This window comes from Triticum urartu, chromosome 4A (assembly GCF_056163025.1).
Source record: "Triticum urartu cultivar PI428250 chromosome 4A, HENAU_Tu73, whole genome shotgun sequence".
Lineage (NCBI taxonomy): Eukaryota > Viridiplantae > Streptophyta > Magnoliopsida > Poales > Poaceae > Triticum > Triticum urartu.
In genome coordinates, this window is record NC_141876.1 from 29568555 (window position 1) to 29639592 (window position 71038).

At 45.5% G+C, this 71038-nt stretch overlaps 5 protein-coding genes across 10 annotated transcripts; 3 read left to right on the forward strand and 2 right to left on the reverse strand.

Moving 5' to 3' along the window:
* The first annotated feature begins 5318 nt into the window (after nucleotides 1–5318).
* LOC147974595 (Tetratricopeptide repeat (TPR)-like superfamily protein) lies at nucleotides 5319–12689 on the forward strand. Of its 6 annotated transcripts, none has more exons than XM_087517606.1 (4): nucleotides 5319–7838; nucleotides 9712–10487; nucleotides 10954–11146; nucleotides 12309–12689. In XM_087517606.1, the coding sequence occupies exon 1, from the start codon at nucleotides 5404–5406 to the stop codon at nucleotides 7705–7707; it is 2304 nt and encodes a 767-aa protein (XP_087373732.1). In that variant the 5' UTR covers nucleotides 5319–5403; the 3' UTR covers nucleotides 7708–7838; nucleotides 9712–10487; nucleotides 10954–11146; nucleotides 12309–12689. The 6 variants fall into 6 exon arrangements, with proteins under 6 accessions (XP_087373732.1, XP_087373731.1, XP_087373733.1 ...); XM_087517605.1 differs by having other exon boundaries at nucleotides 12313–12688; XM_087517607.1 differs by lacking the exon at nucleotides 12309–12689 and adding an exon at nucleotides 8447–8749 and having other exon boundaries at nucleotides 10954–12267.
* Nucleotides 12690–30310: 17621 nt separating this feature from the next.
* OMR1 (L-O-methylthreonine resistant 1) lies at nucleotides 30311–37010 on the forward strand. The gene is made up of 9 exons (XM_048695237.2): nucleotides 30311–30827; nucleotides 32622–32801; nucleotides 32896–33165; nucleotides 33418–33624; nucleotides 34126–34374; nucleotides 34452–34525; nucleotides 34683–34800; nucleotides 36158–36292; nucleotides 36545–37010. Exons 1-9 carry the CDS (start codon nucleotides 30414–30416, stop codon nucleotides 36698–36700), a joined length of 1803 nt encoding a protein of 600 aa, XP_048551194.2. The 5' UTR covers nucleotides 30311–30413; the 3' UTR covers nucleotides 36701–37010.
* Nucleotides 37011–43125: 6115 nt separating this feature from the next.
* DL1C (DYNAMIN-like 1C) lies at nucleotides 43126–49644 on the forward strand. The gene is made up of 16 exons (XM_087517611.1): nucleotides 43126–43410; nucleotides 43512–43575; nucleotides 43659–43763; nucleotides 44976–45077; nucleotides 45280–45330; nucleotides 45432–45493; nucleotides 45834–45924; nucleotides 46067–46131; nucleotides 46392–46586; nucleotides 46676–46795; nucleotides 46950–47020; nucleotides 47191–47416; nucleotides 47910–47960; nucleotides 48077–48305; nucleotides 48904–49043; nucleotides 49297–49644. The coding sequence occupies exons 1-16, from the start codon at nucleotides 43276–43278 to the stop codon at nucleotides 49420–49422; spliced, it is 1833 nt and encodes a 610-aa protein (XP_087373737.1). The 5' UTR covers nucleotides 43126–43275; the 3' UTR covers nucleotides 49423–49644.
* Nucleotides 49645–49802: 158 nt separating this feature from the next.
* On the reverse strand, nucleotides 49803–50543 carry LOC125530829 (uncharacterized). Its single transcript, XM_048695240.2, has 2 exons — nucleotides 50115–50543; nucleotides 49803–50029 (listed from the first exon to the last, which is right to left on the reverse strand). The coding sequence occupies exons 1-2, from the start codon at nucleotides 50505–50507 to the stop codon at nucleotides 49856–49858; spliced, it is 567 nt and encodes a 188-aa protein (XP_048551197.2). The 5' UTR covers nucleotides 50508–50543; the 3' UTR covers nucleotides 49803–49855.
* Nucleotides 50544–50808: 265 nt separating this feature from the next.
* On the reverse strand, nucleotides 50809–57343 carry EMB1467 (NADH-ubiquinone dehydrogenase). Its single transcript, XM_048695238.2, has 5 exons — nucleotides 56829–57343; nucleotides 56327–56573; nucleotides 55634–55928; nucleotides 52570–52944; nucleotides 50809–52056 (listed from the first exon to the last, which is right to left on the reverse strand). Exons 1-5 carry the CDS (start codon nucleotides 57244–57246, stop codon nucleotides 51157–51159), a joined length of 2235 nt encoding a protein of 744 aa, XP_048551195.1. The 5' UTR covers nucleotides 57247–57343; the 3' UTR covers nucleotides 50809–51156.
* Nucleotides 57344–71038: the final 13695 nt, after the last annotated feature.

Sequence of the window (71038 nt, forward strand, 5' to 3'; positions counted from 1 at the left end):
TGATCTTTGTACCATGACTGGTATTTGTTATGTGTCAATTTCGCCAACTTATTTTTCATGAATTTGGGATGGAGGTTTTTCTACTAGGAGTACTCCACGTCCGAGAGTACACGATACATTCTCAATGTCGTGGCTAGCCAATTTTAAGGCAGGAGAGGTAACTGACAAGCAGACATGGGCTGATTAATTGTGGCGTTCAGGGTTGATGCACAAGAGAAACTCGTGTCCAACAAACCCGCGAAGGGTAATATATACGCCAGGCATATCTCAAAGTAGGCAAGCTTACAAGAAAGGATGGATCTGAGCATCTGGGCGCTTGAGCACCTACATTTTCCCCTTTTACTTCAAGCAAGCTAGCAACAGATATGGGCATGGGTGGCATAGGGACATCACCCCACAGCTATGATCTTTAACCACAAAGTTTAGCCAGCCGGCGAGTTCGCATGACGAACTTCGCAAGCTGTGTATCACCAATATGTTGCTGGTCAGAGGGATGATTTGGCTGTGGTTACGGCTGTACGAGAGCTTAAAGATACTTCCATCCCTAAGAGCTCGTGTCAAATCGTCCTTAACTCTAGAATCTTCAACGTTGATTGATGCAAAATACTACCGTAGCTCAAGTTGTTCTACATGTGCTCTGAGAAAACTTCATGGTATTCCATACATGAGTTAGTCAAGAAAAAGTTATAGAGGAGTACTACCATGCTTGGTCCACTTACAAAGATTTGAAATGGGTTGTTTCGCCCAATATTCGATATTAGTTTTATCATAAATAAAGTTTAACTAAACTTATAACAAAAACAATATGAACATTCACACACATACAATATCTTTTCACACGGCAAGAACAGAACAAATCACACCCCACTATGCCACACCGATCCCCGACTCCTCCAGCCGTTTCACACCATCGTAGATTCGTACTGGTCAGCCGGCAGCGACCTCCGCCGATCATCCAGCAGAGCCGCTCTCGCCAGCGCCGGTGCGCCACGGCCTCCTCCCGACTCCATCGGCACCACGCCGCACCACGGCAGGAGAATTTGTGGAAGGTGTAACAAACCGGGCACACGCGCGTAGCCGCAGCGGAGCAGCATGCTACCACTGGCCGCGCGCGTCCGGCGCCTGACCACGGCCGCCGCGGTGCCGCTCTCCAACCTCACGGACGCGCTGCTCGCCACCCGCCTAGCCAACCACCTCCTCACCACGCCGCACATCCCACCCGTGCTCCTGCCCGTCATAGCGCTGCCGATCCCCGTCCGCCTCCACGTCCTCCGCCACCTGGCCCTCCCGCCCACGTCCTCCGCCGGTTTTGTATGAATTAAACCTTACTTACTCATGTGGTTGCACCTGCATTAATCAATTCCCTATCTTGGTATCACTACGTCTGCCTTGGTATTACCCTCAAGTTGCTAATACAAGCCATGTTAGGAACTAGTTTAGATTGATCCGGACTCCTAGATCTACAAGATTGATGATCTATCTCAACTTGTCAATGCCATTATATTGAAATGGCAGTATCATAAGAGATCTCTAAATTGCTTGTCGTTGTGGGTTATTGATCAAAGAACTCATATGAGTACGCGCACGAGGCTCATCGAATCACATATATCACACTAAGTACTCATATAAGGTTATATTGATCTATGTCATTAAATGTAACACTCAAAATGTCTAATGACCTACGCGCCTTATCCAAAACCTTTAGATCACATAACGATATGACCATCCATGACATGCAGTTAAAGAAACAGTGGAAGGCATAATGTCAACAGAGCTTATGGCCCACCTAACGTACAACAAGTGGAACGTAAACCTAACTAAAAATGTTTAGATGAATGACTGGGGTATGCCATATCCCGTACTCCCTGACATGGAGCACTCAAAGTACTCCCATATATTTTGGTCCATCAAAAAGTTGCTAAAAATCTGAAGGAAGAAAACAACACAATACTACAATAGGTTTCAAGTCCAGGCTCCATAATTGTTCGAGAAAGAAAAAAGAAAAACCCAAGATTAATATTATTGTCCATGCTCCAAATTTATGGACCAAATTGGAATAGCTACTATTCCAAAAGAGATTTCTCTTCCTTTTTGTTTCTAGTTATGTGTTGCAAATCTGGATTTGATCTTTGTAACATGACTGGTATTTGTTATGTGTCAATTTCACCAACTTTTTTTCATGAATTATGGATGGAGGTTTTTCTACTAGGAGTACTCCATGTCCGAGAGTACACTATACATTCTCGATGTCGTGGCTAGCCAATTTTAAGGTATGAGAGGTAGGTGACAAGCAAACATGGACTGATTAATTGTGGCGCTCAAGGTTGGTGCACAAGAGAAACTCGTGTCCAACAAGCCCGCGAAGGGTAATATATACGCCAGACATATCTCAAAGTAGGCAAGCTTACAAGAAAGGATAGATCTGAGCATCTGGGCGCTTGAGCACCTACATTTTCCCCTTTTACTTCAAGGAAGCTAGCAATAGATATGGGCATGGGTGGCATAGGGACATCACCCCACAGCTATGATCTTTGACCATGGAGTTTAGCGAGCCGGCGAGTTCGCACGACGAACTTCGCAAGATGCGTATCACCAATATGTTGCTGGTCAGAGAGATGATCTGGCTGTGGTTACGGCCGTAGGAGAGCCTAAAGATACTTCCATCCTTAAGAGCTTGTGTCAAATCGTCCTTAACTCGAGAATCTTCAATGCTGATTGATGCAAAATACTACCATAGCTCAAGTTGTTCCATATGTGCTCTGAGAAAAGTTCATGGCATTCCATACATGAGTTTGTCAAGAAAAAAGTTATAGAGTTGTACTACCACACTTGGTCCACTTACAAAGATTTGAAATGGGTTGTTTCGCCCAATGTTCGATATTAGTTTTATCATAAATAAAGTTTAACTAAATTTATAACAAAAACAATATGAACATTCACACACACAGAATATTTTTTTCACACAGCAAGAGCAGAACAAATCACACCCCACTATGCAACACCGATCCCCGGCTCCTCCAGCTGTTTCACACCATCGTAGATTCGTAGTGGCCAGCTGGCAGCGACCTCCGCCGGTCGTCGAGCAGAGCCGCTCTCGCCAGCGCTAGTGCGCCACGGCCTCCTCCCGACTCCATCGGCACCACGCCATGCCGCGGCAGGAGAAGTTGTAGAAGGTGTAACAAACCAGGCGCACACGCGTAGCCACAGCGGAGCAGCATGCTGCAGCCGGCCACGCGCGTCTGGCGCCTGACCACGACCTTCGCCGTGCCGCTCTCCGACCTCACGGACGCGCTCCTCGCCACCCGCCTCGCCAATCACCTCCTCACCACGCCGCACATCCCGCCCGCCGCACCGCTGCCGCTCCCCGTCCGCCTCCACGCCCTCCGCCACCCGGCCCTCCCGCCCACGTCCTCCGCCAGTTTTGGATGAATTACACCTTACTTACTCACGTGGTTGCACCTGCATTAATCAATTCCTTTGCTCTACCTTGGTATCTAAGAACACACTAGAACTGCTTCTGCCTTGGTATTACCCTCAAGTTGCTAATACAAGCCATGTTAGGAACTAGTTTAGATTGATTGGGACTCCTAGATCTATGAACACACTAGAACTGTTTCTGCCTTGGTATTACCCTCAAGTTGCTAATACAAACCATGTTAGGAACTAGTTTAGATTGATTGGGACTCCTAGATCTAAGAACACACTAGAACTGCTTCTGCCTTGGTATTACCCTCAAGTTGCTAATACAAGCCATGTTAGGAACTAGTTTAGATTGATTGGGACTCCTAGATCTACAAGATTGATGATCTCTCAACTTGTTGATGCCATTACATTGAAATGGCAGTATCATAAGAGATCTCTAAATTGCTTGCCGTTGTGGGTTATTGATCAAAGAACTCATATGAGTACGCGCACGAGGCTCATCGAATCACATATATCACAATAAGTACTCATATAAGGTTATATTGATCTATGTCTAAGTCATTTAAATGTAACACTCAGAATGTCTAATGACATACGCGCCTTATCCAAAACCTCTAGATCAGATAACGATATGACCCTCCATGATATGCAGTTAAAGATACAGTCAAAGGCATAATATCAACAGAGCTTATGGCCCACCTAACGTATAGCAGGTGGAACGCAAACCTAACTAAAAATGTTTAGATGAATGACTGGGTATCCCATATCCCATACTCCCTGACATGGAGCACTAAAAATACTCTCATATATTTGGGTCCATTAAAATGTTGCTAAAAATCTGAAGGAAGAAAACAACACAATACTACAATAGATTTTCAGGTCCAAGCACCATTAATTGTTCGAGAAACAAAATGAAAAATCCAAGATTAATACTATTGTCCATGCTCCAAATTTATGGACCAAACTAGAATAGCTACTATTCCAAATTAGACTTCTCTTCTTTTTTTGTTTCTAGTTATGTATTACAAATCTGTATTTGATCTTTCTGACATGACCGGTATGTGTTAGTGTTATGTGTCAATTTCGCCAAGTACCTTTTTCATGAATTTTGGGTCAAGGTTTTTATACTAGGAGTACTCTACGTATGAGAGTACATAATACATTCTTAATGTCGTGGCTAGCCAATTTTGAGGTAGGAGAAGTAGGTGACAAGCAGACATGGGATGATTAATTATGGCGTTTGGGGTTGGTGCACAAAAAGAGAAAGTCATGCCCCAGCAAACCCACAAAGGGTAATATATATGCCAGTATGCATGCTAGTCATATGTCAAGGCAGGCAAGCATGCAAGAAGGGATGGACCTGAGCACCTACATTTTTCCTTTTACTTTAAGCAAGCTAGCAACATATATGGGCATGGGTGACATAGGGACATCACCCCACTCCTATGATCTTTGACCGTGGAGTTTAACGAGCCGGCGAGTTTGCATGACGAACCTTGAAAGATGAATATCATCAATAGATCGCTAATCTGGTAGATGTGTGATGTGATCACAAAGATAATCTCGTTGTGGTTACTGTCGTAGGAGAGCTTCAAGGTGTTGCCATCCTTAAGAGCTTGTGTGGAGTCGTGCTTAGCTCGGGAAACTTCCACACTTGTGCTCTCAAAAAACTTCATGGCATTCCATACAAGAGTTTGTCAAGAAAAAATTAGAGCCGTACCACCAGGCTTAGTCCAGTTAATAAAGATTTGAAAGAATTGCCTGTTTTTATTTACATATTATAGTTTTATCTTGAGTAAAGTTTAGCCGAATTTATAAAGAACAATATACACACTCGCACAAACAAATATTGAAGCCGAGTGCAGAACAAATCACACTCCACTATCCTCATCCTCAAAATCATCAAAAGAAAAGAAACGAAAAAAAAAAGTCGGACGAACGAGACACTCTCGCCACGGTCAGGCGCCACAGCGGGGCAGCATGATGCTGCCGGCGGCGCGCGTCCGGCGCCTGGCCACGGCCGCCGCGGTGCCGCTCTCCGACCTCACGGACGCGCTGCTCGCCACCCGCCTCGCCAACCACCTCCTCACCACGCCGCACATCCCGCCCGCGCTCCTGCCCGCCGCGCCGCTGCCGCTCCCCGTCCGCCTCCACGTCCTCCGCCACCCCGCCCTCCCGCCCACCTCCAAGCTCTCCTTCTTCCTCGCCGCCACGCCGCCCGCCTCCCCGCACCTCGCCGCCACCTTCCCCGTCCTGCTCCGCGCGCTCGCCACGCACTCCCCTCCGCTCCTCGACGCGCTCCTCCCCTTCGCGCTCTCCTCCCCGTCCCCCGACGCCCTCCTGCCCCGCCTGCTCTCCGCGCTCCTCTCCGCCTCCCGCCTCGACGCCGCGCTCGCGCTCCTCCAGGACGCCCCTCCCGACCTCCTCCCGCGCCTCGCCGCCGCCGCCATCCCTTCCCTCATCGCCTGCCCTGACCCCCTCTCCGCCGTCCCCGCCATCCGCAGGCTGCTTCCCATCGCCTCCCACCCGCCTCACGTCCGAGCCACCAATCGCCTCCTCCTCGCCCTGTCCAAGGCGAACCTCTACGATGACTTCTGCCATGTGTTCGACGAAATGTCAAGGAGGGGCCTTCCTTCCAACTTGAGGTTCTACAACATTTGCATCCACGCCTTCGGCAAGTGGAAGCGCCTGGACAAGTCCCTCAAGCTTTTCGCGGCTATGAAAGCCGCCTCTCCTCCGCTTGTGCCAGATATATGCACGTACAATTCGGTCATTCGTGTTCTTGTGATTGGCGGGAGGGTGGCTGACGCTTTGCTGGTCTTTGATGAAATGAAGTTGGCTGGGATCCACCCAGACGTGTTCACTTACCGCGCGGTTGTGGATGGGTGCTGCAAGAGTTTCAGGATGGATGACGCGCTGCGTATGTTTCAGGAGATGCGCGGGGGCACCAGGCTGAAGGGGGATGTCGTGGTGTACAATTCGCTTCTAAATGGACTCTTCAAAGCAAAGAGGCTTGATGAGGCATGCGGTTTTTTCGAGACAATGGTGGCGGATGGGATCCAATGCTCAGCGAGCACACATAACACTGTGATCGATGGGCTGTTCAAGAACGGGAGGGCAGAAGCAGCATGTCGGCTGTTCTATGAGCTAAGGAAGAAAGGTCAGCTATTGGATGGGATTGCGTACAGTATCATGGTAAGGGAGTTCTGCAAGGAGGGGACAGGGGACCAAGTTGCAGAGGCAGTCAGTTTGGTGAAAGAGATGGAAGAGCGGGGCTTTGTTATTGATTTGGTTACCGTTACATCATTACTTCTAGGTTTTAACAAGAGTAGACGGTGGGATTTGGAAGAGAAGATAGTGAAGATCATAAGAGATAGCTCTGTCTTGCCAGATGCCTTTCGATGGAAGTCCAACATGATGGATGCCTTGACAGGACCACAAGATAGAGCGAAAGATGGAACATCAATCTTTCCATTTGATGGTAATATGAACGATGTGATGAGTTTGCTCAATCCTGCAGTATGCACTGATACAAATGAAGGAACCACACATAATGAACCCAAGGATGATTGGTCTTTGTCCCCACACTTGGATCATCTTGCCAAACATGCTGATCATTCAAATAATTCTGCTATATTTACAGTGCACAGAGGTCAGAGGGTGGAAGGCATGGGGGGTAAAACTTTTGATGCTGACATGGTTAATACATATATGTCAATCTTTTTAGCCAAAGGGAAGTTGAGTGTAGCCTGCAAGTTATTTGAGATCTTTACAAATCTGGGAAGGAAAGGGACAAGTTATACATACAATTCACTGATGACCTCATTTGTCAAGAAGGGGTATTTGAAGCAGGTCTGGGCAGTTCTTCATGAGAGGGGTGGACAGCTCTGCCCCAATGATATAGCAACATACAACCTGATAATACAAGGTCTTGGCCAGATGGGAAAAACAGAGGTAGCTAGCTCAATCATGGAACAATTGTCAAAGAAAGGTGTTTACATGGATATTGTTATGTACAACACTTTGATCAATCAATTGGGAAAGGTCGGAAAGGTTGAAGAAGCAAACTGTTTGCTTGAGCAGATTATCACAAGGGGCATGAAACCAGATCTTGTTACTTTTAATACCTTGATCAATATTAATGTGAAAGCTGGTAGGTTGAAGGAAGCCGACAAGTATTTGAGGAGGATGATTGCAGAAGGCATTGCTCCAAATCACGTGACGGAAACAATAATGATTTTCCTTGATAAGGAGATTCAAAAGAAAAAACAGCAATCTAAATGAACTACCAAAAAAGCACAAATAATATCAGTGCAACGAAGGCTTTTTCAAGATACTATATTGGCGAAAAGGAACAGTTGTTGTGACAAACTCCACGGAGAGGTAGCTCTGTTGTGAATCGAAAATGCCATGAGGTAAACTTTGCAATATTTTGTCTTAATTTCAGAATTTTTCTCTACCAAATTTTCATTTACTACCTTCAGAGAGCATGACAATATCAGATGAATGAAAAGGAGCATGACGATATCAGATGAATGAAAATGTAATGATGCATAAGGCTAAATATAGTTAGTTTATTAGATTGTGAGTATCTGTTGGAAAGTCCGTTGAAGAATGCTTCCTTAGATCATTGAATGACGGGAGTATGTACCTAGAACTACAGGTGTTTTTCTTTATGTTTTTCATTTTTCTTATGTGATTTATGAAGTCATGTACTGCACATGTATCCTAATTTTATTATAGAAGTGATATTGTATGAAACATACAAATGCCGTGTGATATTTGATATATGAATATTTGGACGGCCATTAACTTGCTTCGTTATGTTAATATATGAAGATTCCCCTTTTTTTAGATCATTGCTCTTGTTAATTGCTTGAGCTGGTTTACTCCCATTTTGCGCATGAATATTTCATAAGACTAAGAGTACTTAGTGCCATCCTGACCTTTTGAACATTACCATGCTTATGCATCTTTTTTTTATCCGGGGCATATCTCCTGGCTTATTTTATTGAATTCAAAGATGTACAAGATTACAACGACACAAATGAGCCATGCATCTTCCAGACATTTGAGCACATGAAACTGAAAAGGAGATGCTGCAAAGTCACCGCATTCAGGAAAACACAACAAATCAAAGCATTGTAAATGTGGGAACTGTTGTCTTCTGCTTGTAGCTTTAGATTCCGTCATGGTTTATCGAAGCAGACAGATCATTGCACTGATTTACGTGACCTCAGACTACCTGAGCACTGAGCAGTCTCTCCCCTGCAAAGAGGTGAAATGGAAAACAACTTCAGCCAGTTTTAAAATCTTATCGTTAAAGGTCAGTTTATTTCTTTTGAATCAAATGGTCTATGGGACTGTATGTAATCCAAATATGTAGTAAATTCCTGTGGATTCCAGATTCCCTGTGTACCAGTTGGCTATAGAGTTTTCCAGTTGAAATAGTGCATGTCTCCCGCTCTAGAGCATTTCTGATTACACCCCAAATGGATCTCACATTAGATCGGTTGAGAAAATAGGTTAGTTTCCTGCCCTTTCTCTAGGCAGGTCTGGGATGATATCCTCTCCTGGCTGAGGATGACGTGCAGGCCACCTGACCAGGACACCTCCCTCAACGAATGGTGGCTAGCTGTCAAAGAGACGACTCCCAAATCTCTTTGCAAGGGACTGGCTACCGTGATGCTGCTGACGGGATGGATGATCTGGAAACAGCGTAACGCATGTGTCTTCTATGGGGATCGACCCTCTGTCCACTTGCTGACCGAGAAAATCAGAGCCGAGGCAGCGCTCTGGGCTCGAGCTGGGGATGTCCATTAAAATCATTGTAACACAAACTGTAAACCACCTCCTAGGAGGCCTGTAACTTTTAACCCCCCCCCCCCCCCCCCCCCCGCCCCTCTTTTCAATGAAAAGAAACGTAGTCTTTGCATTTTCTTGAAAAAAAATAAAATATAAAATAGGTCAGTTGCTTCTTGTGCTCCACAAAGCTTGCAGTGAATGATGCATATTGTTCCTTGTAAATTTTCAGCACAGTGATAAAAGAATGAATCTAGGGAAGTATGTAGACTGCTTCATGGTTTACACGGCTCGGCATGAAACTCGAGATTCTGTATGAAACTAGCATGGTCCTGTATTTCCTGAAGTGGTGATCAATCCAAACAATGAGGTTCATACTGGAACTAATTGTGGAATCTATATTTGGCTTTATTTCCACCATACTTTACTTCTGAGTGTTTCCCCTTATTGTTTTGCTGTTTCTTTACACTGGATGCTCATTAACAGGAATTTTTAGCAGTCAGCGAGCGGAAGGACTACACTTTAAGTCATTAAGGAATTCTGTTGTCCACTCAGAAATTCGTCTTTGAGTGGTAGCACTCAGTTTGTTCTCTGAACCCTGTAGTGCCAAAAGGGACTTGATACAGTGTGAAGGTGGAGGTCAAAAGATGGACGGTTTTAGCTGTGAATTAACACAAGTGGAGAACTGATCTGGATGTATTGTGGGTGCTCTCACATCTTAAACATGCCTAGCAGAGTAACAGGAGTAGAAGCAAGGGAGTGTGCCATGTGCACTATTGAAGTATTGAGTGCTACGCAGATATGTTCCGTTTGGTCTTCATGTGCAGCAACATTTCTGCTGCGTCCTTCATCTCCTCTTTGAATGTGTGGTTGCTAGACAACTGTATCTTCATATACGTGAGATGAATGGCATTAGTATTTGCAATTAATTCCTAGCAGTTTGGCAGGTTAGCAGTAACATGCTATTTTCAAGTAGAGGGGGGTTGTGGTTTGTGGAGAAAAACGTGAATCCGAGAACAGTGGGCAGCTGCTTTGCTGGGACTGGAAGGTGTCTGTTACTTCTATGTAGCACTTCTCCAGGATGCTGAATTTCAGGCCGATTCAGGCCCCGAGCCAAGTAACCATGTAGGATACAAGCACGTTTTGGTCCAGATTGAGAAGAGAATATGAGTGGAGCTGCATAACTTCGTCCGATTTGCTATGCATCGCATATCTGAAGCAACTACTCTATGACTGTTTAGTTCAGTTCCAAATATTCTTTGGTAAATTGATGCTGCTATCAATTCTACATAGTATAGCTGAATAAAACAAATATTTCGGTTGAAATCTGAGTCTTTCCAGTTGACCTGCTGTGTGACTTTTAAATTACGAGGTTGTTTCGTAGCGGCAATTGTCCGACGTTGTTTCTTGTGGCAACTGTATAATCCAAATCCAGCAGTAACTTTTGGATTGCTCATCGTTTTACTGCAACCTGACAATGCTAAATTATTCAGAGCAAATAATGATGGTGTTCGCTTGTCTAATTGGAAACAAGTGTCTACAGTTCAAAGTTTTTTCATTGCAGAACAGTTAGCTGCTGGTAAATTATTTAAATCTGCCACTAACAATTCTCTACAATTCAACGTTTTTTCATTGCAAAACAATTACCTTTTGCAGCCTTACACTATATCTGGCATTCCATTTTCAGTATGCTAGCTAACCCTGAGCTGTGTTGTGGTCTATTTGTAGAGTAAGAAACATGATCTGCTTTCAATAGGCACAGTGGGGTGGTGGCTTGCAGCTTTTATGGAGGAAAAACCGTCAGTCAATGAAGAGCTGGTGGCTGCTGTGCTGGGAATGGGGTTCACTTATCTGGGACAACGAGTGAGGGAAACACTTCTAGAGACCCTGCTAACAAAGCTTGCTCTGCCACTTAAATGAGGTGAGCCAGCCAGCTATTCTGCAACCGTTTAATTCAGCTTTCAGTAAGTACTCTTCAGTAAACAGGTGGTATCAATCCTGCTAGTGGACGCTATTAAGATCCAAATGGTAACAAAATGTTTCGCTCGAAGTTGGAGCCTGAAGATGTCCCGTAGTGGCCATCATTGTGGTATAAACCAAATGCAATGAGATTCCTGCCATACCGTGCGTAAGCTTTTGTCTATCATCGCCAGTTTTTACGCGTGGTAGGTGTCAATCGTTTACCATTGTCTCAGTGTTCAGTTTCTTTTCCTGCAACCCGACGACACTAAACAATTTTTTAACGATTAAGTATAATAATGGAGCCCGCTTGAATAATTGATGGGCTGGTTGTAGCCATTGTTTTCATTTCCTTTATTGCAAATACGTTTTTCCTGTTGTCACTTGTCACGGGCATGCAGCAACCATCCAAATCTGCCATCAATAGACTACACTTCCGTAGCCTCAGACTAATGGTGGTGGGTGTCAATCGTGAAACGTGCGTACGTAGTCACATAATACACATGATTCGGCATATCAAACCATAGAGTACAGTTAGCAGTTGTCCGTTTAGGCGGCAGCTGAAAACTGTGCTGCCGCATGGTGCAGTATCAAATCGTGCAGCACATTAGTAGTACTTGATTCCAACGTTTTTCTTAGAGAACTCGAGCCGTTCAGGTGCTGGACGCAAGCACAAACAGGCTCTGCTTGATACGCAAAGTTTCCTGGCTCAGTCCATGTTGCGTTCCAGAATTCGAAGGCATAATGTTGAAGGTCTGGGGGATATTACTCGCTGGCATGGAGTACTCCCATATATTTGGTCTATTTAAAGGTTGCTAAAAATTCTGGGAGAAAACACAACATAATACTACCAACAGATTTCAAGTCCAAGCTCTATTAATTGTTTGAGAAACAAAAAAGAAAAATCTAAAATTAATATATTGTCCATGCTCCAGATTTATGGACCAAATTGGAAAAGCTACTATTCCAAATTAAATTTGTCTTTCTTTTTTGTTTCTAATTATTTGTTGCAAATTTGGATTTATCCTTGTAACATGATTAGTACTATGTGTTATATGTTAATTTCGCCAACTATTTTTTTCATGAATTTTGGATCAAGGTTTTTATACTTGGAGTACTTTGAGGCAGGAGAAGTAGGTGAAAGCTCTCATGGGATGATTTAATTGTGGCGTTTGGGGTTGGTGCACAAGAAGAGAAACTCATGTCCCAACACCCGCAAAGGATAATATATATGTGATTCATATCTAAAGATAAGCAAGTATGCAAGAAGGGATGGACCTGAGCATCAGGGCGCTTGAGCACCTGCATTTTTTTCCTTTTGCTTCAAGCAAGCTGGCAACAGATATGGGTATGTGTGGCATAGGAACATCACCCCACAGTTATGATCTTTAACTTTGGAGATAAACGAGCCGGCAAGTTCGCACCACAAACTTCAAAGGATGCATATCACAAATAGTTTGCTGATTTGGAGCATGTGTGATGAGATCTCAAAAGGTGGTCTCGTTGTGGCTGCGGCCGTAGGAGAGCTTCTAGGTCTTGCCATCCTTAAGAGCTTGTGTGAAGTTGTCCTTGTTGGGGAACGTAGCATAAATTCAAAAATTTTCTACGTGTCACCAAGATCTATCTATGGAGTCATCTAGCAACGAGGGAGGAGTGGATCTACATACCCTTGTAGATCGCGCGCGGAAGCGTTTAAGAGAACGGGGTTGATGGAGTCGTACTCGTCGTGATCCAAATAACCGATGATCCTAGCGCCGAACGGACGGCACCTCCGCGTTCAACACACGTACGGAGCAGCGACGTCTCCCCCTTCTTGATCCAGCAAGGGGGGAGGAGAGGTTGATGGAGATCCAGCAGCACGACGGCGTGGTGGTGGAAGTAGCGGGATTCCAACAGGGCTTCGCCAAGCGTTGCGGGAGGAGGGAGATGTGCCATGGGAGGGAGAGGGAGGCGCCAGGGCTTAGGGTGGGCTGCCCTCCCTTCCCCCCACTATATATAGGGCCAAGGGAGAGGGGGGAGGCGCAGCCTTGGCCCTTCCTCCAAGGAAGGGTGCGGCCAGGGAGGAGTCCCTCCTCCCCAAGGCACCTCGGAGGTGCCTTCCCCCTTTAGGACTCTTCCTCTCCCTTGATTCTTGGCGCATGGGCCTCTTGTGGCTGGTGCCCTTGGCCCATATAGGCCAAGGCGCACCCCCTACAGCCCATGTGGCCCCCCGGGGAAGGTGGCCCCACCTGGTGGACCCCCGGGACCCTTCCGGTGGTCCCGGTACAATACCGGTGACCCCGAAACTTGTCCCGATGGCCGAAATAGCACTTCCTATATATAATTCTTTACCTCCGGACCATTCCGGAACTCCTCGTGACGTCCGGGATCTCATCCGGGACTCCGAACAACTTTCGGGTTACCGCATACTAATATCTCTATAACCCTAGCGTCACCGAACCTTAAGTGTGTAGACCCTACGGGTTCGGGAGACATGCAGACATGACCGAGATGACTCTCCGGTCAATAACCAACAGCGGGATCTGGATACCCATGTTGGCTCCCACATGTTCCACGATGATCTCATCGGATGAACCACGATGTCAAGGACTTAATCAATCCCGTATACAATTCCCTTTGTCTAGCGGTACGATACTTGCCCGAGATTCGATCGTCGGTATCCCGATACCTTGTTCAATCTCGCTACCGGCAAGTCTCTTTACTCGTTCCGTAACACATCATCCCGTGATCAACTCCTTGATCACATTGTGCATATTATGATGATGTCCTACCGAGTGGGCCCAGAGATACCTCTCCGTCACACGGAGTGACAAATCCCAGTCTCGATTCGTGCCAACCCAACAGACACTTTCGGAGATACCTGTAGTGTACCTGTATAGCCACCCAGTTACGTTGTGACGTTTGGCACACCCAAAGCATTCCTACGGTATCCGGGAGTTGCACAATCTCATGGTCTAAGGAAATGATACTTGACATTAGAAAAGCTTTAGCATACGAACTACACGATCTTGTGCTATGCTTAGGATTGGGTCTTGTCCATCACATCATTCTCCTAATGATGTGATCCCGTTATCAACGACATCCAATGTCCATGGTCAGGAAACCGTAACCATCTATTGATCAACGAGCTAGTCAACTAGAGGCTTACTAAGGACATGGTGTTGTCTATGTATCCACACATGTATCTGAGTTTCCTCTCAATACAATTCTAGCATGGATAATAAATGATTATCATGAACAAGGAAATATAATAATAACCAATTTATTATTGCCTCTAGGGCATATTTCCAACAGTCTCCCACTTGCACTAGAGTCAATAATCTAGTTCACATCGCCATGTGATCAACACTCACAGGTCACATCGCCATGTGACCAACATCCAAAGAGTTTACTAGAGTCAATAATCTAGTTCACATCACTATGTGATTAACACTCAATGAGTTCTGGGTTTGATCATGTTGCTTGTGAGAGAGGTTTTAGTCAACGAGTCTGCAACATTCAGATTCGTATGTACTTCGCAAATCTCTACGCTATATTTGGAGCCATTTCAAATAACTGTTCTACTTGGAGCTATTCCAAATTGTTGCTCCATTATATGTATCCGGTATCTCTACTCAGAGCTATCCGGATAGGTGTTAAGCTTGCATCGACGTAACTCTTTACGTCGAACTCTTTATCACCTTCATAACCGAGAAACATATCCTTATTCCACTAGTTACTAAGGATAACTTTGACCGCTGTCTTGTGATCCATTCTTGGATCACTCTTGTACCCCTTGACTGACTCATGGCAAGGCACACTTCAGGTGCGGTACACAGCATAGCATACTGTAGAGAGCCTATGATAAAAGCATAGGGGACGACCTTCGTCCTTCCTCTTTCTTCTGCCGTGGTCGAGCTTTAAGTCTTAACTTCATACCTTACAACTCAGGCAAGAACTCCTTCTTTGACTGATCCATCTTGAACACCTTCAAGATCATGTCAAGGTATGTGCTCATTTGAAAGTACCATTAAGAATTTTGATCTATCCTTATAGATCTTGATGCTCAATGTTCAAGTAGCTTAATCCAGGCTTTTCATTGAAAAATACTTTCCAAATAACCCTATATGCTTTCCAGAAATTCTACGTCATTTCTGATCAACAATATGTCAACATATATTTATCAGAAATTCTATAGTGCTCCCACTCACTTCTTTGGAAATACAAGTTTCTCATAAACTTTGTATACACCCAAAACTTTGATCATCTTATCAAAGCATACATTCCAACTCCGAGATGCTTACTCCAGTCCTTAGAAGGATTGCTGGAGCTTTGCATACTTATTAGCATCTCTCAGGATTAACAAAACCTTCCGGTTGTATCACATACAACCTTTCCTCAAAAATCGTCGAGGAAACAATGTTTTGACATCCTATCTGCAAGATTTCATAAATAATGCAGTAATCGCTAATATAATTCCAACAGACTCTTAGCATCGCTACGAGTGAGAAAGTCTCATCGTAGTCAACTCTTTGAACTTGTCGGAAAACATCTTAACGACAAGTCGAGCTTTCTTAATGGTGACATTTACCATCATTTCCGTCTTCCTTTTAAAATCCATCTGCACTCAACAGCCTTATGACCATCGAGCTGTTCTGTCAAAGTCTACACTTTGTTTCCATACATGGATCCTCTCTCGGATTTTATGGCCTCGAGCCATTTATCGGAATACGGGCCCACCATCGCTTCTCCATAGCTTGTAGGTTCATTGTTGTCTAGCAACATGACTTCCAAGACAGGATCACGTACCACTCTGAAGTAGTACGCATCCTTGTCATCCCACGAGGTTTGGTAGTGACTTGATCTGAAGTTTCATGATCACTATCATAAGCTTCCACTCCAATTGGTGTAGGTGCCACAGGAACAACTTCCTGTGCCCTGCCACACACTAGTTGAAGAGATGGTTCAATAACCTCATCAAGTCTCCACCATCCTCCCACTCAATTCTTTCGAGAGAAACTTTTCCTCGAGAAAGGACCCGATTCTAGAAACAATCCCTTATTGCTTTCGGATCTGAGACAGGAGGTATACCCAACTGTTTTGGGTGTCCTATGAAGATGCATTTATCCGCTTTGGGTTCGAGCTTATCAGCCTGAAACCTTTTCACATAAGCGTCGCAGCCCCAAACTTTTAAGAAATGACAGCTTAGGTTTCTCTAAACCATAGTTCATACGTTGTCATCTTATCGGAATTACGTGGTACCCTATTTAAAGTGAATGTGGTTGTCTTTAATGCCTAACCCATAAACTGTTGTGGTAATTCGATAAGAGACATCATGGTATGCATCATATCCAATAGGGTGCAGTTATGATGTTCGGACACACCATCACACTATGGTGTTCCAGGCTGTATTAGTTGGGAAACAATTTCCACAAAATGTCTTAATTCTGTGCCAAACTCGTAATTCAGATATTCATCTCTATGATCATATCATAGATCTTTTATCCTCTTGTCACGACGATCTTTCAACTTCACCCTGAAATTACTTGAACCTTTCAATAATTCAGACTCGTGATTCATCAAGTAAATATAGTCAACATCTACTCAAATCATCTGTGAATTAAGAACATAACGATATCCACTACATGCCTCAGCACTCATTGGACTGCACACATCAAAATGTATTTCTTCCAACAAGTTGCTTTCTAGTTCCATTTTACTGAAAACGAGGCTTTCAGTCATCTTGCCCATGTGGTATGATTTGCATGTCTCAAGTGATTCAAAATCAAGTGAGTCCAAACGGTCCATTTGCATGGAGTTTCTTCATGCATATACACCAATAGACATGGTTCGCATGTCTCAAACTTTTCAAAAACGAGTGAGTCCAAAGATCCATCAACATGGAGCTTCTTCATGCGTTTTATACCGATATGACTTAAGTGGCAGTGCCACAAGTAGGTGGTACTATCATTATTATCTTATATCTTTTGGCATGAACATGTGTATCACTACGATCGAGATTCAATAAACCATTCATTTTAGGTGTAAGACCATTGAAGGTATTATTCAAATAAACAGAGTAACCATTATTCTCCTTAAATGAATAACCGTATTGCGATAGACGTAATCCAATCATGTCTATGCTCAACGCAAACACCAATCTCGATAGTAGAGGGAGCGTACGATATTTGATCAACCTTGGAAATACTTCCAACACACATCGTCATCTCATCTTTAGCTAGTCTCCGTTTATTCCGTAGCTTTTATTTTGAGTTACCAACACTTAGCAACCGAACCGGTATCTAATACCCTGGTGCTACTAGGAGTACTAGTAAAGTACACATTAATATAATGTATATCCAATATACTTCTGTCGACCTTGCCTGCCTTCTCATCTACCAAGTATCTAGGGTAGTTCTGCTTCAGTGACCGTTCCCCTCATTACAGAAGCACTTAGTCTCGGGTTTGGGTTCAACCTTGGGTTTCTTCACTAGAGCAGCAACTGATTTGCCGTTTCATGAAGTATCCCTTCTTGCCCTTGCCCTTCTTGAAACTAGTGGTTTTACTAACCATCAACAATTGATGCTCCAACTTGATTTCTACTTTCGCGGTGTCAAACATCGCGAGTTGCTCAAGGATCATCATGTCTATCCCTGATATGTTATAGTTCATCACGAAGCTCTAATAGCTTGGTGGCAGTGACTATGGAGAACCATCACTGTCTCATCTGGAAGATTAACTCCCACTCGATTCAAGCGATTGTAGTACTCAGACAATCTGAGCACATGCTCAACGATTGAGCTTTTCTCCCTTAGTTTGCAGGCTAAGAAAATCGTCGGAGGTCTCATACCTCTTGACGTGGGCACGAGCCTGAAATCCCAATTTCAGCCCTCGAAACATCTCATATGTTTCGCGACGTTTCAAAACGTCTTCGGTGCCTCAACTCTAAACCGTTTAACTGAACTATCACGTAGTTATCAAAACGTGTATGTCAGATGTTCGCAACATCCATAGACAACGTTCGAGGTTCAGCACACTGAGCGGTGCATTAAGGACATAAGCCTTCTATGAAGCAATGAGGACAATCCTCAGTTTACGTACCTAGTCCGCATAATTGCTACTATCAACTTTCAACTAAATTTTCTCTAGGAACATATCTAAACAGTAGAACTGAAGCGCGAGCTACGACATAATTTGCGAAGACCTTTTGACTATGTTCAGGATAATTAAGTTCATCTTATGAACTCCCACTCAGATAGACATCCCTCTAGTCATCTAAGTGATTACATGATCCGAGTCAACTAGGTCGTGTCCGATCATCACGTGAGACGGACTAGTCAACATCGGTGAACATCTTCATGTTGATCGTATCTACCATAAGACTCATGCTCGACCTTTCGGTCTCTTGTGTTCCGAGGCCATGTCTGTACACATGCTAGGCTCGTCAAGTCAACCTAAGTGTTTCGCGTGTGTAAATCTGTCTTACACCCGTTGTATGTGAACGTTAGAATCTATCACACCCGATCATCACGTGGTGCTTCGAAACAACGAACTGTCGCAACGGTGCACAGTTAGAGGGAACACTTTCTTGAAATTTTAATGAGGGATCATCTTATTTACTACCGTCTTTCTAAGTAAACAAGATGCAAAAACATGATAAACATCACATGCAATCAAATAATAGTGACATGATATGGCCAATATCATATAGCTCCTTTGATCTCCATCTTGGGGCTCCATGATCATCTTGTCACCGGCATGACACCATGATCTCCATCATCATGATCTCCATCATCGTATCTTCATGAAGTTGTCTCGTCAACTATTACTTCTACTACTATAGCTAACGATTAGCAATAAAGTAAAGTAATTACATGACGTTTATGTTGACACGGAGGTCATAAATAAATTAAGACAACTCCTATGGCTCCTGCCGGTTGTCATACTCATCGACATGCAAGTCGTGATTCCTATTACAAGAACATGATCATCTCATACATCACATATATCATTCATCACATCCTTTTGGCCATATCACATCACATAGCATACCCTGCAAAAACAAGTTAGACGTCCTCTAATTGTTGTTTGCATGTTTTACGTGGCTGCTATGGGTTTCTAGCAAGAACGTTTCTTACCTACGCAAAAACCACAACGTGATATGCCAATTGCTATTTACCCTTCATAAGGACCCTTTTCATCGAATCCGATCCGACTAAAGTAGGAGAGACAGACACCCGCTGGCCACCTTATGCAACTAGTGCATGTCAGTCGGTGGAACCAGTCTCACGTAAGAGTACGTGTAAGGTCGGTCCGGGCCGCTTCATCCCACGATGCCGCCGAATCAAGATAAGACTAGTAACGGCAAGCATATTGAACAAAATCAACGCCCACAACTACTTTGTGTTCTACTCATGCATAGAAACTACGCATAGACCTAGCTCATGATGCCACTGTTGGGGAACGTAGCATAAATTTAAAATTTTCCTACGTGTCACCAAGATCTATCTATGGAGTCATCTAGCAACGAGGGGGGAGTGGATCTACATACCCTTGTAGATCACGCGCGGAAGCGTTCAAGAGAACGGGGTTGATGGAGTCGTACTCGTCGTGATCCAAATAACCGATGATCCTAGCACCGAACGGACGGCACCTCCGCGCTCAACACACGTACGGAGCAGCGACGTCTCCCCCTTCTTGATCCAGCAAGGGGGGAGGAGAGGTTGATGGAGATCCAGCAGCACGACGGCGTGGTGGTGGAAGTAGCGGGATTCCAACAGGGCTTCGCCAAGCGCTGCGGGAGGAGGGAGATGTGCCATGGGAGGGAGAGGGAGGCGCCAGGGCTTAGGGTGGGCTGCCCTCCCTTCCCCCCACTATATATAGGGCCAAGGGAGAGGGGGGAGGCGCAGCCTTGGCCCTTCCTCCAAGGAAGGGTGCGGCCAGGGAGGAGTCCCTCCCCCCCAAGGCACCTCGGAGGTGCCTTCCCCCTTTAGGACTCTTCCTCTCCCTTGATTCTTGGCGCATGGGCCTCTTGTGGCTGGTGCCCTTGGCCCATATAGGCCAAGGCGCACCCCCTACAGCCCATGTGGCCCCCCGGGGCAGGTGGCCCCACCCGGTGGACCCCCGGGACCCTTCCGGTGGTCCCGGTACAATACCGGTGACCCCGAAACTTGTCCCGATGGCCGAAATAGCACTTCCTATATATAATTCTTTACCTCCGGACCATTCCGGAACTCCTCGTGACGTCCGGGATCTCATCCGGGACTCCGAACAACTTTCGGGTTACCGCATACTAATATCTCTATAACCCTAGCGTCACCGAACCTTAAGTGTGTAGACCCTACGGGTTCGGGAGACATGCAGACATGACCGAGATGACTCTCCGATCAATAACTAACAGCGGGATCTGGATACCCATGTTGGCTCCCACATGTTCCACGATGATCTCATCGGATGAACCACGATGTCAAGGACTTAATCAATCCCGTATACAATTCCCTTTGTCTAGCGGTACGATACTTGCCCGAGATTCGATCGTCGGTATCCCGATACCTTGTTCAATCTCGCTACCGGCAAGTCTCTTTACTCGTTCCGTAACACATCATCCCATGATCAACTCCTTGATCACATTGTGCACATTATGATGATGTCCTACCGAGTGGGCCTAGAGATACCTCTCCGTCACACGGAGTGACAAATCCCAGTCTCGATTCGTGCCAACCCAACAGACACTTTCGGAGATACCTGTAGTGTACCTTTATAGACACCCAGTTACGTTGTGACGTTTGGCACACCCAAAGCATTCCTACGATATCCGGGAGTTGCACAATCTCATGGTCTAAGGAAATGATACTTGACATTAGAAAAGCTTTAGCATACGAACTACACGATCTTGTGCTATGCTTAGGATTGGGTCTTGTCCATCACATCATTCTCCTAATGATGTGATCCCGTTATCAACGACATCCAATGTCCATGGTCAGGAAACCGTAACCATCTATTGATCAACGAGCTAGTCAACTAGAGGCTTACTAGGGACATGGTGTTGTCTATGTATCCACACATGTATCTGAGTTTCCTATCAATACAATTCTAGCATGGATAATAAACGATTATCATGAACAAGGAAATATAATAATAACCAATTTATTATTGCCTCTAGGGCATATTTCCAACAGTCCTTAGCTCGAGAGCCTTCAACCTTGATTGATGCAAAACAGTACATATTGTTGTTCTACATGTGCCCTGGGCAGTGGTGGTGCTACATGTTGTTTGTCATTTGCTATGCGCCGCATATCTGAAGCAACTATGTTTAGTTCAGTTGCAAACTAGTGTCATCATTTCTGTCAAACAAGGCGTATATGTGCAGGACTCATGTATTCTCGTGGAGATCAACGTAGATATGTATAGAGGTTGTTAGGCCGGCTTGTTATCTCTTATCTCTTGTAACTAGCTTAGCCTTATTTCTATTCTTCCTCTCCAAGTTGTACTCCCGATTCTCTTCAACCGCATGTATACGCTATCAGGGATCCTACGCCCCTGCCTATAACATGCAACACGTCGCCTCACATCGAGGTAAGACGTTTCCGCTCTCGCACATGGTATACAGAGCCTCCTCTTCCAATCTCATCTAGCTCACCTCCATTAGTGCCCTAGCCATGTCTTCCTCCGGCTCCTCCCACTCAAACCTCAACCAGCAGGTCACGGAGAAGCTTACCCGCACGAACTATGTGCTGTGGCGCGCCCAGATCGCCCCGCAGCTGCGGGGCGCCGGTGTCTTCGGCTATGCCGACGGCACCACACCAGAGCCGGCCCGACTCCTCGTCACCAAGGACAACAACGGGAAAGAGTCATCGATGCCCAACCCTCTCCACCCAATCTGGGTACGGGAGGACCAGCAGGTTCTTGGTTACCTGCTCAACAATCTGTCCAAGGAGGTCCTCGTGCAGGTGACCACGATCACCACGTCGCCCGCGCTCTGGGCTGCTCTGGCGGGCATGTTCTCGTCTCAGTCGCTCAGCCGGGTGAACAATATTCGCACGGCCCTCATCAACGCGCAGAAGGGGACTCAATCCGTCTCCACCTACTTCGCCCACATGCGCGGCCTCGCGGACGAACTCGCCGCGGCCGGCAAGCCTCTGCCAGATGACGCGCTTGTCTCCTACATTCTCCATGGGCTAGACATGGACTACCAGCCCCTGGTGTCTGCCCTCGACGCCCGCACCACGTTGGTCTCCATCGACGAGCTCTTCTCCATGATGAGCAACTTTGATCAGCATGTGGCGCTCTTCCAGTCCTTGGGCGGCTTCAAGTCGTCTGCCAACGCCGCCTACCACGGCCGTGGCGGTGGCTCCTCTCATCACTGCGGACCACCTCGCAACAAGGGCAAGGCCTCTGGCGGGGGCAACGGCAACAACACCACTCGCGGCGGCGGCAGACGGCCCTCTTCTAGCAACAACAGGGGCCGCCGCGGCGGCTCCACCAGATCACGCCCGGATGCACCTCGCTGCCAAATCTGTGGTAAGCTAGGGCATACGGCCAAAGACTGCTGGTACCGCTACGACGACGATGGCGACTCCTCCCAAGATGAAGACAAAGTTGTTGCTGCAGATGGCTCCTGTGGAATCGACACCAACTGGTACGTCGACAGTGGTGCCACCAACCACATCACCAATGAACTTGAGAAGGTGACCATGAAGGAGAAATACCGCGACAAGGACCAAATCCACACAACTAGTGGTGAAGGTATGAGGATAAACCACATCGGTCACTCAATTTTTAATACCCCCGTAGAAAAATTCATCTTAAGAAAATCTTGCATGTTCCTAGTGCCAATAAAAGTCTCCTTTCTGTTCATAGAGTTGCCCTTGATAATCATGTTTTTCTTGAATTTCATCCATATTTCTTTTTTATCAAGGATCAGGCCACGAGGAGAATTCTCTATCGCGGTAGATGTGTTCGAGGGCTTTACCCGTTGATTCCGGAGCGCACAAGACTCAATAAACAAGCTTTTGGTGTTGTCAAACTCTCGTCAACACGATGGCACGATTGTTTAGGACATGCTTCTTTTGCTTTAGTTGAAAAACTCCTTAGGAGAAATAAGCTCCCGTATGTTGGTGAGCGCAATGTTGAAACTATTTGTGATTCTTGTCAGCGAGCTAAAAGTCATCAATTGCCCTATCCAATTTCTACTAGTGTCTCTACTCAACCATTACAATTAATCTTTTCTGATGTTTGGGGCCCTGCTCCTAGCTCCGTTGATAGACACACATATTACGTTAGCTTTATTGATGACTACAACAAATTTTCTTGGATCTATCTTATTAAGAAAAGATCCGACGTTTTTCAAGTGTTCAAAAATTTCCAAGCACTTGTTGAGCGTAAATTTGACTCCAAAATCATTGTTGTTCAATCCGACTGGGGAGGGGAATACGAGAAGTTGAACTCCTTCCAAATCCTTGGCATCTCACACCATGTGTCATGCCCCCACGCTCACCAACAAAATGGCTCGGCCGAACGCAAACACCGTCACATTGTTGAGGTTGGCCTTGCGCTTCTAGCTCATCATCTATGCCATTAAAGTTTTGGGATGAGGCGTTTCTTGCTGCTGTTCACGTCATTAACATGCTCCCAAGTCGAGTCATCAATAATGACACTCCATTAGAACGGCTTCTTCATGTCAAGCCGGACTATTCCACACTTCGTGTGTTTGGGTGTGCGTGCTGGCCTAACCTACGCCCTTACAACAAACGTAAGCTCATGTTTAGATCCATGCAATGTGCTTTTCTTGGGTACAGTGCCCAACACAAGGGTGTAAAATGCCTTGACATCTCCACTGGTCGCGTTTACATCTCACGGGATGTCGTCTTCGATAAGACCAAATTCCCTTTTTCAGATCTTCATCCTAATGCCGGTGCGCTCCTCCAAAAAGAAATTCTTTTGCTCCCTCCTAGTCTTTCCGGTTATGATCAAGGGGGCATTAATAATTGTGATGATCATATGTTGGCTAACCCTCTTAACACTGCGCATGAGTCATCTGATAATGTTACAGGAGCACCAAACAGTGGAAACAAAGATGAAAATGGCGAAGAAATCACCTCAAACGACCTTCATCGCATGTGTCGCGGCGAGGGGAGCATATCTCCCTCGGGATCGCAGCTGCAGACGCCCAGGCGATCCTCTTCGGGATCCGTTCCAGTCGCCAACCACACGCCCGCGCCAGATGGGCCAGACGCGCCAGGCGTTGTCAGGTGCACGGGCGCCAGCGACCCGCGGCGTGACGCGCGGCCTTCCCCGGCAGGGCGAGACGCGCCTCCCAGCCCGCGCCAATCTCCAGCTGCCACGCGGCAGCGCGACGATGCCCCAGACCGCACGCGCTTTGCGGACCAACCGGTCTGCTACAAGCGGCGCGCCGTCACGCGTCGGGCGGACGCGGGACCAGCCCCGGATTCTGACAGTCCCGCGCCATCATGGGCTCATGATGAGCCGAGTGGCTGCCCCGGATCTTCTATGGCTCCTTCCTCACCATCGTCTCCAGTCGCCGCCACAGAAGATCATGTTCGCCTCGAACTGGCAGCGGCAGGCGGATCCTCCTCGGGTTCTGCCGCTGACTTGGCTCTTGCGGGATCCTCTGCGGCTACGGATCCTGCTGCATCACCACCACGCCGCACAACACAATTGAAGAACATATACAAGGGGTACTTCAACCGAAAAATTATAAGAATCTAATCAAATATGGCCTAGTCTGTTCCACAGGTGAACCAGGTGAGCCCAACACAATTGAAGAAGCTCTTACTGATGAAAAGTGGAAAAAGGCAATGCCTGAAGAATATAAGGCTCTTGAAAGAAACAAAACGTGGCATTTGGTTCCTCCACAGCAAGGTAAAAACTTCATTGACTGCAAGTGGGTATTCAGAATTAAGAGAAAGTCTGATGGAACCATTGATCGTTATAAGGCTAGACTCGTTGCGAAGGGCTTCGAACAACGGTATGGCATAGACTATGAAGACACCTTTAGTCCAGTTGTAAAAGCTGCTACCATTCGTCTTGTGTTGTCCATTGTTGTTTCCAGGGGATGGAGCCTTCGCCAGCTAGATGTACAGAACGCGTTCCTCCATGGTGTTCTGGAAGAGGAAGTGTACATGAAGCAACCTCCTGGGTTTGAAAACAAATATACACCTTCTCATGTGTGCAAGTTGGATAAAGCATTATATGGACTGAAACAAGCTCCAAGGGCATGGTATTCCCGTCTCAGTAAAAAGATGCAAACACTTGGTTTTGTCCCTTCCAAATCTGACACCTCCTTGTTCATTTATAACAAATTCAACACCTCCATGTTTGTCCTTATATATGTGGATGATATTATTGTCACAAGCTCATCTGATGAAGCAATATCAGGACTCTTGAAGGATTTAGGTGCAGAATTTGCTCTCAAGGATCTAGGAGAATTACATTACTTCCTAGGAATTGAGGTGAAGCAGCACAAGGATGGGTTACTTCTCTCTCAGGAAAAATATGCCACAGATTTGGTAAGGAAGGCAGGCTTGCAAGGTTGTAAACCCACACCCACTCCTCTCTCTAGTACAGAAAAATTATCTCTTACAGAGGGAACACTCCTAAGTCTAGAAGACAGTACAAAATACAGAAGTCTTGTAGGTGCACTTCAGTACTTAACTTTGACCAGGCCAGACATCTCCTTTGCTGTTAACAAAGTATGTCAGTTTCTGCATGCACCCACTACAGTTCACATGACTGCTGCCAAGCGCATTGTCAGATATGTCAAATATACTCTGAATATTGGACTAAATTTCAGCAAGTCACCTTCTACTCTTGTCAGTGCTTTTTCTGACTCAGATTGGGCAGGATGCTTGGATGACAGACGCTCAACTGGTGGCTTTGTAGTATTTTTTGGACCCAATCTCATATCATGGTGTGCCAGAAAACAGGCTACAGTCTCCAGGTCTAGTACTAAAGCAGAATACAAGGCTTTGGCCAATGCAACGGCAGAAATTATATGGGTACAGTCTATCTTAAAGGAGCTGGGTGTGAAAAGCTCTCAGGCTCCATGCTTATGGTGTGATAACCTTGGTGCCACCTATCTGTCTGCAAATCCAGTGTTTCATGTCAGAACAAAACACATCGAGATAGATTTTCATTTTGTCAGAGAAAGAGTGGCTGATAAACTCTTGGACATTCGCTTTATCCATTCACGGGATCAAGTGGCAGATGGGTTTACAAAAGCCCTGCCCGTAAGGAGTTTCGAAGACTTCAAGCATAATCTCAACTTAGTGAAGTTGTGATTAAGGGAGGGTGTCAAGCAAGGCGTATATGTGCAGGACTCATGTATTCTCGTGGAGATCAACGTAGATACGTATAGAGGTTGTTAGGCCGGCTTGTTATCTCTTATCTCTTGTAACTAGCTTAGCCTTATCTCTTCTATTCTTCCTCTCCAAGTTGTACTCCTGATTCTCTCCAATCGCATGTATGCGCTATCAAGGATCCTGCGCCCCTGCCTATAACATGCAACACGTCGTCTCACATCGAGGTAAGACGTTTCCGTTCTCGCACAATTTCTACATAGTATAGATGAAATAAGAACAAAACATTTCGGCAAAATCCGAGTCTTTCCCGTATACAGACCTGGTGTGCGGCTGTTTTAAATCATTGTCACTGTTTCGTGGCGGCAATTGTAGAATCCAAATCCAGCGATAACTTTTTGATTGCTCATCTTTTTACTGCAACCTGACAACGCTAAATTATTTCAAAGCAAAAGTAATGATGGTGCTCGCTTGTCTAATCGGAAACCATTGTCTAAGATTCAACCGGGTTTTTTTTTCACTGCAAAACATTTTTCTGCTGGTAAATTATCTAGTTCTGCCACTAACATTAGACCATGCACCCGTACACTATCTCTGCCATGCCGTTTTCAGTATGCTAGCTATAACCCTCAGCTGTGTTGTGGTCAATTTGTAGAGTAAGAAACATGATCTGCTTTCAGCAGGCATAGTGGAGGTGGTTTGCAGCTTTTATGCAGGAAAACCGTCAGTCAATCGAAGACACTTGTAGAGACTGGGGCAACACTTGTAGAGACTAGTAAGGGCATGTACAATGCATAGCCTCAAGATGATGACTCGCATGCCATGTAGGATCGGATATGACGTAAAGTAGGTTCGGATAGGGAAGCGGGATCCTCTCCAGGAGGCAGGTGCTTGAAGAGAAAAAGTGTGGTCCGGTGACAAAAACTGAAAAGATTGAAATGAAAAATAGAGTTTTATTTTCTACTCCCTCCGTAAACTAATATAAGAATGTTTAGATCACTACTTTAGTAATCTAAACGCTCTTATATTAGTTTACAGAGGGAGTATTTTTTAATGAGGCCCACTAATGGTAGCTTGCATTGCGAGAAAAAATAAATGTAATCTTAATGAGACCCATTAATGGTAGCTTGCATTAGGAAGAAAAATTAAATATAGATGTCTCAAATTACTTTTTGTCATGAGGCATATGTGTCCATATGCCATCGTTGTACATGCCCTAACAAAGCTTGCTCTGCCACATAGTTGAGGTGAGCAAGATCAGTAAACAAGTGGCATCGATCCTGGTGGGAGATGCTAAATATGATCGAAATGCTGACAAATATTTCCGCTCGAAATCCGGGCCTGTCCACGACGCAAATCCGCTCCCTAACTGTTTAAAAGTATGAACATGTCATGTGGTGGCCATTGTATAGACCAAATGCAACGAGATTCCTGCCATATAGATAAAAATAACCTGAGTAGACGTGTCCCCTTTGGATGTATTTTTACCATTGGTCTCAACGTTCAATTTCCCCTACTACCTGACAACACTGGTAGCCTCGTTGTAGCCATCACTTTGGTTTTTCTTTATCGCAAATACATATTTTACTGTTGGTATGGCCACGTACCGCAGCAACAATCCAAATCCGCCATTGATAAAACAACATCCGTAGCTTGAGACTAATGGTGGTGCGTGTCAATCGTCAAACGTGCGTACGTACGCGAATCAACCTGTGGTTGAGTTGGTTAGGTGGACAGTGGTATTCCCAACCCACCAGGATTCAAATTCTGGTGCTCGCATTATTCTTGGATTTATTTCAGGATTGACGTTCCCGTCGATGACGAGGTGCCTGCGGTGACTTCGTAAATCTCAAGATGATATGTCGGCTCAGTCTCTCGGAGGTGCTCATAGGGGTAGGGTGTGCGTGTGTGCGTTCATAAGGGTAAGTGTATGCGCGTGTATATGAGTCTGTACTGATGCTCAAAAAAAACGTGCGTACGTACTCACATGCACATGATCCGGCGTCAGCAGACTATAGAAGTATAGAGTACAGTTAGCCGTTGTCCGTTTAGGCGGCAGCAGCAGCTGAAAACCGTGCCGCATCGGAGTCCCGGGAGTCAGGATGCGTGCTAGTTTTATAGTACGATCCAGTGAAGTGGCGCAAGATCTGCCTTTTGGCTTGTGTCTAGATATTGATTCCTCCACACAACAATTTGCTTCTCGTGATAGAATTAATTAGAAGGGATGCCAAATCATGCGCTCTCTCTGATTTATATTACTCGCCGCTCATTTAGTATGCAATGCGCCTCGACTTGATTCTTGTCGCATTCTAGAAGAGGCAAAGTTCTTACGGAGGAGAATTTGAGGCTCCGGCGGAGCCCTAGACACATGCTTTCGATCGGATGATAGTAGCGGCGCATTGGTGTTGACGTGTTGTTCTCCATGTTGAAGGCACCGCTTTGGAGTCGAATTTGAATAACGATGGTGTTGGGCATGGCATGCATGTTTGTGGGTCTCGAGACATATGCCCCACCTTTAGTAGTGCAGAGACCTGTTTGGCAACGATGATGATGGCAAGTGAAGACGCGGTTTATAATCGACACTATGAAGTCGGAGCTACCATGTTGATGACCGGGTGAAAATGTTGATAAGCTAAGGGGGTGAGTCGGTTGTGGTGGATGACATCAACAGAGCCCTTGCGCTCATATATCTCTAATGAATCTTGCCATCAAGATCGGAGTAGACTCGTATGGCCCTAATTGACGGTCATGCTCCACTATAGCCGGCGTTTTGGCATGTCGTAATGTTCATTTGCCTCGTTTTTTCTCTTGTTGATAGGAAATTTTACGAGCATTCTAATTACCGCACCATTTTTTCCCCAGGATTCACAGAGAGGCGGCGGCTAACTTTTCTCTTGACCTTGTAGGTGCCCAGCGGGTTCCTTGTCCTTCCTAACCGCTCCCCGTGTGGGAGGGTGGGGGGACCCCGAATCTGAGTGTCACGGTTCGTGTTTTGTAGGCTTTTCAAGCTTTTTTGTCATTGATAAAGTTAGGGCAATAACGACAATGGAATAATGGTTCCCCAACTTTTCCATGTCGATGTCTTTCCTTGGAGTGGCGTCGAGGAGTCGGAGTATGGTGTAAACCGTTGGGCAGTCGGTCTAGCATGATTAGTTTTTCTTCATGGCGATGACGGCCTATTGAAGGGATGATATTGCAACATGTTTTTGTTCTCCGTCCCCCGCGATGAAGCTCAGCCACATACCGCTTCATGAGGGAACTTGCGAGGTTTGTGTTCCCCTTCTCTGTCTGGACTGGAGTTGAGATTATCTTTTATCTCTCCTCGATGCCGAACTCTCCTGGACGATGATCTCTCCAGTTCGCAGTCACTGGTGACTTGTCGGCTGCTGCTTCTACAAACTCTTCAGTTTAAACAAGTTTTGCTCCAGGAATAGGAAGGCCCAAAGACGGCAGCGAGTTTTGCTCGCAAAGGATGCAGAAGGAAGACAGTGTTGATTTCTTCAAATACTTGTTCGCGACTCTTATTCTTTCAAGGAATTCCTTGTAAGGACAGGTCTTCCCCCCTTTTGTTGAAAATTTTACTTTTAATTAATTAACAACTATAAGTAATGAAACGAAATATCCAAGCTCCGTTCATTTTCAATTTTTTGTCGAGAGTGCCGTTCATTTTCAATTGGAGCTCGAGTTAAACATGCCGCAGCAGCAGGTCAGCATGGTCCTGCGCCGGGCGCGAAAAGGACGGCAGAAGCGCCAACAAAAAGGGGCGCCCGCGCCATCCCACAAACGCCGACGGCACGATCACCCCCGGCCCCACCCAGGCCCAGGCCACATCACCATATCCCGCGCCCCCGTGACGCGCTCCTGCGGCGAAACCACCTTCCCCCCATTCCCTCCCTCCACCCACGCGCCGCGCCGAGGAGAAGCCAGCCCAGGATGGCGGCCGCCGCCACCTCCTCCTCCCCGTCCCCGGCCACCTTCCGCGCCGCGTCCCGCCGCGTCGCCGGCCGGCCGCCCTCGCGGGTGGCCGCGTCCGCCGCGGCGACGACGTCCCCGGAGGCGGCGGCGCCCCTCAGGGCCGACCTGGCGCCCCTGGCCCCCGCGCCGCTGATGCGGGTGGTGCCCGAGTCGCTGCAGGGCGCGAGCGGGGCGCTCGTGGGCGTGCCGGGCCGCGGGGCGGGGGCGGGGGAGGAGGGGGGACTCGACGGGCCCGGCGCCATGGAGTACCTCACGGCCGTGCTCGCCTCCAAGGTCTACGACGTGGCCGTCGAGACCCCGCTCGAGCGCGCCGCCAAGCTCTCCGACCGCCTCGGGGTCAGCCTCCACATCAAGCGCGAGGACCTGCAGCCGGTAATCAATTAATCAATCAATCAACCGCCACCTTAGAACGATGCAGGCAATCGTCCGCGTGGGGAGATTCTCGCATTTTCGAATTGTTGCACCCTGGTAGAACTTCGATTGGTGTGGGCTTTGCGGGGGTTTTGCCTTTGCCTATGATGCTTACTGTTTAGATTCCTCGCGCGCCTTCGGCGTCGACGCGTTGCTGTCATGCTTCCTCGACAATAATGGAGGTTTCGGACAGTACTGTCATTTCGGTAGGGGGTTAGCGTGGTGTTTTGTGATTTGAAATGCACCGCCGCGTCAGAGGTCTCAAGTACGCTGGCCGGCCACGTCAAAACATGATCAATCACTTCAGCGCCCATGTCTTGAGTCCCAGCGCTTGCTCTTGCAGGGGAGAGGCAGCGAGCACCCCCAGCTTCAGGTCTCCGGCCATATCTTCAGGTCCAGCAGCACCAGACCGCTAGTTTGATGACCGTTACCTCGGATTATTTGCCCACAATCCAGCTGGGATTATTTGGGCGTGCATATACCTTGAAAGGCCAAAGAAGTATCGTCAGGCAGTCTGCACTGCAAGCATCCAGAGCTGGCTAGTAGCACAGTAACCTTGAAGGGGAGCTTCGCTCCACATTCCCCTCTCTCAGGAGGTGCTTGCAGAAGGTGGTTAGCAGATGTAGGCCTTGTTAACCTCCAGTTGACAGCAAGTACTCTGCCATCTTTTTGCGCAGGATTACTCTCAGCTGACCCAACTCCTCTGCATCTCCCTCTTTGAAAGACGCCTTCCAGTTCCTGAGTGCCTGCACTATGAGCCTCCACATCTGTTTCATATTATAACCCAGGGCGGAGTGTCAAACACTATTATTTCTGCAATTCCAGACCCTCCACAGAACTGCTGCAGAAGTAACACTGAATATCTTAAACCTCTTGTTAGTTGTTACTTAACCAGGAAGTAGCCACAGATAAAAAGGTCAGAAACCTGAATACAGGTAGCCTGTATTGGTGGCTATTTCTTCCCAACTTAACCTAGCTACAATACAGTAAAAAGTAGGTGGTGCCCTGATTCAGTTTCAGAACAGTGCACACATTCAGGGATTTTCTCCGTTACTTTTGTAAAAAGTTGTCCCTAGTCATAATATTGTTCAAGAACATTAACCACAAGAAAATCTGAATCCTAGGGTGATTTTGCAGCTTCCAAACATCTGGAACAAAAACAGGCACAACTCCTCTGAAATTGATAATCTTGTGTAGAGAGCTGGAAGAGCAAGTACCATTTTGTATTCATACTTCCGTAGCAAACAATATGCATCAGAATAGCAAATACTACTAGCAGTATCTTCAAACTCAAAGCCTCAAACCACTGTTGTAACCGAACCTGTGTACAAGTTCTTCTGAAAGTGCATTTTACCTGGATACCATCCCTGGTCTCAGGCTCTCAGCTACAACTGAGTTTTGCTCATTTAAAATGTATTTTATTGTGAGCTTAATATTAAAATTTGTTGAACAACGGAAGTTTAGGGCATGTGGAAGTTTCTAATCTGATATATCAGATCATTTAGTGTTATTATGATTGACATAATGGTATCAGAGAGAGGGGTAGGGGTATCCTAGGTGCAAACTGAAAACTTTATCTCTCATGGATATTTCTGATATATTGTATAGTTTATAGTGTCCTCTTGCCCTTAGCTTTATTGTTTACCAAATGCTTGGCTTTCTACTTTTTGTGTTTATTTATTGCACATGTAGCTTTTACTGGCTCCTTCAATGGCTATTTTCATACCTAGGTAAATTTGTTTGTTTCATGCATAGGTGTTTTCATTCAAGTTGAGAGGTGCATATAATATGATGGCAAAGCTCTCCCGAGAGCAGTTGAACAATGGTGTTATCTGCTCCTCTGCTGGAAACCATGCTCAAGGAGTTGCTCTTTCTGCCCGGAAACTGGGCTGTGATGCCGTCATTGTCATGCCTGTGACAACACCAGAAATCAAGGTCATCATTCTCTCGATGCCATTACCTAAATATGATGTTATACATGGTATATTTACGTTATTATCACCAGCTACTAACATATAACTTAGTCCAGTGGCGATCAGTGGAGAGATTGGGTGCGACAGTAGTTCTGAAGGGAGACTCATATGATGAAGCTCAGTCATATGCAAAATTACGGTGTGAACAGGAAGGCCGCACATTCATACCTCCTTTTGACCATCCCGACATCATCGCTGGACAAGGAACTGTTGGCATGGAAATTGTTCGTCAACTGCAAGGTCCATTACATGCAATATTTGTACCTGTGGGAGGTGGTGGATTAATTGCTGGCATTGCTGCCTATGTGAAACGGGTCCGCCCTGAGGTTAGCTTTCAAGCTCAGGAGTATTTTCTTCTTCTATGAAAAATATCGCAAGACACCCAAGTTCTTTGTAAATGGCATCAAAGTAAATGGCTTTGTTTTAAGTGCGCTTTGGAGGTTCAATTGTTTTTCATCCAATCGCCTAACTGTAATCCTTCTCCAGATTGAACTCAATACATCATTTGGTTACATTGGAGTACAATATTCATATTCAGGGTGTCACTTTCTTGTATGTTTACAACAGTTCTGGTACAGGTCAAAATAATTGGAGTAGAGCCCTCAGATGCAAATGCCATGGCATTGTCCTTGTGTCATGGCCAGAGGGTCGTGTTAGAACATGTTGGAGGGTTTGCTGATGGTGTAGCTGTCAAAGTTGTTGGGGAGGAGACATTTCGCTTGTGTCAAGAACTTGTAGATGGCATTGTCCTGGTCAGCAGAGATGCTATTTGTGCTTCAATAAAGGTGAGAATGATCAGTTTATTCTATGTCTGCTCTGCATCATTATGTTAAATGTATGTGTTACTACTGAACAGTGACCTTTTTTTGTCACTGTAAGTCTGCACTGCTCAATTTACTTGAATAAAAGCTCAGCATACAATGCACAAAAAAAATCCTACTTACAAAAATTTTCTGTGATCCAATGGTCTGTCCATGTAATCCACCAGCTGGAGAACTTTCTAAAGTTACATGTTTTAATCACTCTCTAGTGGAGAAGGTGATCTAGTTTTCGAGCTTTCAATTATTCGTGTGGATATTGATATTCAATGTATTTTTTTAATTTACTACGCATAGGTATCCTGTTAATATTGCTGAAAAGTAGGATGCTGGAAATTCTCCCATGGCAGTTTGTTCTATTCCAATCTTACTGCCATCATGCTTGTTGACTGTTTATGCTATATTGCTGTGGATGTTCTGCACTGATAATCTTTTTCATACTGAAAATGTTGTTCTTCGTGGGTGCAGGATATGTTTGAGGAGAACAGGAATATCCTTGAACCTGCTGGGGCCCTTGCCTTGGCAGGGGCTGAAGCTTACTGCAAACACTATGGTTTGAAAGGGGAAACTGTGGTTGCAATAAGTAGTGGTGCGAATATGAACTTTGATAGACTTAGATTAGTAACTGAGCTTGCTGACGTTGGTCGAAAACGAGAGGCGGTATTAGCTACATTTTTGCCAGAGGAGCAGGGAAGCTTCAAAAAGTTTGCAGAACTGGTATGCATCATGATTTTTTCTATCAACACATAATAGTTTATATTCTGTTTCTTTTCTTATGATTTCTTGTTCCGCAGGTTGGCCGGATGAATATTACTGAATTCAAATACAGATATGATTCTAACGGAAAAGAAGCCCTTGTTCTTTACAGGTACTCGGATAACAATTTCAATAATCTTGTTCATGTACCGGTTTATTGTTTCTTGATTACTTTTTCTAGAACCTTGACGGGATAGAAATACTCATACATAGAGACAGTGACTTTTTACATTCTCCTGGCTAATCTATATGGTTTTTCTGTATTGCAGTGTTGGCATCTATACTGACCATGAGCTTAAAGCAATGGTGGAACGCATGGAATCATCAGAACTTAAGACTGTGAACCTTACTGACAATGATCTCGCAAAAGACCACCTAAGATACTTTGTAAGTTAAATTTTTCTGCCACAGTGATAGCCTCATATCCCATTAACACATTATTTTGGTACAGTTGACAAATACTCCCTCCGTCCAATATTAATTGGCGCTCAAACAGATGTATCTGGCACTAAAATACGTTTAGATACATCCGTTTGAGCGTCAATTTATATGGGACGGAGATTGTAATTACTACCAGTCACATTATGGTAATATTAAGGTTTACTTGATGAATATTCCATTTGCAACATGCTAGGATGATTTGCGGACTGATCTAAAACATAGATGTAATGTTTGGGTGAATTTGAGCTGAATGGATATAATCAACTCTATTGTCTTTCCATCATGGAGCATAATGTTGCAAACTTCATTACATTCATTTAGTCCTTGTTAAACATCTTCTCACTATTGTGCTCTTCTCTGCCTCTGCCAGTTCTGGAAAACTGGGTCTATTGCTGGCAGACTACGTTTTTCCCACTAATTTTTTAGTGATCATGCAGGGGATACTGCACTTCAATGAATTAAGAAGGGAAATGAACTTTACAGCACCTAGTACAGGGCATGACAAAATTAAAAATGGAGATGACCTAGAAAACTGTACAAGGAAAAGAAATCCTAGAACAGAACCATGATGACTTGAACCACCTTCCATCGGTCAGCTCTAAGCTACCTGAGCTCCCAGGTCCTTCGCCCGGGCAAGCCACTACAGAGATTTTTCCTTTACTTGGTCGTGTATTTTGACATTAAGAAGGTGACAAGCACCCTACGCATCAAAGATGACTCATAATTGGGTGGTGGGGTTGTACAGACTTCTCGCCAACCTGGCTAGACTCAGTTTCTTGTGTATCATGAGTAATAGGAACAAGTATACAGAGCCATACTCCTAGAAATATGTATATATTCTTCATATATACTCAAAAGGCGTTTGCTGCAACAGTTCCTTTGACGTGTCTGTAGTTCCAAGGAAAAAAAAGTTAGGTAAAGAAAAATTGCAGAACAGAAGTTATATTGCATTCTTTTTGCATAAAACTACTGTAGCGATAAATATGTAATTGTGCAGTGCTGCAAGCATTCAACAGATCAAACATCTGATCCCTTGTTTCTTTCTGTACTTCAAATCCTGCTGAGATATTCAAAGAAAGAAATAACAAAAATCCTGCGAGGAGTGTGGTTTTGATGTTGCTTTGCAAATAGAAATGTTGACATCAAAAGATATATGAGACACAGAAATGATTGTCTTGATTATGTACGCCTTGAAGAGTTGAATGAGCCTATTCTATTTATTTTAATGTTGTTTTGGCCATTTTATATTAAAATGATGTACTGTATGTCGTTGTCTTATCATTCCTTGAATATCTATTTTCAGATTGGAGGCAGGTCAGAAGTAAAAGACGAACTTGTTTACCGGTTTATTTTCCCAGAAAGGCCAGGTGCTCTTATGAATTTTTTGGATACATTGAGCCCCCGATGGAACATCAGCCTTTTCCATTACCGTGCACAGGTATGTTATTTTAGTTCTGTCAGCGGCCTTCTTATGATAGTGGCCTTGTATGAAATCTCATAGATCTAATAACATTATCATATGCCACCTACCTTCAAACGTAGAAATGGATGAAAATCTTCCACAGAAAATTAAAATGGGATACACGGATTGTCACAGTAGTGTATAGCCAAACAATGCAAAATCATCCTTTTTAGACTGTCCAGAAGAGCTGCAAATGTACACATTCAGTGAGCTCATTATCTTTGGCAGGGCGAAAGCGGAGCAAACGTATTAGTTGGCATACAAGTGCCACCGGAGGACGTCGGTGAATTCAGGAGTCGTGCCGACAATCTTGGGTATGAATACATGTCTGAGATGAACAACGAGATCTATCATCTCCTTTTGCGCAGCCCCAATAAGGTCTGATCTCTGATGCGGCTGACTCTCACCAATCCAACCGATGGTTAGTGTGGCTTACCAAGGAGAAGACCCAATGCTAGGTAGGATTGTTAGTGTGGCTTGCTCTCTCATGTTGGAATAAAACCCTTGTCGTACCTGTTTGTGTAGAACTGTTAGTGTGCCATCCGTCGACATGTTATTTGTTGTAGTAATGTGTGGTGTATTTGCTCTGCGCCTGTGGGGCTAAATCTCTTGTTTTGTATGCTTGTGAGGCACCAAGAATTCATGAATAATGATAATGATAGTGATGATCCAATCCAAGATCAAATGTTGTTGAGTGTTGCGTCGCACTTGAATCATCATTTGATGCCTTATTTTTAGGTCTCTCTTGCATTAGCAGTCCTCCCAAAGTTTTCAAAAATTCAGAAGAAAGAACATAGATGTAGTGTATGCTACGAGGCGAATCTGCAAATTTTCATTGAAAAACATTGTTGTCCTGAAAAGCTTTTGTATCGTTTTTCTTTTGGATTTGGATGGGAATTTAGTAGCCTCCGTCGCCGGGGTTGATCCCCTTCCTTGGATCTTCCCTTCTCCGGCCGGTTGGGTGGCTGCTGTCTCGGCGGTCCGGTTTGGTTTGCCTGTGCGGCGGTCTCTGTGGCCGTCTTTTCTTTGCGCTTATGCTTCATTCAAGCATGTTGGGCTCTCCTGGTGTTGTTGGTTGTTGCTGTCATGGCGGTGCGTGTGCCCAGCTAGTGGTTCTGGTCGTGTTCTGCCTGGTGCTGCAGGTCCTGCTACGGATAGTCGTCGCTCCATGCCAGTTAGTGTGCTTGGGTTTCATCTCTGGTTGTGGGTGGTAGGCGTCGTTCTTGTTTGTTTGTTTGTTTGTGGTGATGAGGTTTTGGTTGTGCCATCTGCGGCGACTTAAGGGTTGTTTGTTTGTTTGTTTGTGGTGATGAGGTTTTGGTTGTGCCATCTGCGGCGACTTAAGGGTTGTTTGTTTGTTTGTTTATGGTGATGAGGTTTTGGTTGTGCCATCTGCGGCGACTTAAGGGTTGTTTGTTTGTTTGTTTGTGGTGATGAGGTTTTGGTTGTGCCATCTGCGGCGACTTAAGGGTCGTGCTGTCGTGCCATCAGTGGCGTTGCAGTGGTATTGTTTCATCTGTGGCGTCGTAATGGTGGTGCTGTCTTTGGTGTTGTAATCTCCTTCTTAATGAGTTACATGCTGCTCTCCTGCATGGTTTGAAATCTTGTAGCGTTGCCGTTAAGATGACACAATGGAATGTATCCTCGAATGAGGCTGACAATGCCAGAGGATGTATCCCTCAGTGGCTTAGTGTGATTGCGTCACGGGTATTCCTGGCAATGAGTATGATATACCGGACTTAAATGTCCGGGCTGACCGGCACCCCTCATATCTAATTCAAATTTTGGATGGATATGAGGAGGCCGAGCGCGCCCGCCACATCAGATCCGGCCCCACGCCGAGCCACCCTGACCCCACATATATTCGTCTCCATTCGCCCAACCCTAACCACTTCACTCGGCTCCGCTCCGCCCTTAAGCTCCCTTCCGACAATCTTTGGCCCTTTTCGGCATGACGGGCTACGGATCTGACTCCGAACACTCCGAATCCGTCCAGTGAGGTGTCATTTCATGCGGAATGGAGGAGGCTATGGACGTTCGCATTGCCCTCCACCTGCTTCCGGGAGGAGTGCTCAGATCTAGCGGGGCTGGAGGCTCGCGGTCCGTCAGCCGCCCCATCTCCGGTCCGCCGGCATATGAGTATTACAGGGACCGATGTGCCTGTCGTGGAAAGGAGAGGATGCAGGTGGCCGAGACCCTCCTCATTGCCGACATGGCGCAGGCGGAGGCGGCAGCGCGCGCTGCCGCAGAGGAGGAAGCCATCTGTGCCCACATCCTACAGAAAACGATAGAGGAGGAACAGGTTCCCGCCATGGACGGACTGCCCCCCTAAAGAGGAGAAGGAAGGCAGCGACGGGTCTTGGAGCTCCGGCGATGAGCAGATCTGACTTGATCCATATTACGTTTCCAAGCGCTACTTCCGCGTGAAAGATGGCAAGGACACCCAAAAGGGCAAGGACTGCCATGGATGATCTTTGTCCATAGCTAGTACTTTCTCCATCCCGAATTACTTGTCGCAGAACATCCATTTCTGCGACACGTAATTCCGGACAGTAGAATATGCCGATTTTTGGTTGTTCAATGGCATGTGCTGGTGTAACAGTCGAACGCTTTCTGTTGCATCCTGGATACTTTACGTTGCATGTGTTTGTATGGATTTAAGCTTTTCTAGTTGAAGTATCTGATTGTGCAAAGAAAAATTAAGGTGTGACCGGTCATTGTGCGTCCGCGGACATTTGAGATGCCAAATTTGATGTATCTGATTGTATATGCTCTAAAGCAGAGTTGACATGCACCAGATTTTCGGTGCATGGGACACTTTATATTGAACTGTTGCAAAAAGATGCTCAAAAGATTTGAATTTTTTTTGTTTTTTTACACCAATACACATGCATTGGTCTAATTACCTGTAGAATTTCGTTCAATAATGTGTTGTATTATGTGTTGCAAAAAAAGACAAAATTATATTGTTCAGGTGTCACTATGTGCCATTGCTCACGTGTCATTTTTCGAGATGATATGTTCTCTTTCTCAACTCACAACACGAAAGCAGAGCAGAGCGGGGCACACTTTTGTGAAGAATTTACAGAATAATTAATTAGATCACATTATTTGTATAGAACATACACACAAGTTTTTCACTTGCTTAGTTATTTTTTTTGGTAAATACGCAAAACTTGCGTATCATTGCATTGATAGAGCAAATTAGAATAAGTACATAAGACAGTACAACACATGGCACGAATGCATCCATGAGAAGGCATGAACATAAGACCTGTAGCAGAGAGACATGGGATGCTCAGCCCGGAGAAACGAAAAAACCCATAGCTAAACCACCAAGCCTAGGTAGGGGCAAACCGAACCGGCAAGACGTCGATCGTCTCTAGATCCAACACCTGGGACGCCTCGCGCAAGCAAAATGGCGCCTTCAAGAAGGGGAGCGATGTCGTGACGCCACCGCCACTCGATATGAAGAATCGGACCAAGGGTTTCCGCTGATGCTCGAAGAGGGGCACGGATAACGACCATGGCAGCGTCTCCAAGAAGGGAAACGACACTTGCCGGTGCCGCCACTGCCAACATCGGCGAGCCGAGTCAGGATTTCGCCCTGACATGAGTTTGAGAAATCCCATTGCCGCAGATTAGAGTCCGGAGATGAGGAAGTCGCTTCGCTGGTCGAGATCACCACCTTAGGAGGGGGGTGGTGGGATTGATGTTCCCTCCCATCCTTCGGATTTGGGCGGCTGCGGCGCTCCAACGTCGTTCACCTTCTTGAAGGCGCCGCCTTTGGACAATGGGAGGGCGGGCAATGATCTCGTGCAGGATGGTCAACCGTTGTTTGCAGTCGGTGTCTTCTTCATTGTTGCGCTACTCAATGGCAGGTGTGCCCCATGGCGTCGTGCATTTTCTTCTCTCCGCGTCTTCGATTATGCTTTCGTCCGGCTGCTTGGGTCATGTGTCGTGGTGTGCTTCGAAGGCGAGCGTCGCAATGGATGAGGTGTTTCACGAGGTGAGGTGCTGGTGCCTGTCGTCCTACCCTCTCGTTGTTCAATGTCCATGCATGCACGGGGGCAACTCCGCCATGCCGACGTTACGGCGCCCTACGAGCCAGGGCGAGAGGGTAGGTGTTGCCATCTTTGGCAGCGGAGACGAATGATGTGACGCCGGTGTGGCCTCGGAGTTTTGATGGCACATGGGCATCCTCGGGCGACAATTCACCTCCCTGGCTTTGTCTCCTCTTTGACAAGATTGCGGCGTCGACCGAAGGCACCGTCTGGTCAAACTTCCGAGTGTGGGCTTTACGATGTCCTGCTAGCTGGCTCTGTAGTTTCGTGTATCCTTTTACTGTTTTTTGTGTGTGTCTGTGTTGATGTTGTCGTGTGTGTTGTGTGGCGATCTGGTCTGTAAGGGTGTCATTGATTCAACGCTGGGCCTCGGCCTTGTTTCTAAAAAAAAATTATGCAAAGGGAAAAAAGGTGCGAGCAACCAAACGCGTTCTTATCGGCAGTAGTGATAGCCGTACTGTTTAACACAGCTGGCTAAAGTGTGTATGTTCTTATGGAGACTCTCGAAGCACTCGCTACCAACAGAGGACGTCCGTGCCCATCGACACATGTCGAATTCGAGTTCATGCGGAATATGTGGCGCGCCGGATTCATGGCGGCACTCCCTCCTCGAGTGTACAATATCCAGATGTACTTAGGCTCTCATTGATGAGGATCTGGGAAGTAAGCTAGCAGTGAACACTGAACCGAGTGCAAAGAATTGGCTTTTCTCACTACTAGAAACACTATCGCATGATCAATTTGTGCTAACTGCAGTTACCCTTTGGGCAATCTGGTCTTCTAGGAGGAAAGCCATCCATGAAGCTATATTTCAATCCCCACATGCAATACAATCGTTCATCTCTCAGTTTATTGCAGACTTGAACATTGTGCGGGCGAAACAGACAACGCAGCGAAGAGTGGCTAATGTGCAATCAGGAACCATTAATCGACCAAGAGCTCCTCCGGAAAATTTTGCTAAGATTCACGTGGACGCGGGTGTACATGCCCAAAGAGGTGGGTCGGCAACAGCGGTCTGCAGGGACAGCCACGGCAACTTTTTGGGAAGCTCAGCGCTAGTCGTGTATGGAGTCAGTGATCTAGCGACGTTGGAGGCGATAGCCTGACGGGAAGCTATATTCCTTGCTGAAGATCTTCATCTCCAAAGATTCATCATCTCTTCTGACTGCAAGCAGGTGGTGGAAGACATCATGAAAGGCAGCAATGATCTCCACGGAGCAATCATTCAAGAGATAAAATCTAGATCGGCCCCCTTTTCTTCTAACTTTATTTTTGAAAGTCGTAGTGTTAATGTCGAAACTCATAGGTTAGCAAAAATTGCTAGAAACCTAGCTCCGGGGCTTCATGTTTGGCTTGGCCAGCGACATGATCCAGTTTGTATCCCACCTTCTGTGGAATTTGATCAATAAAGTGGCTACATTTCTAAAAAAAGGACGCCGATAAATGCCACATGTGTGAGCGTTAGGGGGTCTGCCCACACATTTTGTGTGATGTATAAGAGGAACAGGCACACACCTACGTGTGAGCAAAACAAGTAATGTCCACACACCTTTTTTTTCCTACCGATCCCTCTCACACGCGTGCGTGTGGGCGGAATAGATAACGCCCACACGCTTCGTACGTCAGGTCTCGTACCTCGTGGTCCCGCACGCCCCGAGTGACAGTCACCGCGCGTCCCGCAGTTGCCATGGTCCAGACCCTCGTCCATGTTCGTTTAACTGTAGTTGCCATGTCGCTGAACTTCGGTTGCCATGTCGGACAACTACAGTTGCCATGGTTGCTCAACTGCAGTTGCCATGTATGCTCTGGTCTACTGCAGTTGCCATGATTTCAAAACTTTAGAAGTTGTCACCCACTAACACTAGGCAGTTGCCGTGTAGCACTACAAAAAAGGCATGGCAAAAAAATATATTCGGATAAAAGAGAGAGTTTGTCGTGTGCTCACAAGCACGCTAGGGCAGTTGCCATGAAAAGAGAAATAGTTGCCATCTGCTTGCGTGCACGCTAGGGCAGTTGCCATGTACCATGCAAAAACACATGGCAACTCGGATAAAAAAGAGTTGTCATCTGCTTACAAGCAAAACTAGGGCAGTTGCCATGTGCCCTGCAGAAACGCCAGCTTTGAGTGTGGGCGAGGAGACGAGCGTGTGGGCGAAGTGATAAACGCCCACACACCAGTTCACTCTGCGTGCGTGAAAACTGGTGTGTGGGCGAATTGTTAAACGCCCACACAACAGCCCCCCATGTGGTGAAAAAGAACGTGTGGGCGACCGAATGAATGCCCACACACTAGGTTAGTCCTACGTGACACACGAAAACTACTAGAACACGTCAAGATTCGTGCAAAATTGATTGGATGAGGATCCATGCGTGTGGGCGACGCCCGCACATTAGTGTTTTCGAAAAAAAAACACTGTTCCTGTTCGTGTGCCTCCGTCCCCACCGTTGATTTCAAACGCGAGGTGCGCCAATGCAGGCAAGTGCTGCTCACGCGTCACGCACCAGAAAGGTGGGCCCCACTGGCCAGCCGTCGGTCGCCCGGAGCTGGAGGCAGCAGCACAAAGCCGAGATCCAACGGCTCCGGCTCCCTGCTCCCGGTCCACCACAGACCCACCATCCACCACGTCCAACCGCCACGAACCTCCCGGCCCCACCCGCAGCCTCCCCACGCCGGCGCAGCAAGGCCCGGTCCACCCAGCTCGCGCCCCGCCCCCGAACCCACATATAACCTCCGCTTTTAAAATCCTTTTTAGCTTAACCCATTTTCTCGGTTCCTCCTCCCCCTCTCCCCACTCCGGCAAGCAGATCCCAACCGCCACCGCCACCGCGTCCCGCTCGCCGCCGGCGACCGCGCAGCGAGGGGGAGGGGCCGCGCGCGGCGAGGCCTCGCCCGAGATGGCGACGATGGGGAGCCTGATCGGGCTGGTGAACCGGATCCAGCAGGCGTGCACCGTGCTCGGCGACCACGGCGGCGGCGCCGGGGGCTCGCTCTGGGAGGCGCTCCCCTCCGTCGCCGTCGTCGGAGGCCAGGTACGCCCCCGCCCCCGCCCGCCCCCCAGATCCGCCGGCCCCGCGCCCAGATCTGCCCCCCGGGCCGCTCTCTCATTGCTTGCGTTTTCTGCTGCCTCCAGAGTTCCGGGAAGTCGTCGGTGCTCGAGAGCATTGTCGGGAGGGACTTCCTGCCCCGTGGATCTGGTAATCCCGCGCTGGATCGCCATTTCTTAAAAAAAAATAGTTGGTCCTGAGTCGCTGATTTGCGTTATTGTTGGCTTGACTAGGGATCGTGACGAGGAGGCCTCTGGTGCTGCAGCTGCACAAGACCGAGGGCGGCCAGGAGTACGCCGAGTTCCTCCACGCCCCGCGGAAGCGCTTCTCCGACTTTGGTAAGGGACCTATCTCCGCTGTGCTTGCTTGCTTCCAGCCCAGCAGCTTGCTTGGTTTCTTCAGTTCCAATTGTTGTTGTCAAAAGCTGTTCTCAATTGCAACAATAACCGACCCGAGAGAGAAACATATATAAGAAAGCATCCTACATTCCCTAACTATACTTGTTTCAATACATCTACAAATAAGTATAATTCAGTTAGCATACACCGCCCTACTATTTTCCCCCACTTTTGCATCAAAATATCCAACTGTTGAAATTGTAACCGACCCATGAGAGATGCATATAAGAAAGCATTCTGCATCACCTTATTATACTTAGTGCACTGAACTACATCTATCATGTGATCCATCTTCTGCAAATAAGTATACACTTAGCATAAACACTGCCCTACTATCAAATATATGTTCACAATTTTCATATCAAAATATTCAACTGTTGTGTCTATAAATGGGGAAAATATCATAGAAGCATACCACATGATCAAATATCTTTGTACGGTGTGAACTAAGGAGTAAATGACATTGTGGCCTACATCTCAGAAGTAATATTTGCCATTAACATTACATGCTTCTCACTATTGTAGTAATTGCAAACATATACTTGATTCCATAGGAACTAATGCCATTAGCATTACATGTTCTCACCAGTGTAATATTTGCCAATGACCAAGCATATATTTGGTGGTAAGAGTTTCATTTTGAAGCTGCAGTAGAATACTCAACAATGAAAGAAAATATATAGTGCTATAACACATCTAAGAATTATGCGCAGTGTATAAATATTAAATACTTTGAAGACCCATGCATTATGACAACAGGTAATCCCAATGGTACATGGTGAGCATGTAGTACTTTAGTTTTCCTCATGCAGCAAACTTAGTTATTTGTAGCGCTCAATCAAATGAATTACATTGCTTTATCTTTTCTTTAAGTACCATGAACAATAACTTCAATATAGAAAATTGGGCAATTTCATTTGTGGAAGAATTAACTGCATTAGTTTGTGAAAGCGTGTGAACCTGTTCATTGTTCCTGGCCGTTGTACTTGTTAAGTTCTGGGATGTTCACTGTTATTTAGCATGATAATCTCAATGTTTATTTGTTTTATTATTAGTGTAAGACATCAAAGCATATGTGATTACTGATCTGCCCTTTTGTTTGTTTGTATTGTGGTGATGTTAAGTTATTTTTTTGTTAAAACCTTAATGCAGCTGCTGTTAGGAAAGAGATTGCTGATGAAACTGATCGCATGACTGGAAAATCGAAAGCAATATCAAATGTTCCTATCCATTTGAGTATATATTCTCCACATGGTAAGACTTGGGTATTTGTTTAGATTTGTTGATGTGTATCTACTTCTCAAATTTATAGCCTTTTTTTAGCAAAATGTGTTCATGCTGCTGCACTATATTGCACATACTCCTAAAGATTTCTATGTGCTGATTAGATGTCTTAGTTTTTGTTATTTTATTTATACCTTCTGAACTAGCTTAATTTGGAACCTTTTTTGTGCAGTTGTTAACTTGACACTTATTGATCTTCCTGGACTGACAAAGGTTGCTGTAGGTAATGTTTCCCTTATTGACTTAGCTGCTTCTTCTTTGGTCAGGATAAAATTCTTTATTGCATTATTATATAACTATCCTAACTGCAACTATCTACTACAGAGGGGCAGCCAGAGTCTATTGTGCAAGATATTGAAAACATGGTCCGGACTTATGTTGACAAGGTAAAATAATCGCAGCTGTGGTTTGCTATACTGATTAGGCTAAAACATGAGTAATGCTTAGAACTGGCATAGCATAGCACGGAATATTCATGAAGTAAATGTAGCTCAAATAAACATGGTATTATAATGGTGCTGTCTCGGCATATTTTTCTCCCTTCTAGGATTGGTATAATAAATTAAGAACCAGTCTTAAGTTTGTATTCATTGTTGGTCTCTTGCTATATTTGTATCGCGAGTCCTGTTTTTATTTACATCATTACATGAGGCAAAGACGATTGACCATTTTGTTGGTTAAAATCTATAACTTTCTTGACCTCTTTTCTTTGTCTGGAAACTTCAGCCAAACTCTATTATATTAGCTATCTCTCCAGCAAACCAAGATATAGCAACATCAGATGCTATCAAGCTTGCTAAGGAAGTGGATCCTACAGGTGCAGTTTGAGTTTTGTTCCTGCAGCATTTCAAATCTACTTTGCATAAAACAAGAATTATAAATATACCTTTTGTCGTTATCATGCCATGGTAATCTGGCAAGTTTCTTTTCTTTCTTTTGACATCCCTTTCCATTTTCAGGTGAAAGGACCTTTGGAGTTGTAACAAAACTTGATTTGATGGACAAGGGTACCAATGCTATTGATGTATGTGGTCTTGCAATTGCTATGAACTCATCCTCGATGAGCATATCCTATGTTTTTAAGGCGACGCCTTACCCCCTTAGGGAGGGGGGGCGCTTTGGCGCCTAGGCGACGCCTAGGCGGGCGCTTTGGACGCCTAGGCGCCCAAAGCGGTCGATTTTCCAAAGCGGAGGGGAAGCGCTTCGACGCCTAGGCGTCGCCTTAGGGACGCTTTAAAAACATAGAGCATATCACTTAAACCTTCCTTTCTTAATTGACCCTAGGTACTCGAAGGGAGGTCATATCGCTTGCAGCACCCCTGGGTGGGCATTGTCAACCGTTCACAGGCTGATATCAACAAAAATGTTGACATGCTCGCAGCACGTCGCAAAGAACAAGAGTACTTTCAAAGTAGTCCTGATTATGGTCACTTGGCACATAAAATGGGTGCCGAGTATCTCGCTAAGCTTCTGTCACAGGTTAGGTCATTTGCTCTCTCTGTTAACTTTGCCAAAATTTCAATTTTGCATAAACTGTTTGCTGATGTATGTCCCATTTATTTATCCAGCATTTAGAGGCTGTGATCAAAGCCAAAATTCCAAGTATTATATCAATGATCAACAAGACAGTTGATGAAATTGAAGCTGAGTTGGATCGACTTGGTAGGCCAATTGGAGGTGACGCTGGGGTAAGAATTACCATAGTAGTAACATAAAAGCTGAAAAGTAATTTGCGCCACAGCTTGGAATGTTCATTTACAGTGATGTTAATGGCAAGCACATTCTAGATTCCAGAACAACTTTTATATAGCATTTCTCTCATACATTTAACATAATCGACAGGCACAATTGTATACGATATTGGACATGTGTCGCGCATTTGACCGTGTTTTTAAAGAGCACTTAGATGGCGGGTAAGATGTTCAACTAGCCATTTTGTACATGTGACTTTTTCCTTTGATAATGATGCCTTACATTTTGTACATGCTTCCTAGATATATGGTGAAGAAACTGCAAGCATGCTTTCCCTTTTTGTTTGGAAGAATGCTTCTAATAATTTACCTTTCTTTATCATTGTTACCAGTCGACCAGGTGGAGATCGCATTTATGGTGTCTTTGACCACCAGTTACCTGCAGCACTGAAAAAGCTTCCTTTCGATAAACATCTTTCGCTGCAAAATGTTCGGAAAGTCATTTCTGAGGCTGACGGTTACCAGCCCCATTTGATTGCCCCTGAGCAAGGTTATAGAAGGCTTATAGATAGTTCACTCAGCTACTTTAGGGGCCCAGCTGAAGCTTCAGTTGATGCGGTATAACTTTTTTATCCATGGCTCCCCTTAATGTTTAAGCAACTGGGTCATGTTTCAGTAACTGATATGTAAACATACCAACTTAACTACTTTTCTCATGTAGAGTCTAGGTTCTATCTTATGGTATTTATTCATTATAAAGTTAATTCAGGATATTGCTGGACTATGAGAAACTTCTGAAGTAGTATAATAGGGACATCTCAAGTACATACACAGAGATGTCATTTCATGTGATTATCTCGATTAATTCAAAGAGCAATTTATGGATGTGGTATGTGAAGTTACATAGCAGTGAACCATTATCTTGTCGAAGTAGGAATGGTTTAGTAAGTTTGTTGCATGTTCAAATGTGGAAGCAATGAGACTAGAGCGAGAGAGGAATTTTCACATTTCTCATTTTTGAAAAATAAAGGAGGATATCTGATAGCAATGCTTTTTGGGGAGCATAATTTTGTTAGCTACATGCACTTGCTGATGGTCTCATAATTTGCAGGTCCATTTGGTATTGAAGGAGCTAGTCCGGAGATCGATTGCAGCAACAGAGGTGAGTGTTATTTTTTTTTGGTGAACTTTGGTTATGGATGAGTGATTGCCAAACGTCACTCCTGCCTTGGACTGTTTCTCATTTCTTATATATCATGGCTACCTTGACTGTGCCAGGAATTAAAGCGTTTCCCAACGCTTCAATCAGATATAGCTGCAGCAGCAAATGAAAGCCTAGAAAGATTCCGTGAGGATGGCCGAAAGACAGTTATTCGTCTAGTTGACATGGAGGCCAGTTACCTAACCGTAGAGTTCTTCAGGAAACTTCCTACTGAACCAGACAAAGGAGCTAACAACAACACTCCGGCTAACGACAGATATCAGGACAACCATCTTAGAAGAATCGGTAAGTTACTATTCAATCCTTTCAAGGGACTACTGTTTTAGGATGAACACACCAAGGCAATGAAGTCCTCAAATGACAGATCAAACAAGTTCATGTGAATCAATTTTATATCCAGACAACCAATTAGCAGTAGCTGGTGGTACATCCAGCTTTAGGCCCTGTTTGCATTGCTTTAGGTTTCATGTGAAATTTCTGCCTTCCAAACAGCATGCGTTTCGCTATATCTATCTTCAGATCGCATATTAACTTCCTCAAAGCATCATCGTAGAATTGAGTATAGAAAGTATTGCATTAAACTACTCTTGATTCTCTCAATGGACAAATATTTTTTATTCTCTCAATTGACAAATATTTTTGAACGAACAGCAAAATGGAGGAAGTAGTAGTCAACCTTTGTTTAGGATCATGTAGTTTGTGCTGTGAAACCTAAGCGCTTGGAATAATTGCACATGATGAAGGACAAACTCGCCTATGCATCTTGATTCTAGTGTAGATAAACTATCCATGTTAACCGAGTCAATCACTATGTATACACCTTAACAGAGTCGACAGCAGTTTACAATATAGCAGTATTAATGATGCCGTCCCTTAATTTCAGGATCGAATGTATCATCTTACATCAACATGGTTTGCGATACATTGAGGAACACAATTCCGAAAGCCGTTGTGCATTGCCAAGTGAAGGAGGCAAAAAGAAACTTGCTCAACCGTTTCTATGCGCATGTAGGAAGCAAAGAGGTATGTTTTTGCTGACTACTTACTGAATCTACTATTTTCGCACATAAATACAGAGATGCATTTGATCTTCCACTTCTGTTTACCCACGCACCAGTCAGTGGGTAAATTGAAAAATTTCACCAGACTTTAATTTTGTGTATTTTGTAACCTTGTGTTGATTTGCATTTGCATAAGTATTATAGCAACCTCCTGGGCGTTGTACTAAAGCATCATTCTCATTTTCCCTCCATTTGTCCTTGTTTCCACAACACAGAAGAAACAGCTGAGCGCGATGCTGGACGAGGATCCCGCGTTGATGGAGAAGAGGGATTCCCTCGTGAAGAAGCTGGAGCTGTACAAGTCCGCGAGGAACGAGATCGACTCGGTTGCATGGAAATGATCTGATCTGATCCGATAGAGCGTTCGCGGCTGGAACAGATAGAACGTGTGTAGTAGAGATGCTCCATTCGTTTTGCATATGCTTTGTACACGGGCTTTGTTGCCGAGTGTTGTTTTGTGGCTACCACCGAGACATGGACAGACACCGTTGCTTCTTTGGCCATCCTTTGGCCTCCTGTATGATTCGTATCGATATTAATACAGATGATGTATTCTTTGTTCAGTTGATGCCTCCCCATGATCCTCCAGTGAGACAAATTTGTGTGTTTGTTCTACTCCATCCGATCCGAAATATAAGATGTTCTAACTTCCTTATGAATCAGATGTATATAGACGCATTTGTGTGTCTGTGCACTCATTTTAGTTCGCATGTAGTCCATATTGACATATCCAAAAACGTCTTGTGATTCAAAACAGAGGTGATACATGTTTGGCTATTGGAGTCGGCTCTTGAATTCTTCCCATGACAAATCCTTCTCGAGGTACTCGATGTTGTCGGGGTCGAACGGCCCCTTGACCACGTCGACGGACTGTATGACGGCCCTCTCCGGGAGCACGCTCATGGCCGGGTCCGGCGCCGTCCTCCCGCTCAGGCTCGACGAGAAGCCCTGCCACCACGCACAACAGCAACGCGCATCAGTGTAGAAGAAGCAACGCGCATCAGTGTGCGCTGGTCGATCGGTATCGGAGTACCTTGAAGACGAGCACGGACTCGAGCTCGCCGTCGACGGCGGCCGTGACGAGGAGGGCCACGTCGCGCGCCCCCTCGCTGTAGGTCTCCAGCCGCGCCATCTCCTCGTTGTGCCCGTACTCCTCCTCGTCCTCCTCTTCCTCGTACCTCACCCGCCTCCTGGCGCCGCACGCCCACCGGGCAGGGGCAGGGCCACCGGCAGTCGTGTGCCCGCGCGGCTGCCGCCGGAATAGGGACCGCGGCACCACTCGCCGGCGGTGGTGTTGGCGAAGCAGGAGGCACGGGCCGGTGGACTGCGAGATGCCGGTGGCAGTGACGCTGCTCATGATGCTGGGGCGCGGCGCGATGAGCCTTGGTTGGGAGGATAAGGCGCGGTTTTGTTTGGTCGCATTCATTCGCAGTATTATTAGCACAAGGAGCTTCACCTTGGCTTTCTGCTGCCATGGACGAGATGTATCATCATTACGCAGATCAGAAATTTTGTTAGCTGCTACTCCCTCCGTTCGGAATTACTTGTCGCAGAAATGGATGCATCTAGATGTATTTTAGTTCTAGATACACCCATATCCGAGACAAGTAGGGAGTACGTACCAATGAAAACCAATCAGCCAAACAAGCACCACGGCAAAACATGCAAGCTAATGATCCAAGGAAGAGAACGGGAGATCCAAAACTATGTGCCATTCAACACACCAGTGAATGATAAAATGGGGTATACCTTAATTTGCACATACAGCTACATTCGCCTGCACCCTGGAACCGTGAAACGAGCAGGCGAAAACCCAAATACAACAAAATTATTTGCTTGCGGCTGCCGTCTAATTCAAAAGGACAAAACAAGCTTATTAAGTATGCTCCGCTTCTCACACGTTACAGAAAAATGCACTGCTTTCAAGTTTCGCTGCTCCTCGGATCTAGCTAGGGTAGAGGCAGTCCAAATTTATACTCCCAAGCAACAACTGGTGAGTGAAATGGAAAAAGCAACTAAAATCTCGTATGCCGATGATTTAACTTCTTCAAGGGGGCGTAACATAGAGTAGGACCTCACTTCTTCAACAAGGTTGCGCTGCACTGAGCCATGATCTTGGAAGCCCGTGTGATCGCGTCGGTCATGTAGAAGTTCTCCACGGCAGCTTTGAATGGAGCCGGGCTCACTTGCTGCTTCACCGGAGGCTTCACCTCGGCAGAGATCACGGATGGCTCCCTCTCGTCGACGCGCACAAGATTTGGGGCCACCATACTAATTCGGCTCCTCACAGCAGCGACGCTGTCGTAAGGCAGTGGAGCCCCGGCCACCTCGGAAAGAGCACGGACGATCTTCCAGTCATCCCTAGCATCACCAACTGTAGGCACAGCTGGGATGGTCCACTGGGTGCAACCCTCAGTGTTCTCGTAGGTGCCTTCTTTCTCACTAAATGCTGAGGATGGCAGAATAACATTGGCCCTGTACACGGCCTTGTCACCATGGTGCCCCTGGTAAACAACAAATGCATCCGCTGGAAGGTTGTCCAAGTTCACATCATCGGCTCCCATCAGGTAAAGGAACTTTGCAGACTTGACGCTCTCGGTAGGATTAGCGACGAGGCCCAGATCAAGAGCTGCGGCCTGTGCAGCATGGAGCAATAGGACATTAAGCCCGTTCCAGTCTGGTCTCGTCACATTGAACTTCTTGGCTACGGTTTCAATTGTTGAGAACACAGCACCTTGGTCTTCTCGTTCAAATAACCCAGCTCCAGCGATGATTACTGGGTTCTTTGCAGACTTCAGTATTGAACAGAAAGGATGTCGGCCCTCGGCGATCTCGACAAGGGTATCTGGCCCTGTGCCAAGATGCCAAGTGTCATAGTTGAAGTCTGCTGGAGGACCAATGTAGCCCACCTTTGCTTGTGTTGCTCTAACAGTCTTCTGAATCCTTGCGTTCACCATAGCAGCTTCCACCCTTGGCTGTTTTATGGAGGCAAACAAAAAATGTTACTCAGAATAGTTGGATGACCGAAAAGAAGGGGTGACAAAAGATATGAAGGACAAACAGCACATCTCAATTCCCTTGGTCTCACAAGTTGGATATTACTCACAAATAAATTCGTCTACTTAATGGTGGTTCATTGCTACGATACGCTTGAAGAAAGTAACCGCAATTCTTTAGAAACATCAGCTGCATTATTACTAGTATACTACTAGCTATTGAAAAGAAAAACACCACTAGCAATGGTATATAATTAGAGGTTACTTTGTGCTCAACATGTTATGTTGTGATGTGTCATGGAATATTTCTATTACGGGGTTGTTTTTATAAACTCTAGCAAGATATTGCCGCAATGGCTCTAAAAGATGCTTTCAAGCAGTTGCACATCCAAGAACAGAGGATTATACACTACCAGAACACCAAACTAAGCATATTGTTAGATAAGGAAAGCAACTGAGAAATGATCATGAGCAAGAAAACCAGAGTTTTACCTGTGTGCCAACCAAAAGGAAGACATCAGCTTTCTCAAGACCAGCAATGCTAGTATTCATTAGGTAGTTTGATCGAATATCTGCTGGTGGATTCGGGCCATTCCCCTCACAGAGCACCTTATCCGAACCCATTTTATTAATAAAATCTTTCAGCGCCATCATGGATTCTGCATCAGAAAGTTTGCCAGCGACTCCAGTAATTTCTTCTGGCTTGACTTGATTCAAAACCTCAGCAACAACCGCAATAGCATCACGCCATGTCACTGCCTTGAACCTGCCATCAGGACCACGAATCATAGGGTCGTTTAGTCTTTGCCTCTTCAAACCATCATAACAAAACCGTGTTTTGTCAGATATCCATTCTTCGTTGATATCCTGCAATGATAAAAAAAATGCTCAATCGGGTATTCATTTTCATAGCAAATAAATTAGCAGGCTAAGGATGGAAGGCTCGGTCAACTAGCCATTCCTTAAGCAAACTACATAGCAAAAGTATGAAAGAGCACTTTAAATTATGTTATATTGTATTCTCACAGTAAACCAACATTTACTTCCATCTATTTTAGGTCCAGAATCAGGAAGATCATTAATGTGAAGCAAACAATGTTTTCGAGTCGACGAGTCGTTCTGAGGTAGCGACTCTTGACTAGTCGTGAGTTAAGCAATAGGTACAGGGGAGGAGCAGCACCAAGCCAGCAACCAGGGGAGGAGGGGAGCAGCAGCAACCAGCTTGCGGCGGCAACGGCCGGCAGGACTGTGGGGCTGCGGCGCCGGCCAAGGGGCAAGGGAGAGGGTCGTAGGATAGGTTTCAATTGGGGGGAAACTAGTCTCGATCTAGGTTTCACTGGGGGATTGGGCAAGCAAATAGAAAAAAATATGACAGGTGGGACCAGCTTTTAGTCATTCGACTCAAAAACCTGGACTAGTCGAGACTAGTCGATCAAGTCACACGACTCAGCCAATGATTTGAGTCGACATGTTGAGTCGACTTTCAGTTATGACTCGTTGACTAGTCACAACTGGTCGTTCGACTCAAAAACAGTGGAAGCAAATAAGATACGCTATGACAAATGCATTCAGTTGCGATATGACCCTGCAAGAAGAACAAATGCTGGGAGCACTGTCAAGCTACTAATATTACAAAATATACCAAGGTAACATGTCACTGTATGGGAGAGGCAGCATTGGTAATCTAAAAAGCACGGACACGGCTGGAAGTGCCGAACTACCTTTCTGATACAGCGGGATACGGGGATACGCCAGGATTCGCAAACTTTGCAGTATCCCCGAATTTCGATTTAAAAAAAGAAAAGAAAAAACACAGGGATACGCCGGACACGTGCGGGATACATTTGGGACACGGCCTGGCCCAAAACAGCCTCGGTCCAACCCAGTATACCTATCCTATTTGCAGGAACTCCCGCACGCTATCGTCTCAAGGACGAGCTGCTCCCTCCCAGCCTCCCAGGTCGCACTGGAACGCGCTGCCAGCCTCCTGGATTGAAGCCGCCGTCGGCGACGCCTGGATTCGACCGGCGACCGCTGGTGCTACCCGCAGCCTCGCAGGTAACCCAGCAGCCTCTCCCCTCTCCTCTTTCCTCAACCTCTTCCTCTTTTATTCTTCAGATTTGTTTGTGCTGCTGGATATTGCTTGCTGGTGCTGCCGCTTATGCTGGTGCTTGAGGATGGCAATGGGTAGGGTATGGGGCGGGTTGAGCAATACCATACCCATACCCGTGTAGTCAATGGGTACAAAATTATACCCATACCCGTACCCATGGGTACGAAACTTTACCCGTACCCATTGGGTACCCAACGGGTAGACCAGACGGTCACAAGTTATTCACAATTTTACATTCATTTATAACACATTTGACAAAAAACATTGATCACAACTCAAGAATAGATAGTTGAGTACATGACAATTATGTCAGTTCAAATTGACAATTGGTGACAACGTTAACATAGGTTCACAAGCTGACGACACAACTTTAACATAGTTACGCATGTGAATCATGGGTAAGGTTCACATGTTAGTATAAACGGGTAGGGTATGGGTATATCCATGAGTAAAAGGTTATACTTGTGCCCTACCCATAACTTAACAGGTAGGGTATGGATACTACCCGTGGGTATAAAATTGTGCCCATACCCTGCCCATGTAGGTATGGTATCCGCGGGTACCCGTACTCATGGGTAAAATTGCCATCCTAGTGGTGCTGCCGCTTATGCTGGTGCTGCTGCTGCTCATGCTTGTATTGTCTTCCAACTATGTCTTGTCTTCTAATCTTCTTTAATGTTTGTGTTTGATGTGTTTTGCAAGATGGATGCAGCTTGCAATGACGACATGACATGGGGGAATGAGGATCAATAAAGCACTCACCAAATGGGGCACTATTCTCTATTCTGGTCTCTTTCTCATTAATTTTCTGTCTTAAATGTATATTACATGGCATATTTTTATTTTATTTTATATATACTCGCTGTATCCCCGAATGGCTGTTTTTGAAAACTGTCGTATCCCCGTATGCGTATCCCCGTATGCGTATCCCCGTCTTTCCGTCCCCGTGACCGTGCTTTTTAATTGGTAATGATACAACGGTTTAACTGTTAAGTAACAGTTTAATGCATATGGAGCAGTTAACCTAATAATTTAAGCACACAGTAATTTGGATGTTCATTTAACAACATTGAACAATCTTTCGACAAGAGTTATGGATGCTATTCTGAGAAAGCATAACAGAAATTTCCGTAATGACCATATTGTAACATTTATAATGTTCCCAAAAACATAAGCACTAGAAGGGCAGGAGCTATCGCCTAGCACCTAGTTACTGATTACATGGGCAAGACAGTCGCACTTAAGGTAGGAGGGTGGTGCCTAATGCCTACAAGCCTTCTTCATACGCTAGGCAAACCTTTTACGACAGACTTAGCATATGTTATGGCTTCTGGGGGTTCACAACATGGTTAATAAGTTAATATAGTAATATTACCATGAAGTATCAGGCAGTATGACCATACGAAACAGGCAAAATTACAAAGAAGCAGAGAATAAGCAAACCTCATTGAGACGAGGAACAATGCGCATAACTTCAGGACCTCTACTGTCAACACGTATGTTGGACCCTACTGCATCAGTAACATCAATAGTCTCAGTGCCCTTCATCTCCCAGTTCCTAGCTTTAAATGCAAATGGCTTGGATGTAAGAGCTCCAACAGGGCAGATATCAATAACGTTTCCAGATAGTTCACTTGTCATTAGTTTCCCCACATATGTTCCGATTTCTTCACCACTGCCACGGCCTAACATACCCAGGTCCTGAACACCAGCAACCTCAGATGCAAACCTGACACACCTGTAAGGTGAGAGCAATTTGAAAATTACATATTAGCAAAAGGTAAAGGTAAACTAGAGCTTGCACAGGTAGCTAAACTATTTCGCACAAAGGATGATGCGTTACTGCAATAATAATGTCAATAAACAATACATGACAACATAAATGTGACTGCACAATGACAACACGAACTAAGAACCAGTACAATTATTCATACTGAAGCACATGAATATATTAGGAGGAACGTTCTCCTCTACCAGTTGTTAACCTTAATAAGTTTTCTCGATAAGCTCTTAACCTAACAATGCTAGAAAGATGGATCACCTACATTAGTGGAAGCATAGAGAAACCGGATATGCATGAATTTACTTAAAAGTGAATACTCATAAACATTGACCAAGAAGCACCAAAAACATCACCTTGTGCACTGGATGCAACGGGTCATCACCGTCTTCACCAAGGGGCCCAAATTCTTATCCACAACCGACCGCTTCATGTCGGTGAAACGACCACGGTCAGCCCCAAAGGCCATGGACTGATCCTGGAGGTCGCACTCCCCGCCCTGGTCACAGATTGGGCAATCCAGCGGATGGTTCATCAACAGGAACTCCATGACACCCTCCCTTGCCTTCTTGGCAATTGGTGTGTTCGTCTTAATCTTCATCCCTAATCCAACAAATAAGGCACTCCAAGGTCAGGAACCCCCGCAAATCTCACAAGAAATCACACACACTAGACGATCATTCAGTACCCCAACAACAATTAACTAGGTCGATATTTCTAGCCTCTACAACCATTACTGATTAAACGAAATGTGCGTGAGGACCCTAAGGCGCTGATTGTCTAGGAGCTGAATGGATCTGAGAGGCCGATGCGAATATAACACGCTGAAAGAAGAAACAAAATGGGGGGACGGCTGACCTGGGAGGGCGGGCATGGCGCAGGAGGCGACGGGCTTGGGCGACTTCTCGACCTCGACGAGGCACATGCGGCAGTTGCCGGCGATGGAGAGGCGGCTGTGGTAGCAGAAGCGCGGGATGTCGACGCCGGCGACCTCGCAGGCCTGGAGCACGGAGAAGCCCTTGGGGATCCGCACGGCGTGCCCGTCGACGAACACCTCGAGCGCGTCCTCCGGGTTGGGCGGCAGCTCGACGCGGGCGCCCCCGACGGGCTCCCGCGGCGGCGGCAGCTCCGGGTCGGCGGGCGCCACGGCCGCGCCGGCCTCGGGCGAGCCCGCGGCGGACGTCGACGAGATCCAGCGGCAGGAGACGCCCGCCGCGGGGCCGCGCGACGGCAGGTACGGCTTCGAGTGGCGGAGCGCCCGCGCGAGGAAGGACATGGCGTCGGCGGCGGCGGGCGGCGGCGACGGCGAGGCGATTGGATCGCGCGGAGGCGGGGAGACCGTGTGCCCGTTGGCTGGTGTGGGTGGTGGAGATGGGGGCGAGGTGTCTCGACGAAATGGAGGCTGCGCGCACCGACCGTCTCTATGACGGGTGGGGTCGGGGGAGCTGGGCCCACGGGCAGTGAGACGGGGGGTTCGTGGGGGTGGGGAGGCCGCGTGGGCGTGGCAGTTTGTGCAGTGTGGTGTGTGGGGGGTTCCTGGATGGACGCGGTGTACACGGGTAGACGGTGAATGGCTGGACGGGGGACCGTTGTGCTGTGGGTGTAGTCCACGGGTGTATGTGGTCCACATGAACACGCGATGGATTTTGTGAGTGTGGGTTCGCCACTCACCTGTGCTTTCCACACGCCCAGGAGAGTTTTGGTCTTCCGAATTTGGTTCAACGAGAGCAATGTTCAAACTAACAAAAACTAGTTGCATGTTTGTGCCTTGGTTGTGCCTTGGTCTTCCGAATTTGCATGTTAAGACTTAAGACATTGATTGATTGATCAAACATCATTATAACTTCACGTTTGATAATCACCGGGTACCCGGATTTTTGTTGTTGCGTCAGTCGATTCCACTTCGCGCGAGTTGAAGGCGGGGATGACATGAGGAGAGCCAGCGCCAATCATGACGAGGGTGAGCCGTGCATGAGCCGGAGCCGACAATAGCTGATAGAGGGATGGTCGCGGTGGCGGCAAGCAACTATAGTGGAGGAGGTATAGGTGGTGCGGCAGGGCCCACCGGCCACAGGGTGTAGGCAAAGCGGATGGGGCAGGGTAGGTCAGCAGTTACATGGGAGAAAGAAGAAGGTGAGGTTGAAGAAGATGAACGGTGCCTGATCTATTTCTTATTTCTTGTTGTTCGTTACATCTAGCGGCTTAGGGAAAAGTAATTGAAACAAGAAAAACTTATACACATTTCTGGCATTAAGGTGCTCCCTTATAACTCACATGTAGACGGTGAATTTTTTAGACATTGTGTGTGGAGTTTATGGACGTATATGGTCAAGTGGTCAACCTGGTCATCTGTGCTCTCCACATGCCATGGGAGAGCTGCGACCGACAAAATTTTGGTCTTCAAATGGGTTCGAATCATACGGGCTGACAGTTACGATTCCCAATTGAATGAAGCCCGAACGGTCTTCTAGGGTTTAGTGGTAGGACAGGCGGCGGCGGCGATTCCGATCTCCCACACGCGCAATCATCCTGGGCGCCCTCCGCACTGAATCTGATCCCTGATCGGCGCCTTCTCCGCGGCTGCTCTCGGGGTGTTCGAGGGGGGGGGGTCCTGGTACCCCTACCCACCCTTGGAGCACGAGGAGAGGTAGCATCTAGGGTTGTGGAACGGGGCGACATGGCGTCAGAGGAATCGAGGAAGTTGAGGGAGAAAGTGGAGCATATGATGGAGAAGATGAAACTGGCAGATAAGGAGAGCAGGAAGCTAGTAGTAGACGATTAGGAGGTGGAAGGAGCGACACCCCAACTGGCTCTGGTGGGGAGGGTTCTGCACCGCAAGTTCATCCATGTCAACACAATTGCAAAAGTCCTCCGACCGGCTTGGGGGAACCCGAAGGGACTGAATTTTAACCCGGTAGGGGAGAACACTTTTGTTGCAAACTTGGAGAATCAACGTGATCGTGATCGCATCTTTGGAGGCGGGCCGTGGATGGTTGGGAAGCACGCGGTGATCTTGGAGCTGTTTGATTTCAGGGCCCAACCATCCGATTGGAAGTTTGAGAACATGTAAATTTGGGCTAGGGTAATCAACCTGCCTTTCAATCTCCGGTACCCGCCATGGCCTGAGCGAATTGCAGGTATGATGGGAGAGGTAATAAAGCTAGATGTGGACTCAAAGGGCTTTGCTTTTGGAGAGTCCCTTAGAGCACGAATTTGGATTAGAGTGTAGGAGCCTCTAATGAGGTGGGTGCAGCTCGAATCGGCTAGGACCAAGGAGTCCATCTTGTATGATATTCAGTATGAAGGACTGTCGTACTTCTGTTTTGAAGGAAATATGCCCTAGAGGCAATAATAAAGTTGTTATTTATATTTCCTTATATCATGATAAATGTTTGTTATTCATGCTAGAATTGTATTAACCGGAAACTTAGTACATGTGTGAATACATAGACAAACAGGGTGTCACTAGTATGCCTTTACTTGACTAGCTCGTTGAATCAATGATGGTTATGTTTCCTAACCATAGACATGAGTTGTTATTTGATTAACAGGATCACATCATTAGAGAATGATGTGATTGACTTGACCCATCCTTTAGCTTAGCACGATGATCATTTAGTTTGTTGCTATTGCTTTCTCCATAACTTATACATGTTCCTATGACTATGAGATCATGCAACTCCCGAATACCGGAGAAACACTTAGTGTGCTATCAAACGTCACAACGTAACTGGGTGACTATAAAGATGCTCTACAGGTGTCTCCTATGGTGTTTGTTGAGTTGGCATAGATCGAGATTAGGATTTGTCACTCCGAGTATCGGAGAGGTATCTCTGGGCCCTCTCGGTAATGCACATCACTATAAGCCTTGCAAGCAATGTGACTAATGAGTTAGTTACGGGATGGTGCATTACGGAACGAGTAAAGAGACTTGCCGTAAACGAGATTGAACTAGGTATTGAGATACCGATGATCGAATCTCGGGCAAGTAACATACCAATGACAAAGGGAACAACGTATATCGTTATGCGGTTTGACCGATAAAGATCTTCGCAGAATATGTGGGAGCCAATATGAACATCCATGTTTCGCTATTGGTTATTGACTGGAGACGTGTCTCGGTCATGTCTACATAGCTTTCGAACCCGTAGGGTCCGCACGCTTAACGTTCGGTGACGATCGGAATTATGAGTTTATGTGTTTTGATGTACCGAAGATAGTTCAGAGTCCCGGATGTGATCACGGACATGATGAGGAGTCTTGAAATGGTCAAGACATAAAGATTGATAAATTGGATGACTATATTCGGACACTGGATGAGTTCCGGGGGTCATCGGATAATTATTAGAGTGTCGGGGGTTATCGGAACCCCCGGGGGGACTGATGGGCCAACATGGGCCTTAGTGGAGAGAGAGAGAGGGCCGGCCAAGGCAGGGCCACGCGCCCCTCCCCATCTAGTTCGAATTGGACTAGGGAAGGGGGGCGGCGCCCCCCCCCTTTCCTTCTCTTCTCTCCCTCTCCTTCCTTCCCCCTTCCTCCTCCTAGTTGGACTAGGAAAGGGGGAGTCCTACTCCTACTAGGAGGAGGACTCCTCCCCTCCTTGGCGCGCCTCCAAGGGCCGGCCGACCTCCCCCTTGCTCCTTTATATACGGGGGTGGGGGGCACCCTAGGACACACAAGTTGATCATTGATCCCTTAGCCGTGTGCGGTGCCCCCCTCCACCATAATCCACCCCAGTCATATCGTCGTAGTGCTTAGGCGAAGCCCTACGCCAGTAGCTTCACCATCACCATCATCATGTCGTCGTGCTGATGAAGCTCTCCCTCGACACTCAACTGGATCGAGAGTTCATGGGACGTCACCGAGCCAAACGTGTGCAGATCGCGGAGGTGTCGTACTTTCGGTACTAGGATCGGTCGGATCGTGAAAACGTACGACTACATCAACCGTGTTGTTATAATGCTTCCGCTTACGGTCTACGAGGGTACGTGGACAACACTCTTCCCTTCTTGTTGCTATGCATCACCATGATAGATCTTGCGTGTGCGTAGGAATTTTTTTGAAATTACCGCGTTCCCCAACAGTGGCATCCGAGCCAGGTCTATGCGTAGATGTTATATGCACGAGTAGAACACAAAGGAGTTGTGGGCGTGGGTATATACATATTGCTTGTCGTCACTAGTTGATTCTTGATTCATCGGTATTGTTGGATGAAGCGGCTCAGACCAACATTACGCGTACGCTTACGCGAGACTGGTTCTACCAACGTGCTTCGCACACAGGTGGCTGGTGGGTGTCAGTTTCTCCAACTTTAGTTGAATCGGATTCAATGAACAGGGTTCTTTCTGAAAATCAAGTAGCAATCACTATACCGCGTTGTGGTTTTTGATGCGTAGGTAAGAATGGTTCTTGCTCAGCCCGTAGCAGCCACGTAAAACTTGCAACAACAAAGTAGAGGACGTCTAACTTATTTTTGCAGGGCATGTTGTGATGTGATATGGTCAAGACATGATGCTTAATTTTATTGTATGAGATGATCATGTTTTGTAACACAGTTATCGGCAACTGGCAGGAGCCATATGGTTGTTGCTTTATTGTATGAAATGCAATCGCCATGTAATTGCTTTACTTTATCACTAAGCGGTAGCGATAGTCGTAGAAGCAATAGTTGACGAGACGACAACGATGCTTCGATGGAGATCAAAGTGTCAAGCCGGTGGCGATGGTGATCATGACGGTGCTTTGGAGATGGAGATCAAAGGCACAAGATGATGATGGCCATATCATATCACTTATATTGAATTGCATGTGATGTTTATCCTTTATGCATATTATTTTGCTTAGTTCGACGGTAGCATTATAAGATGATCTCTCGCTAAATTTCAAGGTACAAGTGTTCTCCCTGAGTATGCACCATTGCTACAGTTCGTCGTGCCAAGACACCACATGATGATCGGGTGTGATAAGCTCTACGTTCACATACAACGGGTGCAAGCCGGTTTTGCACACGCGGAATACTCGGGTTAAACTTGACGAGCCTAGCATATGCAGATATGGCCTCGGAACACTGATACCGAAAGGTCGAGCGTGAATCATATAGTAGATATGATCAACATAGTGATGTTCACCATTGAAAACTACTCCATGTCACGTGATGATCGGACATGGTTTAGTTGATATGGATCACGTGATCACTTAGATGATTAGAGAGATGTCTATCTAAGTGGGAGTTCTTAAGTAATTTGATTAATTGAACTTTTAATTTATCATGAACTTAGTACCTGATAGTATTTTGCATGTCTATGTTGTTGTAGATAGATGGCCCGTGTTGTTGTTCCGTTGAATTTTAATGCGTTCCTAGAGAAAGCTAAGTTGAAAGATGATGGTAGCAACTACACGGACTGGGTCCGTAACTTGAGGATTATCTTCATTGCTGCACAGAAGAATTACATCCTGGAAGCATCGCTAGGTGACAAACCCACTGCAGGAGCAACGCCAGATGTTGTGAACACCTGGCAGAGCAAAGCTGATGACTACTCGATAGTTCAGTGTGCCATGCTTTATGGCTTAGAACCGGGACTTCAACGATGTTTTGAACGTCATGGAGCATATGAGATGTTCCAGGAGTTGAAGTTAATATTTCAAGCAAATGCCCGGATTGAGAGATATGAAGTCTCCAATAAGTTGTACAACTGCAAAATGGAGGAGAATAGTTCTGTCAGTGAACATATACTCAGAATGTCAGGGTACCACAACCACTTGACTCAGCTGGGAGTTAATCTTCCTGATGATAGTGTCATTGATAGAGTTCTTCAATCACTGCCACCAAGATACAAGAGCTTCGTGATGAACTATAATATGCAAGGGATGAATAAGACGATTCCTGAGCTCTTCGCGATGCTAAAGGCTATGGAGGTAGAAATCAAGAAGGAGCATCAAGTGTTGATGGTCAACAAGACCACCAGTTTCAAGAAAAAAGGGTAAAGGAAGAAGGGGAACTTTAAGAAGAACAACAAGCTAGTTGCTGCTCAAGTGAAGAAACCCAAGTCTGGACCTAAGCCTGAAACTGAGTGCTTCTACTGCAAAGGGACTGGTCACTGGAAGCGGAACTGCCCCAAGTATTTGGTGGAGAAGAAGGATGGCAAAGTGAAAGGAATATTTGATATACATGTTATTGATGTGTACTTTACTAATGCTCACAATAGTGCCTGGGTATTTGATACTGGTTCAGTTGCTAACATTTGCAACTCGAAATAGGGGCTACTGATTAAGCGAAGATTGGTTAAGGATGAGGTGACGATGCGCGTGGCAAATGGTTCCAAAGTCGATGTGATCGCCGTCGGCACGCTACCTCTACATCTACCTTCGGGATTAGTTTTAGACCTAAATAATTGTTATTTGGTGCCAGCGTTGAGCATGAACATTATATCTGGATCTTGTTTGATGCGAGACGGTTATTCATTTAAATCGGAGAATAATGGTTGTTCTATTTATATGAGTAATATCTTTTATGGTCATGCACCCTTGATGAGTGGTCTATTTTTACTAAATCTTGATAGTAGTGATACACATATTCATAGTATTGAAGCTAAAAGATGCAGAGTTGATAATGATAGTGCAACTTATTTGTGGCACTGTCGTTTGGGTCATATTGATGTAAAGCGCATGAAGAAACTCCATTCTGATGGACTTCTGGAATCACTTGATTATGAATCACTTGGTACTTGTGAACCATGCCTCATGGGCAAGATGACTAAAACTCCATTCTCCGGAACAATGGAGCGAGCAACAGAGTTATTGGAAATCATACATACTGATGTATGTGGTCTAATGAACATTGAGGCTCGCGGCTGATATCATTATTTTCTCACCTTCACAGATGATTTGAGCAGATATGGTTATATCTACTTAATGAAACATAAGTCTGAAACATTTGAAAAGTTCAAAGAATTTCAGAGTGAAGTGGAAAATCATCGTAACAAGAAAATAAAGTTTCTATGATCTGATCGTGGAGGAGAATATTTGAGTTACGAGTTTGGTCTTCATTTGAAACAATGTGGAATAATTTCGCAACTCATGCCATCCGGAACACCAGAACGTAATGGTGTGTCCGAACGTCGTAATTATACTTTACTAGATATGGTGCGATCTATGATGTCTCTCACTGTTTTACCGCTATCGCTTCGGGGTTATGCTTTAGAGATGGCTGCATTCACGTTAAATAGAGCACCATTAAAATCCGTTGAGACGACACCTTATGAACCGTGGTTTGGTAAGAAACCCAAGTTGTCATTTCTTAAAGTTTGGGGCTGCAATGCTTATGTGAAAAAGCTTCAACCTGGTAAGCTCGAACCCAAATCAGAGAAATGTGTCTTCATAGGATACCCAAAGGAGACTGTTGGGTACATATTCTATCACAGATCCGAAGGCAAGTTATTCGTTGCTAAGAATGGATCCTTTCTAGAGAAGGAGTTTCTCTCGAAAGAAGTGAGTGGGAGGAAAGTAGAACTTGATGAGGTAATTGTACCTGCTCCCTTATTGGAAAGTAGTTCATCACTGGAATCAGTTCCAGTGATTCCTACACCAGTAAGTGAGGAAGCTAATGATGATGATCATGAAACTTCTGATCAAGTTACTACCGAACCTCGTAGGTCAACCAGAGTAAGATCCGCACTAGAGTGGTACGATAATCCTGTTCTGGAGGTCATGTTGCTTGACCATGACGAACCTACGAACTATGAGGAAGCGATGATGAGCCCAGATTCCGCAAAATGGATTGAGGCCATGAAATCTGAGATGGGATCCATGTATGAGAACAAAGTGTGGACTTTGGTTGACTTGCCTGATGATCGGCAGGCTATAGAGAATAAATGGATCTTCAAGAAGAAGACTGACGCTGATGGTAATGTTACTATCTACAAAGCTCGACTTGTTGCAAAAGGTTTTCGACAAGTTTAAGGAGTTGACTACGATGAGACCTTCTCACCCGTAGCGATGCTTAAGTCCGTCCGAATAATGTTAGCAATTGCCGCATTTTATGATTATGAAATTTGGGAAATGGATGTCAAAATTGCATCCTTAATGGATATCTTAAAGAAGAGTTGTATATGATGCAACCAGAAGGTTTTGTCGATCCAAAAGGTGCTAACAAAGTGTGCAAGCTCCAGTGATCCATTTATGGACTGGTGCAAGCCTCTCAGAGTTGGAATATACACTTTGATAGTGTGATCAAAGCATATGGTTTTATATAGACTTTTGGAGAAGCATGTATTTACAAGAAAGTGAGTGGGAGCTCTGTAGCATTTCTGATATTATATGTAGATGACATATTGTTGATCGAAAATGATACTAAATTTCTGAATAGCATAATAGGATACTTGAATAAGAATTTTTCAATGAAAGACCTCGGTGAAGCTGCTTATATATTGGGCATCAAGATCTATAGAGATAGATCAAGACACTTAATCGGACTTTCACAAAGCACATACCTTGATAAAGTTTTGAAGAAGTTCAAAATGGATCAGGCAAAGAAAGGGTTCTTGCCTGTGTTACAAGGTGTGAAGTTGAGTCAGACTCAATGCCCGACCACTGCAGAAGATAGAGAGAAAATGAAAGCCATTCCCTATGCTTCAGCCATAGGTTCTATCATGTATGCAATGCTGTGTACCAGACCTGATGTGTGCCTTGCTATTAGTTTAGCAGGGAGGTACCAAAGTAATCCAGGAGTGGATCACTAGACAGCGGCCAAGAACATCCTGAAATACCTAAAAAGTACTAAGGATATGTTTCTCGTTTATGGAGGTGACAAAGAGCTCGTCGTAAACGGTTACGTTGATGCAAGCTTTGAAACTGATCCAGATGACTCTAAGTCACAAACCGGATACGTATTTTTATTAAATGGTGGAGCCGTCAGTTGGTGCAGTTCCAAGCAGAGTGTCGTGGCGGGATCTACGTGTGAAGCGGAGTACATAGCTGCTTCGGAAGCAGCAAATGAAGGAGTCTGGATGAAGGAGTTCATATTTGATCTAGGTGTCATACCTAGTGCATCGGGTCCAACGAAAATCTTTTGTGACAACAGTGGTGCAATTGCCTTGGCAAAGGAATCCAAATTTCACAAGAGGACCAAGCACATCAAGAGACGCTTCAAGTCAAGGAGGGAGACATAGAGATTTGCAAGATACATACAGATCTGAATGTTGCAGACCCATTGACTAAGCCTCTCTCACGAGCAAAACATGATCAGCACCAAGACTCCATGGGTGTTGGAATCATTACAATGTAATCCAGATTATTGACTCTAGTGCAAGTGGGAGACTGAAGGGAATATGCCCTAGAGGCAATAATAAAGTTGTATTTATATTTCCTTATATCATGATAACTGTTTATTATTCATGCTAGAATTGTATTAACCGAAAACTTAGTACATGTGTGAATACATAGACAGACAGAGTGTCACTAGTATGCCTCTACTTGACTAGCTCATTGAATAAATGATGGTCATGTTTCCTAACCATAGACATGAGTTGTCATTTGATTAATGGGATCACATCATTAGAGAATGATGTGATTCACTTGACCCATCCGTTAGCTTATCACGATGATCGTTTAGTTTGTTGCTGTTGCTTTCTCCATAACTTATACATGTTCCTATGACTATGAGATCATGCAACTCCCGAATACCGGAGGAACACTTAGTGTGCTATCAAACGTCACAACGTAACTAGGTGACTATAAAGATGTTCTACATGTGTCTCCGATGGTGTCTGTTGAGTTGGCATAGATCGAGATTAGGATTTGTCACTCCGAGTATCGGAGAGGTATCTCTGGGCCCTCTCGGTAATGCACATCACTATAAGCCTTGCAAGCAATGTGACTAATGAGTTAGATACGGGATGATGCATTACTGAACGAGTAAAGAGACTTGCCGATATCGATATTGAACTAGATATTGAGATACCGATGATCGAATCTCGGGCAAGTAACATACCGATGACAAAGGGAACAACGTATATCTTTATGCGGTTTGACCGATAAAGATCTTCGTAGAATATGTGGGAGCCAATATGAACATCCAGGTTCCAATATTGGTTATTGACTGGAGACGTGTCTCAGTCATGTATACATAGTTCTCAAACCCGTAGGGTCCGCACGCTTAACGTTCGGTGACGATCAGTATTATGAGTTTATGTGTTTTTATGCACCGAAAATAGTTTGGAGTCCCGGATGTGATCAAGGACATGACGAGGAGTCTCAAAATGGTCGAGACATAAAGATTGATATATTGGATGACTATATTCGGACACCAGATGAGTTCCGGGGGTCACTGGATAATTACCGGAGTACCGGGGGGTTGGAACCCCCGGGGGGACTAATGGGCCAACATGGGCCTTAGTGGAGAGAGAGAGGGCTGGCCAAGGCAGGGCCGCGTGCCCCTCCCCCTCTAGTCCGAATTGGACTAGGGAAGGGGGGGGGGCGCCCCCCTTTCCTTCTCTTCTCTCCCTCTCCTTCCTTCCTAGTTGGACTAGGAAAGGGGGAGTCCTACTCCTACTAGGAGGAGGACTCCTCCCCTCCTTGGCGCGCCTTGATACATCTCCAACGTATCTATAGTTTTTGATTGTTCCATGCTATTATATTATCTGTTTTGGATGTTTAATGGGCTTATTTATACACTTTTATATTATTTTTGGGACTAACCTACTAACCCAAGGCCAAGTGCAAATTGTTGTTTTTTTGCCTATTTCAGTGTTTCGCAGAAAAGGAATATCAAACAGAATCCAAACGGAATGAAACCTTCGGGAGAGTTATTTTTGGAACAAACGTGATCCAGGGGACTTGGAGTAGACGTCAAGAAATCAACGAGGAGGCCACGAGGCATGGAGGCGCGCCCCCACCCTCGTGGGCCCCTCGTAGCTCCACCGACCTACTTCTTCCTCCTATATATGTCCATATACCCCGAAAACATCCAGGAGCACCACGAAACCCTATTTCCACCGCCGCAACCTTCTGTACCCAAGAGATCCCATCTTGGGGCCTTTTCCGGAGCTCCGCCAGAGGGGCAATCGATCACGGAGGGCTTCTACATCAACACCATAGCCGCTCCAATGATGTGTGAGTAGTTTACCTCAGACCTTTGGGTCCATAGTTATTAGCTAGATGGCTTCTTCTCTCTCTTTGGATCTCAATACAAAGTTCTCCTTGATCTTATTGGAGATCTATTCGATGTAACTCTTTTTGCGGTTTGTTTGTCGAGATCCGATGAATTTTGGGTTTATGATCAAGATTATCTATGAACAATATTTGATTCTTATCTGAAATCTTTTATGTATGATTGGTTATCTTTGCAAGTCTCTTCGAATTATCAATTTGGTTTGGCCTACTAGATTGATCTTTCTTGCAATGGGAGAAGTGCTTAGCTTTGGGTTCAATCTCGCGGTGTCCTTTCCCAGTGACAGCAGGGGCAACAAGGCATGTATTGTATTGTATTGTTGCCATCGAGGATAAAAAGATGGGGTTTATATCATATTGCTTGAGTTTATCCCTCTACATCATGTTGATGAATCACAAGTGTAGGGGATCTATCATAGCCTTTTCGATAAGTAAGAGTGTCGAACCCAACGAGGAGCAGAAGGAAATGATAAGCAGTTTTCAGTAAGGTATTCTCTGCAAGCACTGAAATTATAGGTAACAGATAGTTTTGTGATAAGGTAATTTGTAACGACTAGCAAGTAATAAAAGTAAATAAGGTGCAGCAAGATGGCCCAATCCTTTTCGTAGCAAAGGACAAGCCTGGACAAACTCTTATATGAAGGAAAGCGCTCCCGAGGACACATGGGAATTATCGTCAAGCTAGTTTTCATCATGTTCATATGATTCGTGTTCGGTACTTTGATAATTTGATATGTGGGTGGACCGGTGCTTGGGTACTGTCCTTACTTGGACAAGCATCCCACTTATGATTAACTCCCATTGCAAGCATCCGCAACTACAACAAAAGTATTAAGGTAAACCTAACAATAGCATGAAACATATGGATCCAAATCAGCCCCTTATGAAGCAACACATAAACTAGGGTTTAAGCTTCTGTCACTCTAGCAACCCATCATCTACTTATTACTTCCCAATGCCTCCCTCTAGGCCCAAACAATGGTGAAGTGTCATGTAGTCGACGTTCACACGACACCACTAGAGGGATGACAACATACATCTTATCAAAATATCGAACGAATACCAAATTCACATGACTACTGATAGCAAGACTTATCCCATGTCCTCAGGAACAAACGTAACTACTCACAAAACATATTCATGTTCATAATCAGGGGGTCTTAATATGCATAATGGATCTGAACATATGATCTTCCACCAAGTAAACCAACTAGCATCAACTACAAGGAGTAATCCACACTACTAGCAACCCATAGATAACAATCTGAGGTTTGGATACAAAGATTGGATACAAGAGATGAACTAGGGTTTGAGATGAGATGGTGCTGGTGAAGATGTTGATGGAGATTGACCCCCTCCCAATGAGAGGATCGTTGGTGATGACGATGGTGATGATTTCCCCCTCCCGGAGGGAAGTTTCCCCGACAAAACAGCTCCGCCAGAGCCCTAGATTGGTTTCGCCTCGTGGCGGCGGAGTCTCATCCCGAAAGCTTGCTTATGATTTTTTTCCTCAACGAAAGACTCCATATAGCAGAATATGGGCATCGGAGAGCCACTAGGGGGCCCACGAGGCAGGGGGCGCCCCCCACCCTCATGGCCAGGGTGTGGCCCCCCCTCTGGAACTTCTTGCGCTCTATATTTTTTATATATTCTGGAAATAGCTTCCGTGAAGTTTCTGGACTTTTGGAGCTGTGCAGAATAGGTCTCTAATATTAGCTTCTTTTCCAGCCCAGAATCCCAGCTGTCGGCATTCTCCCTCTTTATGTAAACCTTGTAAAATAAGAGAGAATAGGCATAAGTATTGTGACATAATGTGTAATAACAGCCCATAATGCAATAAATATCGATATAAAAGCGTGATGCAAAATGGACGTATCAACTCCCCCAAGATTAGACCTCGCTTGTCCTCAAGCGAAAGCCGAAATCAAAAAATATGTCCACATGTTTAGAGATAGAGGTGTCGATAAAAATAAAATACAGACATGAGGGCATCATGATCATTCTTAGAACAACAACATTTGTACATATTGTCATATGATCTCTTATGCTAAAGTAACAATTCTATCATAATTTCAAGTATGGGTCATAAACTTCATTGAGAACCAACAAACTCTAATCTCAGTCATTGAGGCAATTGCAATTTATCATAACATAGGAAAGAGTCAATATAAGAGCTTTTCAGCAAGTCCACATACTCAACCATCTTTTAGTCTTTCACAATTGCTAACACTCACGCAATATTTATGGGTATGAAGTTTTAATCGGACACAAAGAAAGATAGGGGCTTATAGTTTTGCCTCCCAACGTTTTACCTCAAGGGTAATGTCAACAATAATAGTTCATGAAGACTCACATCCAATTAGCTATATATATCAGGATCTTTCCAACCCATTATGCTTGCTAAAGGATAAAATGTAAAAAGGAAAGGTGAAGATCACCATGACTCTTATGGAAGGTAGAAAATAAAAGTAAAAGACATGCCCTTCACAGAGGGAAGCAGAGGTTGTCATGCGCTTTTATGGTTGGATGCACAAAATCTTAATGCAAAAGAACGTCACTTTATATTGCCACTTGTGATATGGACCTTTATTATGCAGTCCGTCGCTTTTATTTCTTCCATATCACAAGATTGTATAAAGCTTATTTTCTCTGCACTAATAAGTCATACATATTTAGAGAGCAATTTTTATTGCTTGCACCGATGACAACTTACTTGAAGGATCTTACTCAATCCATAGGTAGATATGGTGGACTCTCATGGCGAAACTGGGTTTAGGGATTTTTGGAAGCACAAGTAGTATCTCTACTTGGTGCAAAGAAATTGGCTAGCAAGAGAGGGAAAGGCAATCTCAACATGTTGGATGATCCATGACAATATAATTTATCTCAGATGAAAGAAAACA

Bases quoted from the DNA above. Each gene is read 5' to 3' on its own strand.
- LOC147974595 (XM_087517606.1), top strand. From the start codon at position 5,404: ATGATGCTGCCGGCGGCGCGCGTCCGGCGCCTGGCCACGGCCGCCGCG.
- OMR1 (XM_048695237.2), top strand. From the start codon at position 30,414: ATGGCGGCCGCCGCCACCTCCTCCTCCCCGTCCCCGGCCACCTTCCGC. The intron at 30,828-32,621 runs GTAATCAATTAA...TTTCATGCATAG, and splicing joins AGCGCGAGGACCTGCAGCCG to GTGTTTTCATTCAAGTTGAG. The intron at 33,625-34,125 runs GTGAGAATGATC...TCGTGGGTGCAG, and splicing joins CTATTTGTGCTTCAATAAAG to GATATGTTTGAGGAGAACAG.
- DL1C (XM_087517611.1), top strand. From the start codon at position 43,276: ATGGCGACGATGGGGAGCCTGATCGGGCTGGTGAACCGGATCCAGCAG. The intron at 43,411-43,511 runs GTACGCCCCCGC...TGCTGCCTCCAG, and splicing joins TCGCCGTCGTCGGAGGCCAG to AGTTCCGGGAAGTCGTCGGT. The intron at 45,925-46,066 runs GTGCAGTTTGAG...TTCCATTTTCAG, and splicing joins TAAGGAAGTGGATCCTACAG to GTGAAAGGACCTTTGGAGTT.
- LOC125530829 (XM_048695240.2), bottom strand. From the start codon at position 50,507: ATGAATGCGACCAAACAAAACCGCGCCTTATCCTCCCAACCAAGGCTC. The intron at 50,030-50,114 runs GTACTCCGATAC...GCGTGGTGGCAG, and splicing joins AGTCCGTGCTCGTCTTCAAG to GGCTTCTCGTCGAGCCTGAG.
- EMB1467 (XM_048695238.2), bottom strand. From the start codon at position 57,246: ATGTCCTTCCTCGCGCGGGCGCTCCGCCACTCGAAGCCGTACCTGCCG. The intron at 56,574-56,828 runs GTCAGCCGTCCC...TTGTTGGATTAG, and splicing joins CGCCATGCCCGCCCTCCCAG to GGATGAAGATTAAGACGAAC. The intron at 52,945-55,633 runs GTTTGCTTATTC...TTATCATTGCAG, and splicing joins TTGTTCCTCGTCTCAATGAG to GATATCAACGAAGAATGGAT.